General features: G+C 32.0%; 4 protein-coding genes across 4 annotated transcripts; 2 read left to right on the forward strand and 2 right to left on the reverse strand.

Moving 5' to 3' along the window:
- The first annotated feature begins 14,714 nt into the window (after positions 1-14,714).
- LOC109621057 (uncharacterized) lies at positions 14,715-23,084 on the forward strand. The gene is made up of 5 exons (XM_066082282.1): positions 14,715-14,896; positions 16,380-16,424; positions 16,767-16,811; positions 19,030-19,074; positions 22,930-23,084. Exons 1-5 carry the CDS (start codon positions 14,777-14,779, stop codon positions 22,984-22,986), a joined length of 312 nt encoding a protein of 103 aa, XP_065938354.1. The 5' UTR covers positions 14,715-14,776; the 3' UTR covers positions 22,987-23,084.
- A 130-nt stretch (positions 23,085-23,214) lies between these two features.
- LOC117685888 (L-gulonolactone oxidase-like) lies at positions 23,215-29,915 on the forward strand. The gene is made up of 7 exons (XM_034460467.2): positions 23,215-23,611; positions 23,833-23,976; positions 25,899-26,075; positions 26,683-27,092; positions 27,266-27,439; positions 27,787-27,997; positions 28,976-29,915. Exons 1-7 carry the CDS (start codon positions 23,327-23,329, stop codon positions 29,075-29,077), a joined length of 1,503 nt encoding a protein of 500 aa, XP_034316358.2. The 5' UTR covers positions 23,215-23,326; the 3' UTR covers positions 29,078-29,915.
- A 9,081-nt stretch (positions 29,916-38,996) lies between these two features.
- Positions 38,997-43,270, reverse strand: LOC105327903 (ficolin-2). Its single transcript, XM_066083333.1, has 5 exons — positions 43,109-43,270; positions 40,747-40,843; positions 40,382-40,546; positions 39,334-39,572; positions 38,997-39,014 (listed from the first exon to the last, which is right to left on the reverse strand). The coding sequence occupies exons 1-5, from the start codon at positions 43,268-43,270 to the stop codon at positions 38,997-38,999; spliced, it is 681 nt and encodes a 226-aa protein (XP_065939405.1).
- A 4,577-nt stretch (positions 43,271-47,847) lies between these two features.
- On the reverse strand, positions 47,848-49,790 carry LOC136275056 (uncharacterized). The gene is made up of 4 exons (XM_066083334.1): positions 49,619-49,790; positions 48,970-49,449; positions 47,963-48,486; positions 47,848-47,877 (listed from the first exon to the last, which is right to left on the reverse strand). The coding sequence occupies exons 1-4, from the start codon at positions 49,788-49,790 to the stop codon at positions 47,848-47,850; spliced, it is 1,206 nt and encodes a 401-aa protein (XP_065939406.1).
- Between the last annotated feature and the right edge of the window lie 22,299 nt (positions 49,791-72,089).

The following is a 72,089-nucleotide window of genomic DNA, read 5'->3' on the forward strand; positions in this document are numbered from 1 at the left end:
TATGGTGATTTTTATAATACGTTACGAACTGCACTGTATGATATAGGGTTCATTCATTTTGCTGACAAAAAATTACAATATTCAGCTTGGTTTTAAAATGACTCATGAATAAAAATATCTCAAATATAGCTTTTAAGTATCATACAAGATGCAGTTGATTGGTTGATATAATAAATTATCCAGATAGGCTATTACAAAGATATTTTATTGAACATTTAAAAAAAATTAACATCATGATTTACCCTTTTACCTACAGTATTTACTTGTATCTCAGAATTACCTTATCATTATTCTATAATGAATGTGACTAGATATCCTATGGAAATTTCTCTTAATCATAATTTATATGATAATTTGATGACTGCATCTTTTTTTTTTATTTTAAAATTTTCAATTCATGAGAACTATATACCGGTATATCTTTGATCTACCATGTTCAAAAATAATTGCAATTCCAAAAAGACTCAATTATATACCTGACAATGATTATAGATAATAACCTAACATATATCTATTTGTTCTATATGTGTATGTTCTTTCAGATGAATGTCAAGAAACTGTTTAACATTAACAGACAAGAGGAGACAATGAGAGCCAAACATCATTCTTCATCTCTGGTGAAGGGGAGAGTTGCTAAATTTGGGTGCACAGCAAAATTCAAGCAAAACCAGGAAAAAGACAGATGCTATAAATGCGGTGTTGGCTTCCCAGTTCATTACTTTTAAAGAGGGACAGACATTGCACGTTCACAACTTCTAAATGGAAGCAGGGCATCTAAAATATGCTGGAATCCTCATCTTAATGACTTTAAAACCATTTTCAAGGTTAGTAAATACAACTAAATTTGATTACGATATTCCCCGTGTTTTTTTTTGTTCAAGTATGAACTAATTATACCCATGCTCGGAAGGAGAGGGGTATATTGTTTTACCCTTGTGTGTCTGTTTGTCTGTAACACAAATTTTGTCAAAGATATCTCAGCAACAATCGCAGATGCTTGGAATTTTAACTCAGTCTTTGTTAAGGCATGCCATACAGTAGAATTCATTTTTCAAAATATTTGATGTCAACTTTTCGTTACATGTAATGTTAACTATGTTTTTGTATACACACCAGTGTAGGGGTATCACTAGTGAGCAATGACTCACAGATATCTTGTTGTCATATCTTTAATAATATAGTAAATATTCTTGTTCGAAATGCAATTATAAAATATAAAATAATTATAAAATAGAAGAATTTTGGATAAAAAAAATTAAACTTTCATTTACAGTTCAAACACTATATTTTCCATTACTTGTATGTAATATACCAAAATTACCTTACAAATATTGATAATTCATATCGTGTGATCTTCTTATATATCTCATCCTATATTTGCAAATACATGTATACTTTTAAAAATAAATTATTTAAGGTAAAACACACATAAATTCAAAATATTTTATAGATTAATTTTATTGTTAAAGACATGTTTTCTTTACTGGAGGTCAAGTATATTGTAATGAAATATTGCTTGATAAAATATCCATTATTCATTTCATCAACACATTTTAGAATATCCTGCTGAAAAAGACAGCTGTCATTGGTATATTGGATGCAAGACAACACTAGTGAATTGAAATTGTTGTTACCACAAATGGCACACTCCAGGATTACACGTTTTCCAAAAACACAATTACGGCATGCAGCTATAAAGGGATTCTTTGGAAGTCTATGTTCTGTAATGGGGGAATTTCTCTTGAAGAGTCCATTAGTATTAAAATAAAAATTTAAAAGTTAAAAGTTCAAATGTCTTCAGTACTAGAGACCTGTGATTTGACAGTACAACATGGAGCAATTGTAAAGGACACATAATTTGTACATTATTGAATATCAATCTATAGTTATCCCAAAATTACTTGGCTTTTACATTGTATTATAATTCTCAACACTTGCATATATGTTTAATCTTTGTAAAATATGTTTGGTATACAGTACAGTAAGTGAAAACATTTTTTTCTAAGTTTTAAACATTTGTCAACAAAATGTATGAATTGCAATTTGAGGATCATTTAGAGGTCTGCAATTCTCCACAGTCATATAAAATGACTTTGAAATCATCCTGTTACTGTTAAACTTATATTAAGATAACTTCAAAATCTCTTTAATCGCTTTATTGATTACCTTTTTTACTACACATTGTCCAGATATTTTGTGTATTATTCTATAAAGCTGATTTCTCAATGGCTATTGCTTCTCAGGTAAGCAAAGTGACACACAGATTACTTGATTGTGTAAAATACTGTAATCAAGTGATGTACGAATGTTACTTCTGTATTTTGGTGAAACATTATTGTTAAGAATAAAATACTGCCGTTTCAGAAGTTCAGTTTACTAAATTATAAGACTATAATATTCTTTCATCATGTTGATGTCAAAATGACTATTTTTAATAAATCGGCACAATAAATGAAAATGTATTCCTGTAATTTCAGCTTGCATATAATTATCAAATGTTATACGAATGTACTTCCCAAAATAAATGTTTTGATATTTAAATTGCTTTTCTCATCTTATCTTTATTTAAGACATGATCCAGATAAATCTGGTGCAGTAACTGAGTATTTCCACATTTACTACATGTATATACCTTAATTGTCCAATGACATATTAGAACAGTGTTTTCTGTAATCAAACTAATTCTTAAAAAGAAAATAGTTTTAACACAATGACATTGACAACTTGCAATCATGCCTCCGCCTATCAGTACTTTCAGTACTTTGATTTAATAATTTAAAGTTAGAATGACTATAACATATAAACTCCATAAAAATTGCTTTAATGTAAAAAGAAACCAAATTAGATTCTAGGATTATCTGAAACTTAATCAGAAATGAGGACATTGGAATAACTGTTACGATATACAGTGGAAGTAATTACGTTGTCTGCTACTTTCACATTGTATATTCTTCGTTCACCCAAATTTTTATTGAAAACAAAATAATACAGATTATGTATTACAAATATTGATTTGTTAATAATGTGAATCCTTAGCATTTGATTTATTGTTTCTCGTCTATACAAAAATGAATAGCGGTAATATAACTGTTTATAATCCTAGTACTAACATTCATATTCATCACATTAATTTAAATATCGTTTTAGATATTTGGGGTTTTTTTTATTATTTTTGCAGTAAAAGAAGTGGTGTATGTTATTTATTATCCAAACGCAAGGTACGATAGAAAAAAAACCTACCGTCCTTCATACGCTTCATATCTTTTTCTTTTTTTTTTTTTGGTTAAAAAATGTGTACACACAGATAAAAATGATCCCACAAGTCAATAAATGTCAACTTTTTTCAGTTTTATTTTCATCTTTACCGAAATAATATTTTGTATTTGCTATCATGTCAAACATTGCACGAGATATATATGTTACAGAATGTCATATTAAGAAGGGAAATGTTTTCGGTGGGATGCACGACAGTAATAATTAAGAGGAGATAAACATTCTACCTTTATCATTTATGGAAAATGTGTGGGGGTAATAATCAGGTTTAAACATGAATTGGGTGAATTTCAGTGAATAAAACTGGTCCCGTCAGGCTGCTTACGTTAATCCTACTCAATATTGCGTATTATGTCTGGCAAGGTATTTGCCGTTAGGGTTTGCACAATGACAATAACTGTACCACCATCCTGCTCGGCATATGTTGGTACAATCTTCAGATTCGTCTTCAGACGTTGTTATTGCTGTCCTTTGTTGAAAGCATCATATTGTTGATTCTTCTTTATGTCAAGAATCATCTACAAATTCAAACACAGAACTGGTCGGTATTTTCTGTAGGACGCAAAGAAATCTAACTAGAGAAATAATTTGATTTAATTTAAATTCTTAAAATACGACGTATACAATATATTGCAGCTGATCAATTTATTTCTATACTGGTAACCACATATTTTTTTCTCCCAACCGACTGATGAATATATGTCATGAATAGGGGGGTCTTTTTTTTTTCTTCAGAAAATGACTATTTAAATTGTCTCTAAATATATCAAGTTTTAATCGCCATATAAAAAAATAATCGTCTGTGTTTAGATATACATATCCTCTCATAATACCGTTTGGCAATTTCTATTGTTAAAATTGATCAAGAGGATCTTGACAAAAAGTCTAAAAGTGGAAACCTATACAGAGACAAAGCAGAATGAGATAGTTAAAAATAACAATATTGAAGACTCTTTACCAAGCCAGAACTCATTTGAAAGGTCTCGAAATCCGTGCTTGTAGTAATTTAAATTACGAAATCAATCCTCTGATCTATTTTGCCGTCGTTAAAACACATAGAACTTTAGAATATTTTTTGAATGAGCTGCCGTATCAACACTATCACAGTCGGACATTTTGAAAGATAGCATAATGATAAGTTATTAGCTAGAATAAATTGTTGAGATGCTTGAAATGTAATAAATCACTTTATATGGCTTATATATGTTACCAGATAAATCCACAATCTTTGCAATTTAAAACGTTATATCATTGGCAAAAGTAATATTCAATAAAAAATATTCGGCAGAGCACCCTTTTTCTGAAACATTTGAATAATTTATACATGTAATAATGCAAAATTGCCAAACATTAAAAAGGTAATTTACCGCCCATCCTCCGCCGTCCCTAGCCATTTCACAAAATGCGTTTAAATAACATTACTTGAAGTTGCACCCAGTATATGCCATATCGTAAAGTTCGTTCCTAATCATGGCATATTAGGAACAAATAAAACATCGAATTATTTGAATAAATGAAAAGGGTACGTTTTGATATATTCCCTACTTCTAAAAAGCATAACTGATGTCTTGTCAACATATTTTGAATTGCCGTTAACGGAAAACTAAATCATACTTTTGTATAATTCTTATTATTCATTCTCAATTGAAAACCTGTTAATTTTAGCGGTGATGTAAACATAACTAAGAATTCCCTCATTAATCGTACTCGAATGATTTTCGTATCAATTAGAGGTACTCATAATATAGAAAAGAAGAGAGTTTAAAATTATTCTTTCAAGTTCAAATCTAACATAATCAGAGTTAGGTTCCACTTTCTCTGTGTCAGCTATCAGTTCACACAGCAAGTGTTGTTTCCGGTGGTTCACTTCAAGACCCAGCCTCGGTCTATCCCGACAATCCCGGACACACTGTTGCTGACCAACTGTCCCCAACACCCGCACAATTGAGCCCAGGTATTTCTACCCGGGCACATTCGGGTAACTGTGGTGTATAACCTCACATATAAAACCAAATTTTAGTACATAATCACTCAGGAAATTATTATGTGTAGAATGAGTGTAAAATAAATGAAAGAAAATTATAGGATACTTATCGTTAATGGGTTTCGAGGTTATCTATTATTGACTCATATCTTGAAAGACAGATTATTAAATCATATCGATGAAACCGATCTGTAAATATGTACAATAATTTAAGACATTTTATTTTAATTATCAAACTATAATTTTTTTTATGAGAAGAGTGATGTTGTATATACTACCTTTTGGTCTTTCTACATTCGACAAAAATTGCCTTAAGTTATCTTAGTGCAGCTACAAGACTTAGTACAGTTTGTATTTAAAAAAAATATATCACTTTTACTCATTAAGAGACAACATAACATAACTTCTTTTGATTCAATGACCTTTCACTTTCTACATGTGCACTCAACATTAAGCATTAACCGAAACATAAATCAAGACTTGTGTTGATCAGTAACCTTAATAACATCCATTTCATTTGATCGGTGTTTCTGTTAGTTCTCAATACCTGTTAAAATCGCTGTATCAAATACATGTACTAAGGTAAATTGTCAATAAACAACGTAGTATGTTTGTTACATAGTCTGTTATTTGTAGCACTGTATATTTAACATAATACATGTAACTATGATAGCCTGCAAGCCTGACTATTTGGGAAAATCGCATTGTGAACTTCGGGTGGATACATTTTTTTTTTAAAAGTTTTAAGGCTATCTTTAAAAACCCGGATATACAAAGTTCATATTTTTCATAGACCGAAAGCATTTTACTTTTTCATTTTTTAAATTATTGTTATGTAATACCCGTACCAATTGGGTAAACATATTTGGAGTTAGCAGAAAAAACTGTTTACATTTCTGTTTTACTACGAAGAATCGTTATTAATAAAATTCCAATAACCTGTAAATAATAATTATACAACCGAAATGTCGACAAAAAGAGGGAAAACCATGTTTAATTCGAAAAGAGAGAGAATGAGCCGGATATAACGAGCCGGATTTAGAATAACTCAACTTAAACAAAATAACTTTAATGTGAAAGCTTGAGATATCTCTGAATTTAAAGTAGCATGAGTCATACGTTTTCTATGAACAATTTTTATCAAATTTTAAATCTTTGGAAAAATACTGTTAATTAACATTTTTGTTCTATTCCTTACATTTGATTTGTTACAGATTTTAAAATATAAAATGTTGACAATATGAAAACAGACCCGGAAAATCAGAAAAGACAGAGAAAAAGACGGTGTAAATTAGTGACCCCCGTAGAATAATGACCGGGGGTCTTTTTCAACGTAGAAAAATGACCCTCCGGTCATTATTCTACGTAGATAAATGACCCTTTTCCCTGAAGAATAAGTATCATTTTAATAACAATGAGCACCCCCTATAGAAGAAAAGTGATCCCTGTAGAATAATGACCCCTTATAGATTTAACCTTTTCAGTATAGTTTTTTATTATCTGTGAAATAATCTTTATTATACAGTAATTTTTACTGCATTTTAGAGAAAGTAACAGAAATTAAAATTTATATTAAAGAGAACTTAAAGCGAAAGAAGGGGTATATCTTAGAAAATAAAAATCCTTCCCTTATAACAAGATACTGACGTATTGTATTGGGGTATGGTTATCATATTTACGAGTTACATTTACATGTATCTCATTATTACGAGCAACAACACATTTAACTATTTCGAGATAGAAGGCACTATAAAACAAATTTCTGTTTATTGGCGAAGAAAGGGTAGACTCGATATTGTTCATGAATTATACTTGCATTGACGATTTCCCCCTGCTTCAAACTTCTGTGTACACAAGTGCATCACCCAGAATTAATGATGAAACCAAAATTATAAAATGTTCACTCCGCTGTTAGGCATTATAACAATACTGAATACTGAAGTTAGCAGCCACTAACAGCAGCCATTACTCCAGTAAACATACATTTAAAGAAAATGATTACGTGATATAAACATGATGCACTTAACCTAAAAATTGTCGAAAACACTCGACGGCTAATAAACAGTTAAAAAGACAATACTCCACTGAAGAAAGTTATACTAAACAAGCGTTTAAACAAGGATATATTATGGCTTAGTAATTGTATCTCATACAGAAAGTATCGGGGGTATTCACAGTTTTTCAAATATTCACCAAAAAGAAAAGAATTTGATGAAGACCAAATGTATAGAAGAATTGCTTTAGCTGTAATAAATAATAACTGTAAGCGGAAACGTGGATTGAAAATTAATGATGGTAAAAAAGCTACCTTTCCTAAAACAACCACACTTTGGGGTCAAAACACGTTTTATTGAATGTTTGTCATACTGAGCACTAACCTAATAGGTTTCAATAAAGGCAATTTTGAATGGCTATTCATTTGGATAGATCTCGGCTTTAATGCAACTTGTGTTAATGCAGAAAATCAGTTATTTATTTCTTATTAAAGTAAAAAGCATAAAAACCGGTGTCTGCATCAGTACCTGATTCGTCCATACTGGAATTGATTCAAAATCTATCTTTACGATTCGAGAAATGTTTTTTTCTTACAAATTTGTGCTTTCCTTGTCTTTAGTTCAAGATCATTGGCTGTTCATACTAGTGGAAACACCACGTTGTAATCAAGCAGATAAAGGATGAAGCATTTGTTTTACATACAATAAATTGTTTACACAAAATATTATTTGTCTGTTATGAAGATGATATTCGACATTTGCGGAGCGCTTGTTTTCTTATGTAGCAAGTTTTTGCTTAAAATATTTTTCATTTTATTTATGAACTTGCAATATCTAAATAAAAAGGTTGTTTTTTTCTACTTGCTAAATTTAACAACGTATTGATTTTTACATGATATATTCAATCTGTTAAAGACTTCATAAATTCTTTAGACAAGCAAATTGGTTAATGGAATAGAGAAAAGTGCTTACACAAACTGAAAATTATTGAACATTTCATATTTGAGATAAATATACACTAGGTAAATTATAAGTAATTATCCAGTGCTGCTTTAAGTTCAGTTTAGTCATTCTTGTTAACTGGAAATGGTCTTTTAATATTTTAGTGATCACAACTTTATTGCCTTTTTTTTATCCTTCTCTATGCATCCTAAACACTGTCTGTATTTGGAAAGACAACAATAACTAAATTTATAATGAATAGAAAAGTACAAATTGGAGCAGCTAAAGTATTATGGCATTTTCAAAAGTTATGTAAAAGAGAATTTTTTTTCTTCAAAAAATCGTGAAACCCCATCAATTCTTTTGCTATTGTTTCTAGTTTCACACAGTATTCGATATCAATATCTTTTTCTAAATAACATTTAAAAGATTTTGAAAATGTTATTTTACCTGTTGCTGTCACTTAAACATCATCATCTGAAAATAAAGGGGGCATCACCTCCGAGTCGGATGTGCAAAAATGCATTTCCTATCCTTAAAATTCAGAATTACGTGAACCAGATCGAACCCTTGCCAGCATACAAGCGAATTTCACTTACACGCTTTTTTTTTAAAATGCTTCACTGATCTTTCACTTCACACAAGGTGAAGTGTTAAACAAAACTTAAATCAAGACTTACAACCATTTCATTAGATAAGTGCTTCTGTAAGGACACAGTGTGGGTTTAAAGCATTTAATCTGAAATTGAGGTAAGGTGACAATATTTATTTGATTTTTTTTTTAAGTTTAGCACTTTATAGAACTGTTTTACTTTATGCAATGATAGCCCTTAAATCTTGATGTTTAAAATGACTGTATTTGTACTTTGTGTGTCTGTATTCTAATCAGATTTTAAATTTGACCTGTAAGAATTTTGCGGATTGTAAAATGTATCTTCAAATATCGGATCCACCGTTTATTTTTCATGGACAACATGTTTTTTTACCAATTCGGTTCTTTTATTTTTAACTGGTTGTAATGTAATAACGTTGTCAATTGTGTATACATGTTTGGAGTTAGCGGGAAAATACTGCTGTCATTTTACGTTTATAAAGAAATGTTTTAGGTAATATTATGAAAGAATTTAAATTTTCGAAGTTTTATTTTAATATCGTTTGTCAACAATAATAAAACAAACAAAATACAAAGAAGAAAAAAATATGTAGAAAAAAGACAGAAAATTAGCCGGATTTAGAATAACTCAACCTAAATAATACACCTTTGATGTGTAAACTAGGGATATTTCTAAAATTTAATTACCTTGAGAAAAACGCAATTTGATAGATGTACAATTTCTTAAAATAGGATAAGTTACTTGTAAACAAAACAAAACCCATTTTTTCTTTGTAATTCAATTAACAGTAAAATTAGAATAATCGTTGAAAGACTAAAACTTTAGAAACAACAGATATTCATACATGTACTCATACATGTACTCTTTTCACTACATACATGTGTATGAAATCAGACTCTGATTTCTTTAAACAGTTTCTTTCTGTAAAGTTTGATATAACATTCTGAGAATTTATTCAGTTGAGATTTTGCTCACATTGCATTTCTCGAAACATATTTACATGATTCTCACCTGGATTGGATTTTTTAGTTAGCTGAATCAAGAATTTTCATTGTCAAACAAAGTCCCATATAAGTTTTATATTACTTTTTTCATTCATTTTCCAGAAAACCTATCGTCAAATTATCATTTAAACAAAGCATAATCGGATTAGTTTAACAAGAGTCATAAGATATTGATCACTTTGTCTTGATAAATATAGATAACATTATTTCTATACATGTTATATGACAAAAACACTTTAATTACACCATGTTTATATTTAAAAAGCCTTAGAAAGTAAAATCAATATGCAGTTGTAGCATATAACAAATAAATTGAATGATTTCTTTTGAATGAGTTCCGTTTGTTAACCCGGTTTTCCAACGAAAAAATCCGGTTTTTAAAATGGTGAAAACGGCGGGCGGGCGGGCGGCTGCCAAAAGGGTACCTTCATTGTACGGATAACTCCCCATACAGTTTCAAGATAGAAAGCTGTTCTTTTGAAGTTCAATTGTACATATATCAGAGGTGTGCATATTGCTAGGATTTTAAATTTTGATAATTTTATGAAAAAAATACCATCCGTTGAATATAAATATGCCCCCTATATGCAAAAATATTGCATATAGGGTACCCTCATTGTATGGATAACTCCTCTTACAGCTTTTAAGATAGGAAGTTGTTCTTTTGCAAATATATAAAGGACTATATATATGATCAAATGCCACCCCCCCCCCCAATTTTAACCACTTCTTAAGTATTATCGTAAGAAAATCAAAACTCTATACAGAGGTTGTCTAACATATTAGACTCAACATTAGCCATCATTGTCCCTTACCTGTCCATCTATGACGTCACTTAAGGTGGGTCGCGGGTTTGCTTTCGTCATCAAATTCTGTACTCATTTTGGACAACTGGAGAGGCTGTTTTGTGCACATTTGTTTATGACGTCATAACGGAGACATCTCAAAGTTTCCCGCTTCACATTGTTAACGTGAAATGCTGTTAGTTATAATAAAGTAATATAGGTCTATATTGTAAACACCATAGTAGTAATTCATACCAAGTCTTAGTTTTCATGTAAGAATCGTAATTTGGAAATGCAGATTGCAAGCAATACATCATTTTTACGTATATTATTAGCAAGAATTGGTGCGTTATATTTGAACTCTATGTGAAACTGTACATAAAAGCTCAGTAATGGCAGTCATGTAGTCTCGAAACTTTTAGTAGAGATAGAGAGAGAGAGAGAGAAAAAAGGAGAGAGAGAGAGAGACAGACAGACAGACAGACAGAGAGAGGTCTGTAAAATAGTTTGGATCTGTAATAATTCTTTAACAAAAGTTTACAAGCATTAATAATAAGTATATCGTAACTATTTTGAGCGAAAAAGGGAGGGGCGAAGCCGGGGAATTAAATTTTCTAAATTAACTGTAGATATTTCGATAACCAAAATAAAAGTCCATATCTTACGAATATCATCTATTTTCTAGATTTGAGACTATTTGCGTATATTTACATCAACAAAACATTTCGTGAGATTTTTTATGGGGTTAACCTGCAGCCCACCTTAAGGAATTTTTTTTTCCAAATGTAAATATCGTAATTTTACCTTGATACTTTGCCTTGTAAGTATAGAGTGCAGGTATACTCAAATACGATTTAACATTTCGAATATATATATATATCATATAATTTTATCATATTATATCATTAAAGGTTTCAAATCCATCCACTAATGCAATTGAAAATGTGTGCAAATGTGTATCATTAGTGGTCAAGATAGCATTTATTTCTCATTTTTTCCCCTATATAATTAGAGGTTACGATTTTTGACCGCTAATGATACAAATCTGAAATTATATCATTAGCAGACGGTTAGGTTGTTCGTTAATGATAAAATTATATCATTAGTGGTCAACATCCTGACCACACATGGAACATTATATCATTAGTGTACGTTGTATCATTAGAGGTTGCTACAATGCATATTGCTTGGCACGAGTTATTTTGTCGAAGAAATATTTATCAATCTGTAGCTGCCCAGGCGCAGCCAAGCTAAACCAGATCAGACACAATTAAAAAACACCAGGATTCTGGCGGACCAGTTTATTTATTGGGTCTAATGCAAATGGTAAAAAGCTGAAACAAACATAAAAACAGGAACTACACAGGTGTCACAAAATCAACATTAGTGCTTAAACACACATGTAAACGTATGTGAAGGGAGCCGTTAATAAAAGAAACATGGTATTCATATGCTTATGAGTAGAAAAAATGATACAAGTCAGTAAAGTACTGTTACATGTATGTAGTTACGATATACAAGTACTATGTAGACTGAGTAGACTGACGATCGACATATAAAAATGCTATGAATTTGACCCAACAACATCAAACTGATACTCTCAAGAACTATCATTGAATAAGACGCAATATTCAGTCATATTCATTCAATTTTTTCATTGTCGAACGCTGTCGAACGCTTAATATGTTTTTATAAAAGGTTCAGTGACACTAACATTTGGCGCGAAAATAAAACAGTAAACAATTTTCCCTACACATTGCGTCAAAAATATCAAAATACATTCTGTACTTTCACTTCATAAATGATAAGCTTATTTTACGTATGCAAATACTCATATGTTTACAATCATCTGCACAAAATCAAGGGTTAAAACTTACATCGTTGAACCGATACATCTACCAAACACAAGCGACCACTCTCGTAGAACCGAAAACGTACTAATAACAATGCTGGGCGCAGTAATCGCCTAAAATAACCCAAGAATACGGATGATGCTAATCCCCGCAGAATCAGAAAAATACATCAAATACAAAATAAATGCATGTAACAGGACACAATCCTTTACAAATTATTGCATATACGCTAATTATTGAATTCCTTTAATATATCTACTGTTTCGGATTAAAATACTTAAAATTTCTGCACAGAGAATAAATAACAAATGGAGATACTGGGTCTCTTTGTCTACAGCCTCTTTGAGGATTAAATACTGGGAAAGTATACCATTTTGAATAACACAAGAGGATATATTCTGATAAAAACACTTGATCCACTTTTTGATTGAAACTCCAAAGTTAAAAAAGGTTAAAGTTTCGAATACAAAGTCCCATGAAACTGTATCAAATGCTTTTTCAAAATCTAAGGCCTTTGACATCAAAAGGCCTGGAATATTATTGAATTCGGTGTAACTCATTATATCATATACTGTAAAATTCTAATATTTTATCCAATAAATCTTCCTTTTAAAAACCGGTTCGATCATTATTTATCATTGTATGCAGTTTTGTTTTTAACCTTTCTGCGATACAGCCGGAAGCAATTTTGTAAACTACTGAGAGGAGTGTAATCGGTTTTAAGTTCTTTAAAAAATGCCTATTCTTTTTATCAGGTTTCGGTATAAAAGTTATTATGATCCCTAATTTTCGTGTATTTGTAAATTGTCCTTTATTGTAAGAATCATTTATTGATCTTGTTATATATCCACCTAAGTCTGCCCAAAAAATTTGAAGTCTGCATTTCATCCATCTGCACCTGGGCTTTTATCATTTTTCATTTGCTTTAGAGTTTTTTAAAACTTGACAATCTAAGCTATTTGATTCTTGATCTGTTATTTTTTTTTTTTATTTTGTAATGTTTAAGTTTTTCGGCTAAGTTATATCTTTCTATAGTTTTATTTTTATTTTTTGGCATACAGTTTCATAAAACAACTTTGTTTTTTTAAAATTGCTTCTTGTAATTGTATTATTTGACAATTTTCAATTTACTTTTGATAATTGTTTATTGATATAATTTCCATTAGTATCTGATACATTGTACATTAACTTTTAATTCAAAATTGAGTTTAAAAAATTGCCACTTCACGAGCATTTGATCTGTAGGAACCAAAATAAGCTTCAAACTTCATTGTGTGTGCATTATTTTCTCGTCCTCTTGTACAAACTATGTATTTTGCAGGAAAAATGTCATTTTTTTATTATGAAGGTACATGTAGTTAAACACATCTTTTCTTTTACTTTTGTCTCCAAGGCCCTGGCAATTAATACTTAGAATTTTTAGATAATTTAAACTATTATTATCCATTGTCAAACTTTTGATTTGTGTTTTTTTCTTTGCAATCATAATAAACAATAGAAAAGGAGTCATGGATATCAAAATGGGATTGTTAAACTGTTTTGGGTAGAGAGGGAAAGTTGTGAATTCGGTATCAATTCTACAATAGAATAATTAGGAGAGAAAAAAATTGTGTTGTTGGGATATTCTAGGTGCTAGGTAATACACTATTCTCTTTTGAGAAGGGGTCAGGCATAGCCTACATCCACTTCTTTTCGCAAGCCTTCATATGTTGATTCTGGAAGACGTGTAAATGTTGGAACCAAAGACGATGTACGCTTCGGCCCATGTTTTGACTCCAGTTTCCCTGAATTTTCGTAACTGACCTATTATTCCTACATTTTAAACATTAATGAATCCATATATCACAAATAAATCAACACTAACCCGCTGTCAAATCATTTTCTGAACTTCTACATGCCGGCTTTAAATTTTAAAGCTATGTTGCAGAAACAGTGCGGACACCAATATTCAAACGGATCTGTTTGCGTTTTTCTGGGATCGATTTGGTCATTTTAAGCAGTTTTCTTTTTTAAACTTTCACTATAGACCAATATAAAAATCATAGCATATAAAATGTCACATTTTTCCTAAGATTAGGCAAAAGGTGTGTATAATAACGTTTCATTAATATATTAATTCAATTCAACAATATTCATTAAAATTGATTACAATGTACATGTATCAACTTAATATATTCCTCCTAAACTTTAAAAAAAGGAGTAAAAACTCTGAAACATTATGCTGTATAATTGTATGTTTGATATCATTTTCTGTTTTAAAAGCAATGGAAACACTTACACACGTGCCAGAAAATCAACAGCAATTAATAGATAGCATCCAAAAATGTATGCAGGAAGGAATAATGCCAATTATGCAAGCTGGGAAACAAGTGGGAGGTCACAGCTTACTAGACGCGGAATGGTTAACAGGAAAACAAGTGGCATTAATAAATATTGAAAAAATTAAGGTAGAAAGATGTCAAAATTGTTGTCATAAAAAAATCAAGTTGTAAATGCTATTTTATAACCTACGACAATGTACGTAAATGTCAGAATTCTTAAAAAAAGGAGTTAATTAATTTGGTTGTCAAGTGGTGGTTTTCTATAGTCAAACACTACATTTGGACAATAAATACGCGGACGCTTACCACACTAGATTTCTTTATTTGTAACCATACGCGCCTGAATTATTACGCAGTTTTAAGCGTACTGAGCAACTTGTTCCTATATAAACACCTTCACAGTGCCTAATATACATTGTATCTCACAATGAGCGAGATATGATCAACTATTTTATTAAGGTCAACTGATTCCATATCATACAGTACCGATCAGACCCAACCTAACACCAAAGTAAACCCCAACTAAACCCCAGGTTAACTTTTGGGGTTTACTTGGGGTTTACTCTGGGTTTACTTTTTGAAAAGGACTATGTGCGGTTTTACGCATTTTTTGCCCCCAAAATCAAAGTTTTAGAAATATCTTTAAAAATAAGGTGAACAATAGTTAAAATCATATTGGAAATAAAGGTGTAAATGGCTATCATAATGTAGAAATTGCGTGATGAAGTTTGCATTATTTTGATAAATTGATGTTTTGTAGCAAAATATGGGTGTTTTCCGATGGTTTTTCGACTGGGAAACATCGAGCGCAGGCTTGCTTAAGTACCATTTTTTAATATAATATGTATAACTATCTGATGAAAAACATATGTTAAAATCGCACTTGAGCAGACCTGTGCTCTATACTTCCGAATGCAAAATATAGAGCAAAAATGAGAATATTTTCATTTGTTTGCAAATTTGCAGGAGTTAGGTCATTTAGATGACGTCATAGATAAACAGCGAATGAGCAATGATGACTAAAATCAAGATTAAAGTTAAAAGCATCCTCTATACATTGATTTGTGAAGAGTTTATTTTTGTACGATACTATTAAAAAATTGGTTGAAATCGGGGGCAGATATTTGACCATACACATACTCCTTTGGGTCCATTCGGCTTTACTTTGGGTTTACTCGGGGTTTACTTTGGGTTTACTTTGAAATTGCTTGTGAGGTAAACTGTATGCACTGAAGTGTGAAGCAGACAAGTATTTTATCTTACCATCCTACTGCCTGTTATTCTCACCCTTTGTATATTCCGAATACACAGTTAGCGTCTGCTTTCAGGGGTATACTTCTGACTGGGTTTACTCTCTGTGACCACTCTGGGTTTACTATGGGTTTACTCTGGGTCCTCTCTAGTAAACCCAGAGTAAACCAAGAAAGTAAACCCAGGGTTTAGTTGGGGTTTACCTTCTGCTAGGTTGGGTCTGATCGGTACTGTATTTTCATTTCATGATCTTTTGATTTCTCTGAAAACTATTATATAATAATGATTGTCATTAATGAATACTGTATTCTTTTTTTATCAAATTGAAATTAAAAAAAACTTTTGCATTTATTTTTAGGAGTCATCTTTTAATGAAGATATGGATATTTTTACTGCTACCGAGGTGAATAAAAAAGTAAAAGAAAAATGAAACTTAATTTCTTATTAAAAATGACTGACAAGATTGATTTTGAAAATCAGAATGAATAAAAGGATATCATATTGTAAAACGTCATCAGTTTTAAAAAGGGGTGATATAATTTCCGGAAACAAAACTGTGGAATCCGGAAAATCAGATTTTACTTTGTAAAATGATCATTATCAAAAAATATTTTGATAGTTATAGGTTTTGAATATTGCCTTTTAAATATCTGACATATTTTATTAGGTACATATGTTACACTATTTAAGTTGATATATATGTTACAAATACTATATCGTGCAATCATTTTACATTTATTTTTAGGAGCCATCTTTTAATGAGGATGGGGGATTTCTTACTACTGCCATGGTGAATAGATAAGTAAACTCTCATAAAACGCACTAAAAGGATCTCGTTTTGTATTTTTTTTACAACGATATCAGTTTTTAAGAGGGATAACTAATATATCGATTCAAATAACAGCAGCGTAGAATGCAGAAAAATTGCATCACACTCTGTAAAAATCAACAATATCAAGATGTAAATAATTGATAAGTGTATAATGATATCGCTTCTCAAATATCTTACATCTTTTAATAGGTAGACATATAACAGTATATAAGTAAATGCACGTCTTACAACATCTTAACACCTCATGTCCAAACCTTAAATGATAATAAATGTATTTATATTCGAAATGATAATTGAGCATTACTCATTTTAATCTTAAAGGAACCGAATAGATCGAATGATCAAACAGCTTCCGGAAAAAGATGGAAGCAATTAAAAAAATTTTGCGGACAAATTTGAAAAATGAGCATTAAATTAGATTTGCAGTGTTATTTCTTGTTTCCCGGAAATCATATGGGCAATGTCATAAGTCATCAAGGCGGATGCAACAGAAAAAGCTGGCACAAACAGTAAAAAAAAACGTGGTCATATCAATGTCATAATATACAGTTAGAGTTATAGACCTGATGAGAGTATTTCGACCGAGGACGAAGTCCGAGTTTGATATACTCGGATCAGGTCTCTAAAACCATGTACTGATCGATATCAAAAGGCTTTAACTGGTTTTTTTTTTATAAGTTAAAAAAACGAATTCTCTTCATTCCTTGCAAGCGTATAATAGTAAAAAAAATTGTTTATAATGTATAAGTGTTGATTTTGCTATTATGCCGTCACAATGTCGCACGTGCCAAAACCAGTACGTTGTCATGAAAATCTATTTTTAGTACAGTGAGGTCTATGAATTTTCTATTTTTAAATTAGTAAGGTCTATAACAGAATTTATAGCTGGATCATGTGACAACAATCGACCAATCATATGCTTGGGAAAAATACGATGATATAATCATATATGATACACATTGTATCTCACAATGAGCAAGACATGATGAATCGTTTAAAGACCAATTTCCTGATCGTACGGTTACTGAAAAAGAAGGCTGGGCCTAAAACAGATGTAATTAGCCTGGAATGACCAGGGTCTGTCGATGTGCTTATGCCTATACACAATGAAATTCACGGAACGATAAAAAAAATATTGAAAATATACTTATTTCTTATAAATCCATCATTTAAAAAAATATCAATTCATAATTATGAATATATTTTCTTAATTTGACAAATGATTCATTTAAAAAATCAACAATTTAAGTGCTGTATCCATTATATTTAAGGTCACCACTATGTAGAACTTTTTCCCCAAGAATTGATTTGCTTATTTTTGTATTTATCTGACGTTTTATAACAAGCTGATACATTAGCATGTAAATTGATTTAATACTATTCCGTCAAAGTGTGGAGATAATTGTTTTCCATTATTCTCGCGGTAATGAACAAATGTTTAATGACTAGATCATCTTACCTTTCTAAACTTTACCATTCTAACCCATTCGATAAAGCTGATTTACATTGTTTTTACTTGAGTTTTCGTGCGATTATTTAATCCTGCAAATAGAAAGTCATTGATTAGCCAAATTATTTAAGTCAGCGAGAACGCATATTCGATATTGGGGTGATTCGGGTACAGTTTTTATATCTTGAAGAAATAGGGACATAAACTTGAACTGCTACTACAGAAACATTTTATTTCCTTCTTGGTCCTTTCTTTCTTATCATAAGCATAAATGAACCTTAAATTCAATTCCCACTTGTTCATTTCCAAAAAAAAGAATTTCAGTGTTATATGGTATTTCCTTTCGTAATAGAAGCATACATTGGTACAGTACCGAATTATCTCGAATGTTCAAATATTCAAACCAAAAAAAAATTACGATAATTATGACATCTGCTGTATATAAAATTGAATTGCAATTACAAGCAAAACCCAGATGTCAAGCTGACACGCTTGGCCAGATTTGTCAATCAAAGGATAAGGCTATTGTTTCTTGATTGACAAGTAGTTGGCTTAAAATTGGATCTTGCATTTACTTCAGCTAATTCCTTTTCAAATTGTTTTTGCTTCTCTGACAAACTGTAAAAAAAAAATGAATTTCAATAACAAACGATCTATTCATACTTTAAAAAGATAAATAAAAGTTATCTTCAAATTTAAAACAAAAATATTTTCATTTATTTTAAGGAGTCATCATTCACTGAGGATGCAGAGATTTTAACTGGTACTCAGGTAAATAGATAAGTAAATGTGACAAATTATTATACCCACAATGACTGACAATGTAACTTTCAACATAAAAGTTAAGAAAAAATAGAAACTACAGGAATCCGGTTTTTTTTTAAGAATAACATAGAGAGAACTTAATTGTATGAACTGAAAAATCCCTTCATTTTTGGAATTTTTTAATATAAAAATGTATTTTGCAAAATTGAAAGTACCTTTTGTCTAAATTAATAAATAACATAAACATAAATAGAATGACTATTTATTTTTATAAGCTTAAACTGGTCTAGAGGGTCGGACTACCACGAGTTGCCAGGCACAAATCATCAGATCAAACGAGACGCGAAGCACCGAGTTTGATCAGATGATCCGCGCCTGGTAACGAAACAAGATACGGCGGTTTGGATAAAGGTAATGTAACCGTGATAAATTTTAAGGCTAGTCCGTTTTAAAAGTTTAATTATTAAATATCTCTTTTAAAATGATTTTAATTAACAACTTTTATATGCTAAAAAGCTATTCCTTTTTAAAATGCACTTAAAAGAATCCGTAATTATTGTCTACTACATTATCAATTTCAAAGAGGGATAATATATAGTTTTAGAAAACCAAAGGGCGGAATCCGAAAAATCACATCACACTCTGTTGTAAAATTATCAGTATAAACAAGTAAAGATTGATTGGTGTAAAATGATATCGCTTTCTAAATATTAAAAATGTTACTAGACACTCATATCACACTGTCTCAATAAATATACATGTAACCATATTGTATATGTAACATCTACAACATTTTATTTTAATTCTTATCACTTAATAAACGTTCTTTTGAAATTTGAAAAAAAATCCATTTATATAAGAAGTTATCCTTACTGCTTATGTACTCAAATAAAAACTCCATTTTCGGAATTCCCTAAGATAAAAACTGTATTTTTGCAAAATTATTACTTCATCTTATCAAAAGAAAATCCACTAAAACAGATTAAAATCGCTTCCTAAATATGTAGAATTTTACAAGATACATATATTACAATCCTTAAAGGGGCATGTTCACGATTTTGGTCAAATTGAATTTAACCATTTTTATTATTTACAGTGCTTTAAACATATATTTCTAATTATCAAATGAAATTTGAAAGTCAGTCGTAGAGTTATGAGCAAGATACAAGGATCAAAGCTCTTTGTCATGTCAACAAGGCTCGTGTCCTGTTTTTGTTTACATAGGTTCAATATACCAGTAAAAGATCATTTTCAAGCTAATTTGTCTATCTTCTTATTCATTTTAAGCATAAAAAACAGTTTCTAACGTTTAACACCTTTATTTTAGGTCTAAAACTGGAATTTTTACTTCAACATTCAAAATGTTAACAAAAGATTTGTTTACATAGCAAAGAATTGTAAGCTCTGTAACTCTCTTAAGAATCAATAAATGATATTCAAATTCTGGTTGCCTATTTAAAATACCTTACTAAAGCATTGTAAACATTAGAATCGGAAAATGAGTATTGACCAAGATTGTGACCATGCCCCTTTAAGTATACTGTAAGTATATTGTAATAACCAATTTTAAAATTGATATTAAAATTATATATATATATATATACATATATATATATATATATATATATATATATATATATATATATATATATATATATATATATATATATATATATATATATATATATATATATATATATATATATAGCACTAAAAATGTCTAACGACACGAACAATAGAAATCGTTAGCCATTTTTAGTGCTTTATATATTCAGTTTACTGGCTTAGTATCTATATATTAGATTCGACACTTTAAAGATGCCTAGTGTTGTTGATTCTATTCAGTGCTTTATATATATATATATATATATATATATATATATATATATATATATATATATATATATATATATATATATATATATCAAAAAACTGCATCAAAATCGATGCAAAAATAACGGAGCTACGGCGCTTCAAAGTGTCTATTTTTACCTGCCTTAGGAGATCTAATCAAGAGAAAACAGAATTAGGCGATAACGAGGCTTTAGCGGAAGTGACGTCACAAGGTCAACAGGAGGGAAATTTCCTTACAAAGCTATACAAATAAATTCGATTTTTTTTCAGCCAAAATAATTGATATAGGTCTGATGTTTTGACGTATCTAGTTAGTTTAAGTATTGTAAATTTTGAAAATTGTATCCGTAATTATTTTATTACAGTGAGATTTCTTTTTAAAGGATTCTAAAATTTGCTATTCTTGTCGCTTTTTATACCAATGAATACGATATCTTAAAACGCTTGCATAGATAGATTACCCTTTAAAATGGAATCGCTTCTTGTGACAATGGTATTTAACGACGATGTATTACATCCGTCCGTTAAGATAACAGTAATATTTGATAACTCTAAAAAAAACCAAAAAACTGAAGCATTGAATATAAATCGAAGATAATTTGATTATGTATTCAAGTATTTCAACTGTTCAAGTAGTTTTAAGTTTTTATAACTTCGTAAGGCACGTAGCTCCCGGGGCGGGGGGGGGGGGGGGGGCTCCACTGCTATCGCAGAATTGAATTGAATATAAATTGAACAGTGAACAGGTAGAATTCCCCTCCTCCCCCTCCACGAATTCTGATTTTTACGATTTTGTAAAGTACTTTTTTTAAATTGCTTGTTAAGAGTTTTGGGACGAGTTTGCCCTCCCCCTCCCCATTCTTCACTTTATAAAACGACGCTGTGTGCCTGTTTGTTGAATTCAATATACATGAATTTACATCTACCGAGTATGATTTCCGTCTATTTCTTACAGAAACTAATTGTTAATTCATAGCTCTATAGAAACTGACTGGACTGAAATATACACACCCTTTTATCGATTGGTCGAAACCTACGACAGGACTGAAATCTTCACTATCCGTTTATCGATTGGTCGAAACCTATAATAGCGATCTAAGAAAAATGACGGACTGCAAGTAATAATCATGATGATGACAGACTCAAATTCACATATATAGGAGACGATTTGGTTGTTTCTTTCAGCTAACGTACTGATGTACATTGACAGTTATTTAGTTAATTTAACTTACTTTTTACAATCAGTTAATTCATGTGTTAAATGAAAGATGAACTTATAAACAATAAACTGCTTTCTTTGATGGTTCATTCGGTTTATGAAGGTAGCAATCATTGCAGAAAAATCTTTCGAAAGCGTTAGCGGTAAACGTGAAAAACATTCCGATAAATCTATTATTTTTAAATTCTTTCTCAGGCTTCAAATAAATATTCTGTTTATTTGAATTATTGTAAAAATATCTCTCCCAAACCTTGAAATTACATGTAAGAACATTATTACTTTTTTATTGCGTTTTAATCGAGTCAATTGGTAAGTTTTCAACAGCATGATTCATGCTTTCTCAATTTCTCGCGAAGTATACTAAGTTTTAACTTTGTATTTATCTTTCACTTGTCCGGAGCTGTTTTATATGCACGTAGCATAGTAATCCCAAATCATAGTTTATAAATAGTCATTTTCCTCCTTCGAAGCTAATGATTGATTTTAGTACCGTTAGTATTAAAAACAGTGTCTTTGTGAAAGAAACATGTAGTTTTATTATTGTTCAATGACATTCACTTCAAACGTTATGATACAATCCCTGAGAACCATTGAAATGTTGTGTTCACTATAACATTGTATATAACGATAAGCAAGTTTTCATAAATGATTTTATTATCTTAATTTGACTTTATTTCATATTCTTTTTATTTCTATGATTAACTAGAAGATATTGATGTCATTCATTAACAACTCATTATAACCTTTTATAACAATATTAATTTTTTTTTTGCAATTATTCTAATTAGGAGTCATCTTTTAACAGAGATGAGGAGATTCTCACTGACACCCAGGAGAGTAGATAGTTAAGGAAATTAACTAAATATCTACATATTGTTAGTGACAATTTTACTTAAAGCAAAATTTTAAAAGACCTACAAAAATTTGCTAACACGCAAAGGAGTTGATCTATATGTTACTCAAACAAGGAATTCCGTATTATGAAAAAAATCTATTTTTGTGAAATTCTAATTTCACTATTTAATAAATACAATATAATTACACATTATACAATTATTGAAATAAAATATGTGTTCCCAATATTGTAACGACAATTAAATCAAAAGTTAAATGATATTAAACTGTATTTATACTCGAAATGCCAACTAAAAATCAATTATTTTATAAAAGAAACCCCTAGGGCAAATGATCAAACAGCTTCAGGAGAGAGTTGGGAGCAAGCCAAAATTCTCTGTGGAGAATTTTCAAAATTGGGCAGGAAATCAGACAAGCAGTGTAATTTCATGTTACCCGGCAACTAAAGAAGAAATGTCAAACGTTATTAAGGCGGCCACAGCAGAAAACCTTGTCATCCGGTGTGCTGGTGCTCGCCACAGTTGGGCGCCTGTGTTTGCTGATAACCGTCAAATTTGTGTCAACACCAAAAACCTGAAAAGCGACTACCCAGACGGATCAAACATTAGGGCAGACGTACGTTAAAATCAACTCTAGAATAATATGTTGCTAAAAAGATTAAATATCAATCATAATATTGAATTTCTCCCAGGTTTACCATTTACTATCATTTTATAAACGGTCTTTTTTCCATGCAACTTGCCATAATCTCTTCTTTTATTACTTTTTTATTAACTTTAAATGTCACGTATTCTACATTTTTAGTGTTATATACTAAGATTTCAGATTCATTACAGTTTACCAAGAGAACTGTGGATGTAATGGCTGGTGTAACTACCGGTGATTTCAAAAGGTTTCAAGTAGAACAAAAGCTAAGTATTCTCGCCAACGTCATTTTGGATTTGGTCCATGTAGTAAGCGTGGCCCAGACAGGCTGTCATGTGAGTCTTTCTATAGTACTTTATGACAACTATACAAAATTACACAAAAAACTTTGCTGATAAAAAACTGAAAATGTAACATAATTTTATAACAAAATAATAACATGTACGACCCTCTGTGTTTTTCAATTGCTAAGTATGAAGTTTTTTCTTTAATTTTGTGTGCAGGTAAGCCGACCAAAAAACAATTACATGTATTTTTCAAATACAAAATTTTTTGGCGCTTCGTTTGATACTGTATTTTCCTATCTTTGTTTCATCAGTATATACTAGATTTCTCGTCCACAAGAATAAATACACCATGTTTGTTTAATGCTATTTAATTATAAGGAATGTTGAAATTATTTTTTATTCGGGTAATAGGTTGCTTTGTGCGAACGATAGTTACATAGCAGAAATGGAATTTTAAATTAATATTCGATTTTGAACTACATTTTATACCTTTCAATACATCACGCAGCACATTACGCAAAGGTGCATTTTATTTCATAAACGTGTTCAGCACTTTACATTAATAAAATTAAAACAAATTATCTATGTCCTAAATAAAAAAAATTTATAGTGATTTTTGCTCAAACTATCTCGTTAAACAATTACGTATAAGATCCGCATACTTTTACAATGTAAACGTGTTATTTTGCTGGTCAAGGCGTTAATTAATCTTGTGCCACATAAACTTTAAATGACATTAGGATAATTGAAAAGCAGTAATGGGTAATATAATTTATCACAATCCTACAGCAAACATTTTGCTTAATATGACGTTTTCATTGACACAAATAATAAATATTATGAATAAAAGAAAACGAAACGGGATTGTGGCTAAAATCACATGGTTAAACAGTATTTGCTGAGAAAAAAGTTTTATTCCATGTCAAAACACACTATTCCTCTGTATTTTGTTTACATATCGACCAAATCACCATGTATCACATATGACTTTTATATTCGAATATTGCACTACATGTATTATTCTTAACGAGGCCGAGTACAGAACGAGTACGCACGCTTTCGCACAGCGTTTCATTTGTATTTTGACGTCATCTTTTTGCTTTGTTGACGCCATGGCGTGATAGTTTCAACTGCAGATATTCAGCGAAATTTGTTGAAAATAGCTCGATTGATGCGTTAGATTGATATTATGTTGTGGAATATACATAAATGTCTCGAAATATAAGCTATATTTGGGCTCGGTTCGAAAACGTGAAGAGGGTTCAACAAGCCTAGCCCTCTGTCACGTTTTCTTAACTCGCCTATATATAGCTTAATTTCTATATTTCAAGACAGTTACCAGGTATTTTATATTAATGACCCTTAATATGCGATGTTATATATTTATTTATTACTTAAATGTGTCTGAATGTTTTAATAATACTATAAAGATCACCATTTCCGTTTTTGTCAAATAAAAAAATAGCCATTATCTAGCAAACTGGGAAATTGGGCATACAAAAAACAACTTTGATAAGACCCCTGGATCAAACCAGGTGGTGAAAGGTTTTTTTTATTTGACCATTTGATGCCTTTAAGCAAAAACTTTAATATGTAGAACAGAAAAAGAAATCCCTAGGGCAGAAGTTTAAACAAATGTACAAAATGTGCAAAATTGATACATTTCAAGCAAAATTCCATAGGGTTCTATGTTAAAGATTAACAAACTTTGAGATGACCCCTTGAACAAACGGTGTGGTAAATGTTTGATTTTTTTTCCTTAAAATAATAATTATATCAGTAGAAATTCATGTAAAAAATTTCATTAAAAAATCTAGGGCAGAAAAAATTAGACCCGGTCTCGTTAAGCCGGTCTATCTGACTTAAAGTCGATTGCTCGTTGACATCTCTACTTAATAGTTTTCTTTTTCTTTTTTTTATGAAGGTTTTTGAAAATGTGTTTTTAAAGAATATATACGTTGAATATTCAGGGTGTGGGCAAAGACGTACAATGTGTCAGTGACTACTTGGTAAAGATGAGAGTTTTTGACGCAAATGGTGAACTCCGGACCTACAGCGCAGATGGAGATGGTGGTGATGTTGAACTCTTTAGAGCAGTTTCAGCTGGTTTTGGTTGTTTTGGCGTAGTCTATGACGTTACAATTCAAGTAAGATGTTTCTATTTTAAAGATCAGGTCATTAATAAACGATATTCCTATCATTCTAATTCATATCTCTTATAGTCAATATTCACTGCCTTAAATTGAACTTTACTTTTTTTTTTACAACGATTGATAAACAAGGTCTACAACTTATACTTATATCTTTTGTTGGCATGGATGTTAGCGCCATGTTGTATTTACCTTCTAGGCTACGGGTTGGTGAATATTACGTTTAATTTTTTTTTAGATTGTTAGATATAAGCCAATCAGAAAGCTAGGATTCAATCATATGATAAAAAAATAATATCATTTAAATTTTGAAGTCAAAGGGATATCTTTGTAATTTAGAGAATAACCCATTGATAGCCTGATCATGAAAAGAAGGTATTGGAATTTAAAACGAATACTTTTGGCAAATTCAAAAGTAGTTCAAAATTATGAGACCAAATATCACACCTGCATCGTATTTCTTTTTTAAGTACATATAACCCATTCCAATTCCAATTCAAAATTAAATAAATAATCTGCCATTTAATGACAAATATAGAACTTGGTAAATTATGATAAACAATAGCAATTGTTTCATTGTAAGCCTACGCCCTTGACTTTGCAGATGGACCCTGAGGTAATCGTTAAAACGGGAACCTCATATCCGAACATGAAAGACGTTTTTTATTCGAAAGAAAAACTGCAGGAAATTCTTGAGAACAACTGGGCTGTTGAAATATTTTGGTTTCCATTTAACTCTCATCCTCTTGATCTTTCAAACGATGAACTTTGGTTGAGAACTTTCAACAAGCACCGCCTACAAGGAACTGAAACAGTCGTAAGCCATTGGTTTTATAAAATCAAAGAAGCTTACGACTTCATATCGCAGGAAGCTTTGCGAATCGTCAGCCCGTTTCTCAGAGCCAGTGATTCGTGTGCCCCGCACATTCAGTGGGTTTCCTTCCAGACCCTGAAACATATCTTATACCCAAGTGGAGATATATATCAGGAACTTCCAAATGCTATTCATTTCAGGTTGTACATTCGTTTTTAACAAGAATAAAGATGCATGAAGTTACTTTTTATGTTAACAAAAAAGTTACCATAAATTTTTTGATGATTGGTTTATGGTATTTGTAATGATTTTCAGAATAAATGTTAAAGAGCTCGTTTGTAAAACTAAAATTGGTCTGTTATTTTCATTTTAGAAAATACTTGGACCATGCAAAGGTTTATGACTTGGAGTTTGTGTTCGATTACAAGGGTGATTATAGTCGATTAATGAAAATCATTGAAGTTGTTGTTAGACAAGTGAAACAATTTGCCGCGAAAAATCAGTACCCTTTGAACGTCTCGCTCGAAATGCGATTCATGACACACAGGTATATGTTATTGTATTTGATCTAATGAAACACAACTTTCTCTTCTTACGTGTGTTAGCATTTGAAATTTTTTAAATTAAAGTTTCTTTAACAAAATATTTCTCTTTTCATTGATACACCATAACAAATATACACGTAATACCTTTGCAGACACCTTCACGTATAATGTACAAATAACCCACGAAAATATCATTCATTACCTAATTACCAGATTATGATTCTGGGTTTATTTTGAGAACAAAAATAAGAGATAAGAATATGATGCATTACATCGTTTCAGAAAAATCCTTGTATGGTAAATTAAATCTCATTAATGCAAAAATTATTGGGTTTGACTGCGTTTTCAGCGATGCATACCTTGGAACTGGAAGCATTGCTAACCCAAGATATGGGGGCACTGGACACGTGGTCTGTATTGAGGTGTTGAGTTTGAAAGGTACGAAGCATTGGGAAGAATTCAGCACAGCAGTCGGAAAAGAATGGATGGAATTGGGAGGGGTTCCACATTTGGCTAAACAATTTGAACATCTTCCAGATATATATGCAGATATCAGACAAGTGAGGGGTTGATTGAGAATAAAACATTTGGTTTATACAACACCTATGTGCGTTAAAATAGATTAAATCAATTGATTGATTGATTGATTGAAAAAATGATCAATCGTTCGATCGTCCAATCAATTGCTTCTTAAATTTTCTTTTGTGCAAACTGTGAACTGTGATCAGCACAAAACAAAATCAGCACAGGGATGTCTGATCAATTGCAATTATACCAACGTTTATTTGAATAAGGCCAAGTGACGGGTTCTGATTTTCATACATGTCCAAGTCGCGTTTTTTAAGGACAAAATTAATCTAATTATTGTTAGACAAATTCTTCAAGTCTTGTGCTATGACTTTTAAAATAATACACAACATGTTTGATGTGAGACTGCGAGTTGATTACCAAAGGTTGTATTTAATGTCAAAAGCCAACAATGCATTAAATTTTATTATTCAAAATGACTAATATATTTTAATGATAATGAGCTAAGAGATACAAACTGCGACCAAACATGAGAAAGATGTAAGTTTTGAAATTCTCATGTTACAATTAATATATTAAGATAGTGAAATTATTCCCGAAATGCAAAATTAGTTTAATCGCCAGACAAATGTAACTCGTGTGCCTCAAGGTTTTATAAAATCAAAAATTGCAGTTGAAAAGCGATTTTAAAAGATCTTTACGAGATTTGTTTAATTGCAGTGATGTAGTAATATATTTTTCTGATTTGCACATTTCTAATAAGAACGTTTTTTAAAAAATACAATGACTGGTTAGTAGTTAAGGAGGAAAATGTACCTATTTGCTCTCATATATTTTGATCACTTTATAATATTCATTTTTTGTTATCTACCATGGGGCCATATGGCACAATATCCATTGAACGCCCATACAAAGTCATTGTTGCTCAGGTGAGCGATGTGGCCCCATGGACCTCTTGTATTGGTATATTTCTGGATGCACTTTGAAAAAAAATTTTTACTTCTTTTTAGAAAATGGCACCGCAGATTGAGGCATTTAAGGACAGCCTGGGTAAATCTGGAGTGGATTCATCATTGTATATGAACACGGGGATGCGAAAGCTTCTTATCTAGGAATAAGAAATCTTGATAATCAAGTTGACACTAACTGTAATCCTCTTAGCTATCATTATATTAGAGATGTAAATTTATGACATATTTTATTAGAATCAACTGTGTGTGTGTGTTGTTCACCAGTTTGCTAGTGAGTAGTTTTCGGTTGACCTCGTACGTTTAAATCTACAAATATCCAAATGTTCCTTGTTTTTCATTAATAATCTACTGTTTTGCTATGCATGAATTATTAAGTTCATTTGCCGAATGTATATATATACATATTTACTTGATCTAAGGACATTAGCAATTGTATTGTCCCAGTAACCATTTCCAAGGCAAAGTTGAGTTTATCGCCCGAGATAATAACTATTCTCTGCTGCCGGGCCAAAGAAAAAAATGCTGTCGAGTGAGACGATAAATTTGCTATTTTCGAAGAGGTATTTTTTTAATCTGGATAATATTTGATTTGTTGGTGATGCTTAGCTAAAGTAAGAGTTTTTAGACTTTAAATGAAACGTAGCAACTGTGATAGCACTGGAGGACTTCCAATGTTGAATACTAGGAAAATTAAACGATGCCTGTTTATCACGGGTAAAAAGCATGATAACTATTTCACTGCAAACGTTATCTAGATATTAAAACAAGTATATTTGTAGAAATTCTACTCAGAGAATCATATACGATAATCATTATTGTTACATCCTTTCAATATTTACATTTACCTGTCGCCATTGACAGTTGTTCGTCTCTCCTTTCATTATTATTTCGAGTGAGGATTTATCAATTTTATTGCACTGCTTTAGAATATCTGTCTTACTCGTCATCATACTTTAATATTAAACTGAAAGCTTCTAAATATTCTTTTTCTTTTGTCACAATTTCTCCTTTAAGAAATGAAGATAATAATTTTTCTATTGATCGACGTATCAAAGAAAAAATTGACCGGAAAACTTTATCAATGCGCATTGATGAAAAGGTTTTCCGGTCAATTTTTTCTTTCATACGTCGATCAATAGAAAAATTATTATCTTCATTTCTCATCATTTAATAAAACATTTTCAAATCAAAAAAAGTGTCATTGATCAAAAATGTAAATAATGTAAATGAAGCGGCGCGTATGAATACAAAACAACAACAGCAACAATATTTAAAATGGATGCGCCTTCAGCTGATGCAGAGCTACTGAGCTGAATTAATGGATTAACGCAAATAGTGAGTTAAAATCTGAACCGGCTGAACCGGCTGAATTGAAAACAAAAGGAAAATACATGCGATAGCTTGTGATATTATTCACTGTGCTGAAAAATTCGTAATAAAACTAGTTTTCATGTGTGATCGCTGGAATATGCAACTGGAGATAACTATCCAAAGAGAGGCGATCATGGACGAATATAGTTGATATGTCGACAAAGAATAGTATGTATAAGCGACTTTTGTAAACGTTGTGGTAACTAGCTAGCCAGTGATGTACTTGAGGAGGAGTTGATACATTAATCTTAGTCTTAGCTTCTCTTTACGATGCTTATTCTGATGACCGATCATGTACATGTGTAAATATAAAAATCATCGTTACCAAATTTGAACAGCAGTGTTACCGTGAAAGTGTATAGGCCTATATGTTCGTTATAATTATTCTGGAAAAGGAACAGCCAGCCTCGCAGTAATGTTGATTGATCTCAAGCAGACGAAATAGTGAGAAGACGCTTAATTTTCTATTTTGTGAATCAAATAATGTATTTTGTTTATTTTTGAAGGTTAAACTTTCAAGTTTTTATGTTTAAAAAATTGTATTTTGTCTGCTGACAATAAAACAGACATAACTTTACATTTTGTTGACAGTGTTTATTTTGGAAATTCCCGTTCTATAAATAGTGTTAGATCAGAACAGTTTAGAAAAGTAGATCCGGCAAAAATTGTATTGATGCAGGTATCAAAGAAATTTTTCGACCAATCAGAAGCGCCGATATCTCATCAAACGAATAAATATTAAATGATACATGTATCTAATGAATGTTTGAAATGTAAACATTTTTCAAAATATTTCGATATAAAATTGATTGAGGGCAGTTTGGTTTGTGAATGGTCTTATTTTTTCAGATGTAAGTGTCATTAGGTTCGGGTACATCGTATCAAGAGACCGTCTCCTGAATATAACTTGCTTATCGAAAATTATTGCACAAGTACCTCAAACTCGACACTATAGTATGGTGTTTGTTTGAACTTATATTTCCCTTTTTTTAAGGTACGTTTATAGTATGTCCCATGTTACCATTTACGTAACTTTTTGAGGAATTATAACAAAATAACCCACATACCTGTCACAGAAGTACAATTAAAATTGATACAAGGGATAAACTAAGAAATTGTTCATGATAATAATAAATAATTATAAGAAAATCGTTAACTACGAGATACATGTATTTATAAACATCGAATAATTAAGATAAATTCAATTTGTTAATCAATAATATTGATATCTTAGAACAGATACTGGGTCAGGAGTCAAAACAATATTTAAATAATAATGATATAAAACTACATGGTCAACCTCTATTCAGATATCATTAAGATGAGCAGAATATGCATTAGAGAGTCCAGATGTAGATTAGTTAACCTTTTCATCATGATCATCTATACAATGATAAACCATGATGTTTCATGTCAAAGGTGTATACTTCGCACAGTGGCAAAATAGATTTTAAAACTTTATGTTTTAAAAGTGTTCCAATCTGATAGCTTAATTTTTAAACAACGTCTGGAACGAAATGAACAGCGTATTTTAAAGTGGAAAAACCTGTCATAGGAACAATCCAGCCACCAATTTTTCACCAGCTCTTGCTATTTTTCAATAGTCATTCTGCCAAATTTAACTTTTACTTTCACTTTTGAAGCTGTTTGTATACACCAATATCAATCGCAATCAGTTGATTAATTATTTAATTAATTATAAGCATGTGCAGAGAAATACCATTTTATTCTTTTGAGGTTTGGTCACGGGTCATTGACATTTTGCCTAATGAAAAGGCCGGTGGAACATCTATTACCTAAATTGACGGCTTCAGTTGTTTCAAGTTCCTCGAGGCGCAAGTAACAGACTTGCAAGCATAATTGTACAGGTTTTTTTTTTTACAGAATAGGCCAATAAAATTTCTGCCTAATTGCATCAAAAGTCTTGCAACATGTAACTTCTAAATGACATTTGTCACTGTGGTACTGCTTAAAACACCATAACCAAACTTTTAAGCAAATTGGTACATCGGTACATACAGTTTTAAAATAGGATCATTGTTAGCACTTGTTTGATAATGGAGAACACCGTCAATAGGTTTGTGTCTCCTGCTGAATTCTTTGCATGTCCCAGCTGTAATTGTCTTATTATGAGTAGAGCTATTTCTGGATCTAGGCTTGTTCATATTCTTTACATGTACCTTTCGTTGATTAAATGTAGATAAATCACTGGTTAACAATGTAACTTTTTTTGACATGTGCAGCTGCAAGTATCTGTCAATCACTTTGCCATTGTATGAATAAGTACTTGTTTTTAATATCATTCAGACAAAATGGTGATACATGATATTGTTAAGAACAAGTGTATTGAATCAATGTCTTTAGGAGATGAAATTTCAAACACTGGATACTCTCAAATGTTTACTTAAAATATCGACAGGAAACAAAAAAAAATACATATACAGAGTACATAAGATAAAGACAATAACTGTTGACTTTAAATGACTTTTAACCTTAAAATTACTAGATTCCTCTTACGGTAATCTGAAATGATATGAAACGCAGAAGGCTTTTCGAGTTATCGTTCCAAACGTTCAAAGAATGTTCAAAGAAATAAAAGTGTAACACTCAGACAGTGACAAAATTACAGACGGAATAGGAGATGGAACATGGATGGACGACCAGATAGACCTAAATCATATCTTCCTCTCTTTCATGGCAATACATTTATACTGATTTACTGTGGGTTTTTTTTATTTTAATACATCTTCTTAAATGATTAAATGTCTAAGATAATAGTTGACATCCAAATAAATAGCCACATGATTCCATCTGTAAGAACGTAGCAATGCCAAAAAAGACATTTTATACTACCTGTTTGTTTAACAATTTTGGCTATAATAAACTTGATATAAAAAGAAAAACATAAAATTTAATGTTTCTTTTGTAACAGTATTACTAGAATGTATTCTATTTGTTTGAATAGAAAAACATAAATTACTACAGTAAAATGTTAAGGTATTGTATAAAGTAAAATCACAATTTACATTATCTTTTGTCAAATACATACGATAATATTTAAAACAGCTGAAAAACAGAAAAATATCTGCACCTGTAGAAATACAATTTATCAATGGACACATTAATGAGAAGACAACTATGTTGGTCTGTTCAGACACAAATTAAGTAAACGCAAATTGAAAAATCAATACAACGTGTATCTAACCACATTGTTGGTTTTTGACTCTTTCGACACAATTTAACTGACACATCACAAAAGCGACGAAAAATGTTTATAGTTGTCAAAAACACGTTATAAAGGATAAAAATATTAATGTGAACATTAACCACTCAAGTACAATATTTGTTTTATGCAGGTAGTTTAAGTTCATTTAACACTTTATAAACAGTGGAGTGAGTGTAATCAGTAGGGTATTTATATATCCCTGATAAAACTTACTAGGTTAAACAGGTAATATAGAAACTCTATCGTAAACGAGGCCCAACTTTAATACCATTTCTGGTTCCACACACTTCATTTTGTCACCATACATTCTTCGAGTTACATTTTTTTTTCTTAAAAACCAATAAGTTTATTTATGTCTTTTTTTGATTCATTTACCATTTGTATTATCAGCAAAAATTATCAGTATTTGCGCGGAGACGATCTCAATAAGAGAAATAAATTGTATTACATACATGCATTTTGTAAACAATTAAAACCGCTAATTTTTTTCTAAGGTACTAAATCTGAACACCATTTTGATTGGTCGAAAAATCGATAGATTGAACTATAAATTAAAGGAGAACGATTTGAAACGTACTTTTTAAAATATCTACATATACCTGATACAATGTATTCCTTTGTCGTATCATACGTATCTACAGTATTTACATACACATACCTACAAGAACATGTATAATGCCATGGGTCTTTCTAAACATAAAAATACATTTTCATTTCTGAAGGTTTACTGGTCAACCGAAATTTCATAACATTTATTTTAGAATACTTTTCAATAAGAAGTCTTTGAAATGAATTAGGGTTACTCAAAGATTACATGTACTTAAATTACAATTTGTTGAAAGATGATGAATCTATATACGTTTTAAGTGTTCTGTATTTGTCGACCTTCCTGTGCCAACATTTACACATAATGAGACAAAACATTGAACACATATCAAACAATACAAAATCATATTTTTATTGCGACTGTTCGACCACAGAAACTCATGCTATTGATTCATTTTAAAATTGAGAAAGCCAGTTGTAAAATCGACATGATTAACCGATTGGTGTTAGGATGTTGTGTTAAGATAATTGTTGTTTTTTTCTCGAACTGAAATGTCACATTTTCATTGGTTAAAACATAGCACATGGTTGCCTCATATAAATTATGTCTATGTTCGGTGAGAATTAATATTAGGCGATATGGCCGTCATTGGCAGACGGTCAGCCTACTCATTTCGATATTCGATATAATACAGAAACCGCATGCATGCCGTAAGTTCTTAAAATATTTGGAGTAGTTGCTCTTTGTAATTCTTTAAAATTAGAGAAGTTGAATATTCACGACACATTATTGTGTCCAGAGCAGAACAAAATGGCAGCATCGAAATTTGCTCGAACTTGTGCAGAGGATCAAAGGGAGAAAACGTTTAAAATTCAAACGCAACAAAACATTGAAATTAAACATGGGTTAAACGATGATGTTTAAAGAGTATTTGAAAGGTTATAAGTGTTTAAATGAATTAAATTTTACAAGATGTAAGGCATCTTGTACATGGTTTTATGTAGATCATCGCTTTTTGTGAAAAAAATATGCCACTTGATAGTCCTCTGGAAAACTACACACTTATTAGGTTTGTTACTGATTGACTACAGAAATATATTGGGTTGATCAATCTCAATCTCAATCTTCGTCTCGCCATCTATGAGATCGATCAACCCAATATATTTCTGTAGTCAATCAGTAACAAACCTAATAAGTAATAATAGTAAACATACCGGATTTGTGTTCTTCTATTCATCCAAAGAAGTCTTTCTTTTTTCTTTTTACATTTTTTTTTAGAATTTAGATCATTTATTTTGAGATAAAATGCATTTATTATGTCCGTCGTGGTCCTATTGAAGTTAATCTATCCTACATTTATAATTGTTCTACCTGTTGGCTCGATGGACATCAGAGAATAGAAGTGACCCACCTGCGGTTAACGTGTTATCAATAAGCATCCCTCTAGCTGTAGAGGCAGAAGGCCCCTCTGCTCTTATGTAACAATGATTAACGTTGACTAAAATCGCCTACTTCTTTACTACATTAATATTAAACACTATATATTACAAAGCTACATCTTAATTTCATTATATTTATCAGTTTTGATAGCCTTAGTTGTAAAATACTTATTACTGAATACTCATAGTAGTTTGATTCATAATCAATTTAATAGCAAACGAAATATTGATATTTCGACCAAAAAATGCATCCATGCATCTGTGTACAATCTTTAAGCCTTACTAAATACAAAATAAAAGTGTGCTCCTTTCAAGGTTACTTTTGATGAAAATCCTTTCGAATGGTTTTTTTATATTTCATTTCTTCTCTTAAATTAATTTGTTAAACTTTTTAATAAATGACATGGAACAAACAATAGAAATGCCGTTTATTAGGATGATGTCAGAATATAAATAATGATTTATTTCTTTATGTAGTGAATAAACATATTTTTAGTATGTAGTAAAACCTTAAGTCTTATTACATGTATTAATTGTTTATGAATGAAAAATAAATCAAAGGTCCCATAATATAGATAAAATATTTTTTTTATGAATCTTAAAATCAATAAATTAATAAAACAGAATTATATAACTTTCATTATATCGTATTAAATATGTGTTTATCATTCTCTGCAACATAATTTTATGTGAGGTACAAAAGTTGTATATTGTTCTTTTTTAAAATATAAATAATATACACTTTGATATACGTTTGAATAAATCAAAAAATATCATCAAATATATATTTTTTTAAGGTTATATATGGCATACCAAACATTGCAATATTCGATCTTTTTGTATTGTATAAACATTCATTGGGTTTGTATAATTTTCTATTTGTATTCTATAATTTTCCATTTGAATTGTATAAATATTCATTTGTATTGTATAAATTTCCGTTTGTATTATATAATTTTCCATTTGTATTTTATAATTTTCCATTTGTATTGTATAATTTCCATTTGTATTCTATAACTTTCTATTTGTATTGTATAATTTTCCATTCGTATTTTATAATTTTTATTTGTATTCTATGATCTTTCATTTGTATTGTATAATTTGTCATTTGTGATGCACAATTATAGAATACCAATAGAAAATTATACAATTACATGTTACATAAATAAAATTAACAACTAAAACATAAAGTAAAAAATATTAAATAAGTAAGTGCGATTTCATGTCATTGATGCAAGAATAATATTATTTTTTCTGTATTGTATTCCTTAACAACCAACAATACTTCTCTGCAGTGGCACGCCTCACCTTAGTTGTAACCTAATTTTTAAAATATGTGACGTGTTGATATGCCAAATTTGTAATTATTATTCCAAGTGTTTTTATAGACATCAACAATATTTACACACATTTACCTACATGTTTTCCCAATCAAAACATGTATAATTAACGTCGTTTTAAAGACAACCGTACGGCCCGTTTTTTATTTTATAAAAGAAAAAAAATATTTTAAACATCAATCACATTTATAGATATTTCATTTATTGATTTCAAAAATGAGTAATATTTTGATTTTTTAATTACAAGGAAAGTCTAGTTATCTGAAATGATATACAGAGAAAGCGCAAATTTTTATAGATAAATGAAGACAGATTATTTTGTTCTACATGAATACTAACTAAACCTAAAAAGTACCTATTACTACATTAGACCAGTACAAATGCTTAATATTACTACATAAGTGCAAGTATATATTTATTAACTACATATTAACTACAGTCTTTAAAATGAGACAGTTTTTAAAAAAAACAACACCTAAATGGTTACGCAATCACTTTTCCTTGTTAATTAAAGAAGTTATATGCGGTTTTGTCGTCATGTTTACACTTACTGAACACAAACATTACGAAAGTTACAAAAATAAAAAACAATTGAAAATAACATCCTTTGTTGCACAAGTCTGACTATAGGATCCTCAAAGCTACAATGTTTATTTTAAAACTAAGAAAGTCAGCAGTAAAATACAATTTATTAACCAATTAGTGTAAGGATATTGTGTTTAAATACTCAAATATTATACATATCACGTTCGTGATTTCAGTATTTCTGTTTGTCCTATACTCGGCACTAAATGGGCTCAATCATTAAAAGCTTAGCTTTAAATGATAAATATACATTCTAGCAATACATATACAAAAGAAAATATGTATGTTTACATGCTAGTTTGTTTGATATCACCTCTCAGACGGGTGTACCCCCTTGCGAAAATTATTGACAATTATGAAATTGCCAGACGTCCGTTTTTCCTAAAAATAATTACCAATTTTGGGAAAATTAGAACTGAACAAACAAAATAGAGTATAAATATTTATTTAAGCCATATATCATCAATAATTTTGCGCAAATTTTTTAAGTACGCTTTATGGACCTGATATATCAAAATAAAATACAAAAAATGCAATGCTAGTATCGCGTTTGGTATTTTTTTTTACTATTTTAATGACTCAAACTTAAATTCATGGTGTTTATTCTATAGATTGACATCTTAGAAAAAAGATTTAGTAAAATAAATTATATGTTGACGGATTACTTTTCACGCTATAAGCTCTAAACCAAGTAGACCCTAACGGAAAAAATCCGTAAACATCACATTTTGCTACAGTTTTCTGCCTAGATCTCTCAACAATGTTAGATATCATTCAAACATTAATTAATTGACGATTGATTAAATTCGAAATAGCTTCTCTCTCTAAATTTAAACCGGTTTTAGTAAAAGAGAAAGATTTTTTTTTTTGGGGGGGGGGGGGGGGGGGGGAGTCAAAACAAAGAAGATATAAGCATATCTGAGATCCTGGTTAATCAGAAACTTCGTTTTTCATTTTACTTTAACAGAATCGAGTTTCTCAACATTAATCATTTCTATCTCTCATAGAATACATATATTACCGTTCTAATTGCTTATCATTGCCATTGTTTACAACAGCGATGTAGAGCAAAATCAATACCGGGTATCAAAAACGCTTTGTAAAAGTCGAACCAATATTGTAAAATCCGTATTATGACGTAGTGCGATACTCGGACTACTTAAAGAAACTTCTTTTTATTACATTGACATACCGTATATCAGATTTTTTTTACGCGTGTATCCAATTTCCGCTTTGTTCGCCACGATTTCCAGATCAAGGAAAATAAATCGGCGTAAATTTTATACAAAGTTTTGTTCTTGTTGTAATAGAGGTCTTTCTTTGCTTACAAAGTAAACAGGTAGGAAAAGTACCGTGAACTTTGTTCAATTAGTTTAGTTGGAGAGTAGAAATTGTTGGATCGGAGGAAAAGCGCCAGATTACAGATATGAAAACCACATTATTTATTAAATAATACATTAACTAGCTAATTGAAGTAGTAACGTTCCTAGCGGGAATCGATGTCAAGTTATCCCGAGCTACTTGCATATATAACGCTACATTTTCTTTTGATCTATGATTGTTTGCGTCTCTGAAAATAATTATCGGTAATTATTTTACTGTACAAAAATCGTTTAAATAGTATCGCACGATTTTTTCATTAGTAAGAGTAACAATTTGGATACTTTTCCCCCTTAAACAATCGTGAATTATTTTTTCATTATGATTTTAAAAAAGTGAAAATTTGATTCGCGTAAATTTTATATACTGTTCTAGGTTCTGATCGCAAAAAAACATGACGCGGAAAAAACCTGATATACGGTTTTATATAAAGCAAAACAACACAAAGACAAAATGTCAATCCGGGTTCGATCGAAGTGAAACTATTTTTGATTCGATATTCTTCGTACCATAAGCCGAGTTGATTTCAGCGAGTAATACTGACCCCTCCACGGTTTATAAACTATCCCCATAGCGAAGGTGGGTGTGTTTCCAGCCAGGTAAACACCATTAGGGTTAGCACAGTGGCACTCTTTGTGCCACCAACCTGATTGGTACAATTCGGCACAATTACCTTGTAACCATTTATCGTTGTCTTGGTCCTTTGTGGAAAACATCATGTTGTTGATACTTGCACCGAAACAATCATCTACAAGGGAAATCGCACACATGGAGCTTCAAAAGACTTTTAAGTTTGAAACAGACAAGAGAGACAAATGGTCCCTGTGTTCGGCATTACAACAATATTCAGCTTTGATTTAAGTTGTTTACAACATATATGTATCTACATGTGATTATACAGGAGTTTTAAAAATGCAACATTTCGTATTGTTTAAAGTATAAGAAGATTTATTTTCAAAAAACAAATAATTCTGCGTCCAAACTTAAAACTCATATAGTATATTTTGACTTTCAACGATATCAACGATATCTAAATTTTAAAATAAAACTCACATGGTCATCTTTTAAAAATAGATATCTTTCATATATGTGCTTTTGAAAATGTGATTCTCTCTAACCTTCGTAATTCATAATTTTGGATAAAATGAAACATCATTATGGTTTATTAGCTTCCTTAATATTTCAATAAACAAATTTATCAAAACTGAAGCGAAGCAAATTTTTCGAACGAAAAAAAATAAAGCAGTATTTTTTAGAATTTTATTTTGCCACAAAACCTGCTTGTACATGTATGATAAATCTGCATATAACTTAAACTTTTATTATAAATAAGATTCTAAAAAAACCATTAAGCTTTGTCAGAAGGAAGATTTCTCTTCTAAAAAATATATAGCAGATCAATTTTAACTAAGTACGACAATAATTCAATTTTGCTTTACTTTAGGTTTCTTAGCGGTTTTCCCCAGAAATGTAAAAACCATTTTTTTTGTAAGTTTAGTGGAAAAAATATTTTAAAATAATTTCACCATAAAAATTTAAACTCAAAGAAATTCTTACCAACATTACCCGAGTACCCATGTAATGTAACACTATAGTTCGATGTCTCGTTTCCTACGTTAAAACTGCTGTACTTGACGTAACGTGTCTGGTTTTCAAAGTCTGCCATGTCCATCCGCATCTCATACGTCCCCTGACGTAGCAGATAATGGAGGATGTCGTTACCTGTAAATGAATATTTCAGTTTATAAAAGTACATTCTTAAATCATAATATTACCACGTTAAATATGTATATAAACTATTCAATAGAATAAAAAAGGCAACTCAAACATATTTTCTTATTGTTTGTGTTCGGTTCATATTGTAAAAAGTGATAAAAGTGTGTCTGTAAAAAGAGCAGAACATGAAATAAAAGATTTTCTACCTAGCCAGAACTCATTTCTCAGATCTCCAAATCCCGTCTTGTATTCTTTCCAATTACGAATAAAATCTTCTGATCCATCTTGTCGCCGTTGAAACACCTAATTGTTTATAATATTCTACTTAACTAGTTGTCTCATCAGCATTTTTGTTTGGCATTTTAAACATAAAACCGTTAACACTTTGCTCAAAATCAAAATCATTTGCTTTTAAAATAATTATTTGGAACACTAATTTTTTAAAATGTAATAAATAAAAGCACTTTTGTGATAAACATGTATTTTCATTTTATAATCTTATCTCAAAAAATTAATCACAATTCAAAAGAAAAACCCTTTTATATCAATAAACGCTTTATCATTGTCATTTAAGAATCTTGGTTTTAATAGCAATAAGAGATACCAAAAAACTTTTGTAGAACATATAACAGTTTAAAGTGAATTATCTGAATGATCATACAAATAGTTCATAAACAATTTAAAAGTCATTTACCGTCCATCCACCGCCATCTATAACCATTTCACAAAAGACGTTCACGTAATCTTTCACTGGAAGTTTCACCCTATATATGCCACTTATTAAAGTTGGTTCCTGATTACGGTATGCTATGCAGTCAGTGGGTGGAATAGTATCTGGTGAAACATATTTAATCATATCAAAGGCTAAATTATTTAAATAAACCAGAAGATATCCTGCGATATTAAAATGATGAACCATTATATATATATATATATATATATATATATATATATATATATATATATATATATATATATATATATATATATATATATATATATATATATATGATTCATTTTCGATTTTACTGCTTGTAATTTTTTTCTTAATTGTTTTCTTAACATATTTTTTTAAATTGAAATAAAAAAAATGCATAGCTGGATAATTAGATGGATAAAAATTTCGGATGATATACACATGTACATGTACATCTTTTTGTTGCAGCTGAGTGGGGAATGATAACAATGAATTATTTTAAACCATTTAGATGGGTATTTAGGACGTTATATCTCCAAATTTTGGTGTTTTTTAGGTCAAATTTCAATACAATTTTTACTACTGTCCCAAATACGAATTTCAGATAAAATACTGATTTCAAAAAAATTTGGGGAAGGTAGTCACCTCCACTCCCCCAATTAAACTTCCTCCCTGTTTAATGCATACAGCATTTATTCATACAGTTACAAATTAATGTCTAAGTTTAACAACCAAACTGTCGTGGTATAAAAATGTATGAAATTAAAAAACGCTAGTGTATGCATATTAATTTGAATTTATCAACCAAAGTTATTATATTTAAAGTATCTCCCTAATGGTTAACTCGTCCATGGTGTAAATTAGTCAAACCGCGTTCCTGGACACCCCGGTGTGGAAAATAAATTCTTTCGATCAAAACTTAAATCGGATCAAATTGGTCCATTTTATTTATTTACTTTTTTGTATTAACCAAAGATGTCCCATCCAAGGTACATCTGCCGTCGATACATAATGAACTCGTCCTATACGTTTCGGCAAGACGGTAATTAGTCAAACCGCGTTCTTGGTTACCTTCTACTATTCCATTCGTTCACAAGCAGTCACGCTTCGCTAGCTTCTATCAATCAAAACTAAATTCGCGCATTTAAGAAACGAATTGCCTTATATCTTCAGCATTTGTCAAATCTTAACTTCTACGTATAATCCATATTACGCTGGTGTATGCATTTTTTTTAGTTAATTTGCAAAAAGTCTTAATTCATAAGTACTGTTAAGAGGAGAAGGTTTTGATATACGCCCTACTTCTTAAAATAGAAAGTGTCTGATAATTTACATGTAGTATTAAATATTCTTTGTATTAGTTTTTTTTTTTTACTAACGAAAAACTAAATCATCATTAATTTTTATACAATTTTGATTGATATCGATGTCTGTATACCTTTGACACAGTAAGTCTGGTTGCTTGAAAGAGTAACACATTTTTCACTTGATGAGCAAGATACACATCTATTGGTCCAATCCTAAAAAGTGCAAATTAATATCAGAAGGGTCTATTGTTTTTGAATACCCGTACATTAAACCTTTTTTATCATTTTGTCCAAAAAAATTTAACTTAAGCAAATGGATAAAAAACGAATCTATTGTTTTGATTACCCATACAATTAAACTCTTCTTTTCTCATTTTGTTAGAATCATTTTAATTTAAGGGGTGAAGTTAACGTATCTTTAAGGATTGTCTCATTTAGTGTATTCATATTTTAAACCTAATATGGATGAGGTTAATATATTTGTTTTCAAACTTTAAAAAAGATTTCATAGCAATCCAAATAAGGATTACATATATTATCAAATAGACAAAAGCAAAAACTTACTTGGTCGAGTTCCAATCTAACATAATCAGAGTTTGGCTCAACTTCCTCTGTGTCAGATACCAGTTCACACAGCAAGTGTTGTTTCCGGTAGTTCACTCCACGACACAGCCTCGGTCTATCCCGACATTCCCGGACACACTGCTGCTGACCCACCATCCCCATCACCCGGACAATGGGACCCAGGAATCTTTCCCCGGGAACACCTGGGTAACTTTGGTCTATAGCCTCACATATAAAACATAATCTGAGTACGAAAATCAGACGGAAGAAAATTGTTATAGGTGTAATTTGCATGGTGATCATTGTTTAAAGTATGAACAAAGGCCTAATGAAAGAAAGTTCAGAGAAGTCCTATCTTTAAATCGTTTTTACGGAAATTTATTATTCATTGACATCTTAGAAGACATAATTATACAGCAATATCTCACATCAATAAAATCAAGGAAATAAATTTCTATCGTAATTTCAGACCATAAACTAATTATCCACAAATGTGAAATCGATAAAAAAAACAAGGGTCTTGCTTTATAATTCATTAGAGAGGGTTGTTTTGTTTTTTTTTACACAAATTCAATTTCTTTCACATAATTTTCAAACTCACACTTATCATTTTTGTGTCATATTTGAAAAACGACAGACATGATTGATATTACCTGCAAAAGTCCAAAACGTTTTCCTTTCGCTAAGAAATTAGTCGAACCGTAATTTTGAACATCTGCTTTTGATTATGAAAAGAATTGGGAGATGAGTACAAAAAAGCAGCATATTTATAATAGAAACTAAGAAAGTGCAAGAAAAAACTGAACCGCGTTATTAAGCCTGTAATTATTGAACTTCATAGTCTTAACATTTGAACAAATTGTATCTCAATGTCCCAAAAATTAAAGATTAATGACCTATCCAAGGAATTTAATTGTTAAACAACTAAAGCCTCTCCATAGTGTAGATTAAACTAAAACACATGTGTATATATTCTTTAGGAACCTACAATCATTTTCTTAATACCTTTCTAAAAAGTATAACGCGATTTAACCAAAACTACTGTGGAGTCATTTCAAATCGTGGGGGCCAATTTTCGTTGATTGTTGGATTTTGCTTATTTGTGGGGATGTAATTTTGTGGATATGTTGGTTTTCAGTTTTAGTAAGAAAAGTTACTCTTTCAAAACTTGTTTTCTGGAGGACGTAAATTCGTGGGGGGGGGGGGGGGGGAGGGCTACCCACGAAAACCACGAAAATTGAGCCCCCACAAATTCTAATGATTCCACAGTATGCAGGGAATCCTCTACAGTTTGTCGTTTGCGAGATAATGCAGGAAACAGCTCAAACAAAGCTCGTTGCATAGACAGGCAAGTCTTTTGTTGCTGCTGAAAATCAAATAAAAAAGTTGTTACATTATAGGAATTAAAAAATGATATTTTGGCATTATCATACCATAATAGCAACAATTAAACGCTTAGTTTGTGCCAGACCTTGATTGAAAAACGTAGAAAAATGTGACAGATCAATTCGAAAAAGTACATGTACAGGAAATTTTTAATCGACAAAAAGTTTTTTTTTTTAATTTATTGAAAGACAAACACATGATTACGGTACAATTAATAAACAATTATTAGTGGAAAATTAATGAAAATGTGTGCAAAATCCAATTACCCTATTATCTTTGGTTGAACGGAAAATGGTATTATAATAGTTATATCAAATATTTCTGCCGCATTAAGACAGACCAGTCAAAAACAAAATTTTGTAGACCACATTGTTAATTTGTGTTTCTTTTTTATAGTTCAGAAGAAAACGTCACTGAGATGGTGAAAATTTAAAAAAGGCTTGATTATAAGTGGATCCACCTTTCGAAGTTCAATGCTTTGACCATACCTCTCAATGTGAAAAAAGGTCACTTCAAAGTCTTAATGGGAATGGGCCATGCATGTGCGAAAAGCCGGGTACAACATGTTTAACGCAATTCTTTCGCAGAAGAATGCACAGGTGCTTGAGGACAGGATCGACCCCCCTTCCTCCATCACCACACTCCAAGTATCTAGATCCCCGGGACTCTACTTTTTTTTCCTAAAATTATCTTTTTTGACATATTTATAATACCGAGCACAGTGAAAGGCGGGCGAAGGTTCACGTATATATAAGAAAATCAGTAAAAGAAAGAGAGTTGAATCAGGGGTTCTATGAGCTAAAAGAATTTTCTTTTAGCCTTCGGCCCCGCCATACTGGTCGCCATTTTGTTTTTAAAAAATCAGTTTAATCATTAATTGATTAGCACTTATCGATGTTATTGCCCCTAAACTCGATCAAAAAACTTTTTGATGTTTCAATTTAAGGTAATTCAAATTTACAAAAATTAAAATGAAATCAAGATAAGTTTCAATAGTGCTTTAATCAAGAAACACGACTAGTTTTACGTATGTCTTATCAAATTTCTAAAAGGAGAATAAAAACATTAACATCAAGGAGCGGACCTTTTAGATACTGTACGTATAAAGTATTAAAATTTTATTACTGGTAGTCAAAATATGAATTAAATTGATAAACAATGAAAGAAGAATTATTTTTGTCGGAATTACGTAACTCTCTTCGGTTATTTCCAAAGACAAAACTTGTACGTTTTACGCAGGAAATGACGTCGGAATGTAGACTAAACACGCGACGTTTAGTTTAACCTTGGCTAATGATGTGAGTTCGCGGATCCTACTGTGTGCGTTTCGAATAAATTGTACAAAAATCAAACTGCACTGTGTTAAATCTGCGCTCTGTCCAACGGTCACACCGTTTACATAATATAATGTATACATTCATTCCACAAAATTACTTAAAACATGCAAACATTTTGAAAAAAAAAAATCATATCCCCTCTATATATAATACAAAAAGGTTGCCAACTTCGTCTGCCAGCTAAAAGGTACCGCCCATGCATATTTATTGAAATAGTCTCGTTCAACCAGACGCTCGGCTGTCTCCGTAAATCTCCGACGAGCAGAGAGTCTGGTAAAGCGTCACGTTAATGTAACAGGTTTATCCGTTGATGTAAAGAAGAAATCAACACTCCTGTTAGGGTTCGAATAACGGGCTTTTATTATCATCACCAGTTATATAAATAGATTGATTTGACCCTGTAAAAACAATATAACAAGTATGAATATACGGCATAAAACACATGAACTTCAAGTAATTACGTATTGATGTACAATCAATGTATTGAAGTAATTTAACTTTATAAAGGGAGATAACTCATATAAGTAAACTACAATTTACATAGTATCTCCTTTATATCAATTTACATGCATTTACATTTCAGTTATAAAACCATTGCTATAATTATGTAATGCATATAATACATTAATCTGATATTCCAAGCATATGAACATACACATACCATTCTATGGGAATAGGCCCCATGTACAAGTTGAACCAAGTTCAATTCGACTCAATGGTTGCAAGGTATATGTGCATTCTGTAATTAATTATACAACTATTACACTATCATAAAAGTAGTTTTAATTAAAACACATCTAAGGAGACTTCAGTTATAACTATTTTAACTTTAACTTATTATTTCAAAAGTCTCTCTCTCACTATTCATTCAATCAGAGAAAAGTGCAAAAGAATTATAAATATGATTAAATACTGATTTGACATTTAGTAGGAATATTATAAATGATATTAATATTAGTAATATTAGATTAACTTACCAAGAAGAGATGTAATTTGTCAAAAACGTCTGTACACCTTTATTACAGTCCGCTCTCTTCAAACTCTTGACAAAGATTAAACTAAAACCCAAAGAACTTTTGGAGGGAAATCGACCAACCAATAGACAAACAAGAAACAAACTAAAACACCAATGAGATTAAAAGACACAACTTAACTTTGACCAAAATATAATCACTGCCCTAAAGGCAACTCTGGACCTTTCTACAAATTAAGTTGTCACGAATGAATGCACACTAATGTATTTCAAGATCAATAAAATAATTATAGAATCCAATATATATGCATTCAAAAAATCATGAAAATATCAAAATGAAATGATGCATATGTAATATACATGTTCTTGTAATTAAATCATAAAATATGAGACTGCTACATTCTCCCCCCGGTGCAAGAATGGCGTCCGCGCCATTGACCAAACCTGAGAATGTAACTAACATAACTGGAGAAAAAAAAATGGCAGCATAAAATAAAGTTAAACACTACTTGCCTGTGATGATGGTAACAAGGGCTTTTGCAGAATCTTTATCAATTTTGTCGAATACTCCGGTTGTTGCAAGTGTTTGCAGGTAATTAGCTCTTTGAAGCCATTCCGGAGGCTGCACTTGCTGGGACATTACGTAATCTTTTGTCCACTTTGGCCTGACTCGGTTTCTTGATGACACTCTCTGTGTTGTCTTTGGGGGAGTGGAATCTTCTTCGGAGTCTGATTCTGTCTCCTCAACAGAAGAATCTCTCACAGACTCTGTTTCCTCGACAGAGGAAACTTCTGGATGATCTTCTGGATCAAGGTTATGAAGCGTTTCATGAACATCTTGATCTTCCTCGTCAACTACTGACTCTGAACCTTGGTCATCTTCATCAGTTTTATCACTGATGGACAATGGAGCGTCCTCCACATTCTGGTCTCTTTGAGTCTTGGTACCGGTACCTATAACATAATACTCAGATTCATCATCATCATCTACATCCTTTGAACTGGTGATATGGACTGATTGTCCGGACATGTATCCTTTCGCTTCACTCTAGTTCTTGGTGCTGGCATTGGTACTGGAGATGGAACCCTTGTTCCAATGGGGAGAAGTAAATTACGATGGAGAGTCTTGCATCTCCCTTCCCCATCTTCCCTACTTACCTTATATACAGGAATACCAGTGATAGGTTGACTTATGACTATGTAGGGATGATCCTCCCAACGGTCAGCGATCTTATGCTTCCCGTCATATGCAACCACCTTCACTAGTACCCTGTCTCCAGTACCAAGCGAAACTCCCTTTGTCTTCGAGTCATATATGGCCTTGTTCCTCGATTGACAAATCTTTGTTGCTGTACCAGCGATGGTGTAGGCAAACTTCAATCGCTCTTTCAGGTTTTTCACATAACTGGAAATACTCTTATTCCTCTCACCATTGTCCAACCCAAACACTAAATCAGCTGGCAAATTTGGTTCTCTGCCAAACATGAGATAAAAAGGCGAGAATCCAGTTGTGTCATGTTTGGTGGCATTGTACGCATGGATCAATGGGCCAATGTATGATTTCCAGTTGGACTTCTGTTCGGGCTCAAGTGTACCAAGCATGGAAATGAGAGTTCTGTTGAACCTTTCAGTTACACCGTTGCCCATAGGGTGGTATGGTGTGGTTCTGGACTTACTAATACCTGTAATTAAACATAATTCTTGAATAAGTTTACTTGAAAAATTTGTGCCTTGGTCAGAATGTATTTTTCTTGGAAGTCCATAAGGGATAATGAAGTGATTTAATAATGCATCTGCTGTGGTCTTGGCAGTCTGGTTTTTAGTTGGTACAGCTACTGCAAATTTGGTAAAATGGTCTGTGATAACTAATATGTTCTGAATTCCACCCTTGGCTGGTTCTAATGTCAAAAAATCCACACATACAAGTTCAAGAGGTTGAGTAGTTGATATGTTGACCAGTGACGCACGTTGGTTGTTGGGTGTTTTAAACTTCAAGCACCTGTCACACTGATCAACCCAATTGGAAATGTCTTTGCGCATTCTTGGCCAATAGAATCTGTCCATCACCAATGCTGTAGTCCTTTCCCTACCAGGATGTCCCATCCTATCATGGAGAAATTCCAATATTGTAGAAACAACTTCTGATGAAACTACAACTTGCTCACGTTCTCCTCCTTCAACATTGGTGACTCTAACTAACAGATCATCTACAACTCTCAACTTCTTGAAGTTCCTATAAAAAATCGTGTCATAGTCTGTAGTTATGGTATCTCTTTTTGGTCTGCTACCATTGCTAACATACCCTTTCCAAGTAGATATAATGGCATCGCGCTGCTGCACATCATGCAGATCAATGCGTGGGTATGCGTCAGTATCCGTAAGCTGTATCTGGTCACAGAATGCTGGTGTCACTGGTAATGACTCAATCAATGGATGGCCTTGCTGTAAGTTACAAATAGCCTTAACAGTATCACAATCAATAATCTCTGGTACTCGAGACAAACCATCAGCATCTGAGTTGGACTTACCTGGTTCATAAGTGATTGTGAAATTGTATGCAGATAGAGCTGCAATCCAGCGATGACCAGTGGCGTCTAATTTAGCTGATGTAAGGACATATGTTAAGGGGTTATTGTCCGTAAATACTGAAAAAGTTTGTCCCATAAGATAATCGGAAAACTTTTCAGTAATGGCCCATTTCAGAGCAAGGAACTCCAACTTATGAGTTGGATAGTTCCGTTCGGACTTTGTCAATCCTCGGCTTGCGTAGGCTATGACCCTGCTTCTGGTAAAGAACAGCACCTAAACCTGTACCACATGCATCTGTATGAAGCTCAAACGACTTCGAGAAGTCCGGGTACCCAAGAATAGGCGGAGAAGTGAGCTTGTCCTTCAAGACGTTAAATGCTCTCTCCTGATCTTGACCCCACTTCCAACTGGCATGCTGTTTGGTACTATGTCTTCGGTTCTTCTTCCCAGTAGCCATGACATCTATAAGTGGCCGGGCAATCTTAGAAAAATTCTCGATGAATTTTCTATAATAGCCTACGAAGCCTAGGAATGACCTAACCTCCTCTGGGTTCTTAGGTGTTGGCCATTTCCTTACTTTGTCAACTTTGTCAGGGTCAGCTTGAACGCCTTCTTCTGACACAATGTGACCAATGTATTTTACTCTATTCATAAGAAATGAGCATTTCTTGGGTGAAAGTTTCAACCCATATTGTCTAATTCGGTCAAAAATCTGTCTCAATCTAGCCAAATGCTCCTCAAAAGTTCTTCAAAATATAATCAGGTCGTCTAAATAAATATAACATATTTTCAAGTGCAGATCTCCTAGACACTCCTCTTGTAGACGCTGATAAGTAGCTGGAGCATTGGCCAGACCAAAACTCATCTTGTTGAACTCATAAAATCCGAGTGTACCCACGGTAAATGCAGTTCTTTCCTTATGCGACTCTTCTATCTCTATCTGGTGATACCCTGATTTCATATCAAGAACAGTAAAAAATCTGTTACCAGAGAGAGAGTCTAAGATCTCATCTACACGTGGAAGGGCGTAATTATCCTTGACTGTCCTGGAATTGAGTTGACGATAATCAATACAGAGACGTAAGGATCCATCGTGCTTCCTGACAAGAACTACATTTGAGGAAAATGGAGAGTGTGATGCACGTATCACTCCACTGGAAAGAAGTTCCTGTATGTTAGTTCTGACTTCGTCAATCATTGCTGGTGGGATCCTACGATACTTCTGTTTGAATGGTGTTGTATCGTACAACTCTATCCGGTGTTTCACCTTATCTGTTGTTCCTATGTCAGTCGAACTTGTAGAAAATATATCAGAATAATCTGATATCACGTCTTTACATTGATGCTCTTCCTCCTCTGTCACATCTGGAGAAATCTTGATCTTGTCATAGATGTTTTCCAAATCGAAAGTAATTGTGGAATCCACAGGCATCATGGTATTTAAAATCTGAACAGGCTGGAGTTCACACAATACTGCTCGTGGTGGCACTGCAACTGTCCTGGTGGTGACATTGCATATCTCCACAGGAACACATTCACTAGACTGGTAATCATAGAGTTGGAGAGATGGAGTGATATCTAAATCCGTATGGATGATGGATTTCCCTGTAGGTTGAAGCATAGCTAGGACCCTATGGTATGGTAGCTTCTTATCCATGTATCCATCTACAGTTACTCTTCCATTAGGTGGAATGATAAGTCTCTCTGTTGCAGCAGATTTTATAATACAAAGTCTGTTGCTGTGGCGTTGCAACTCTCTTTGTCTAAGTGCCATGCACCTAAATGACAGATACAATGGGGTATGCAAATTGGCTTCTTGTAAATATCTAGTGCCGAACTCGTCACGAGTTAAATCTATGAGGCGACTAATAATGTTAGTGCCAATGAGGACAGGTACTCTAGCATTGTAATTGCTGTTAGGTACTATTAAAAACAAGCACTCCTCTAAATCATGATGTGGTGTACCATAAGGCTTAATACTAACAGATATATAACCTAAATAGGGCATATTCTGACCATCTGCACATTCAATATGCAGAACTTCATCAAGAGGATGGATCTCAATATGAGATAAATACTGGTCATAGAAGTCTGCACTTATGGTTGACACCGTAGCACCTGTATCTAAAAGAGCTAAACATCTGACCTGCTCAATATCAATAGTCACCTCATTTGTAACACCAACTATTGCCTTCTTGTCAGTGGGCCTTGTCTTGGTGCAGCCAAACCCTTGGCCCCAGGATTCGACCTGTTGAAGTTTAAATGCTGGGCCTTCTGATGATCCAGTCTTACACGGCACCCCACTGCTATATGTCCTTCCTGGTGACACCTATAGCAAATGACTTTGTCCTGTTGAACTGCTGATGGTGCAAGATTCACCTCATTAGCAGGTAATGGTGCAGAAGGCATTCTAGGAGACTGATTTGGTTGGTATCCTCTAAATGCTCTTCTCCCTCTTTGATAAGACTGTCGAGGCATTTGACTATACTGAGAAGTCTGAGGATTCTGACTACGCTGCATAACTTGTGCGGTGAGCTGGTCAAGCTGAGACTGCATCTCGCTGAAACGATCAGCACTAGTGTCACTAGTAGAAGTACATGTAGCAGCTTTCGCAGTTGCATGTTTACTAGGTTTCGCAACTGGTTTATGCTCCAACTCAATCTTCCTTATAGCAACTCTCAATCTATCAAAATCGTACGTGTTGTGATATAAATGTCCTGATATGTCTTTAAGGTCTTCTCTTAAGCCTTTGTAAAACATGGTTCTAAGCATATCATTTGTGAGTGTAGGGGAAACCTTGCCCTTTCTTACTGCTTTAGTGACTAAATCCTCTAATCGCACAATCCAAGCAGCACAGTCCTCATCATCTCGCTGTTTTGCGCTATAAAACTCTGCCAATATATCCTCTGCTTCCATAACATTGCCATAAATGCTGTCAAATTTGTGCAGAATTTCTTCAATAATGTCTATTGAACCAAGACGCATTAGTATATTTGCTGGTTCTCCCTTCAGTGACCTCCTAATGGCCATTAGAATGGATTCCTTTGAGTGACCTTCCCTCATCAAGCACATGACCTCATACCTCCATAATTCATATGATGTCTCTCCTTTACCATCACCGGAGAATATCGAGATACGGATAGGTTGTTTACAAGGAATTGAATCCTCTTTAGAAACCTTAGATACAGAAGATGCTTCAGTCTTTATGACAGGATGTTCAGGTACTTGTACCTCTGATTTAGTACCTACCATTCTTTGCATCCAAGATAGGAGATCCTCTGGGGAATCTGCCTTGGGTTTAACTTTCATTGCTGAAAGTGTCTTTACCAATTGATCAATCTCTTCCTGTGTCATATTACCGTCAGACACATTGCCAGAGACTTGTTTTTTATCTCCACCAGTTGCCATGACTGATGATTATGTACACAATGTAAAAACACAAGCTTGTCAAGTGCATTCAATGAATGAAGTTTCAGGGAGGGTAGTCAAGCAATGCCGACCAAGTTTAGGCAAAAAGGGAAATAAATGCAGTGTAAATAGGTGGGCAGTTCACTAATGAACTGTGCAACGAATGGACAAATTTGTAAAAGGTGGGTAGTTCTCCAAGAACTAATGATATGAATGGGGTAACTATGGGTATTGATATTCTACATAACTAAATTATAAGTCAAAATGAAAGTAGAAGTGCACTTCCGGTGCGTCTGCACTTCCGTGAATGTTTTATGTCTAATAAATAGTTATGCAAGATAATAATATTTCTAAGCTTTCTAAGTACTCTAATAACTATATATAAATAAATGTATACAACACTATATAATTCACATATATCCTTCAACTGGTATGCTTAGCACTAATTAAGTCACCTAGAAATGCAATGCTGAAAACAAAATTTCAAAATTAAATTGATAACGCAAAGTGTCCAAAGTTCACTAAACAGCTGATCTTACAACATCTATGTACAGTAGCTCTCCTGTAATAACTGTACCTGTAAATCCTGAAAGATGAGTGAAATAAAGTATAATTGCAATACCGTGACAAATTAAATTGACTAAAGACTACAGAAAGCACTAAGAAACTAACAATATCTAATAAATTTTGTTTTCGATGAAAAATTCGCGTGTTTACAAATCAAACTTCCGGTTACGCAATGATAGTATAACGAGCTCGATCGAAAAAGACGAAAACGCTAGAAACCGAACCCGATCTATACAAAAATCGATCCCGACTGAAAAAGAAGCGTGAAATATAGTACTAATAATAAATACAATCTGAAATATAAAAATGGGTGTATTTGTGATAAAGTTTGAAATTTCAAATACCTACAACTAATATGAATGCCTTAATTAAACCCACCACTGAATTTCCTTCACAACACACACCTGCACACCAAATACAACTGCACAACCAACACAAAATCGACCACTAAACCACAAAAACCTGCTTTAAATTTTTTTTGTTATAGGTCTTACAGTTATGGTCTCGTCAAAGCTGTATAGTTGTTAATAGCTCATATTTTCATTAATTATTAATAACCAGGGTACTTTAAACAGGAATTAGAATGCTGAAAGAAAGTGCAATAGGCGGACGTTTCTCATATGCCGTACTCTCTCAACAACCTACTATTTTTATCACTGAAGTAATTTTTTTTTACGCTAGAAAAAAAATATAGTCACCAGAAAAAAATATTAAACAAGTAAATGATAATTCTGGGTACCCGATAAATAAGAAAAATAAATCTACAAAACTATTGTGCGCACCAAATATATCATGCGATACAAATTCAATTTAGATAATAATATGCCGGCTATAATTTGCAATCAGTTACAATGAAATATGTACATATAACTGAAATAAGTCTCTGCAGAATTATAAAATACGTCACTCGCTGCGGATGGATCCAACAGTTCTCGATATAAGCATTGTTTAAATATTGTCGACAAAAGTTGACTGCATTGTAAAACAATCAAACAGTTCACTGAAATCTAATCATACTGGCCATTTCGGATTGGAGTCACTCATGCGTCCGTGGAGTCGTGGACTTGGAACTGGTACTGTTATCTATTGTGGCTCATTGGCTATTGGTGGTCTTCTTCGCTGTGTCCCAACGTGGGCGCCAAAATGTAACAGGTTTATCCGTTGATGTAAAGAAGAAATCAACACTCCTGTTAGGGTTCGAATAACGGGCTTTTATTATCATCACCAGTTATATAAATAGATTGATTTGACCTTGTAAAAACAATATAACAAGTATGAATATACGGCATAAAACACATGAACTTCAAGTAATTACGTATTGATGTACAATCAATGTATTGAAGTAATTTAACTTTATAAAGGGAGATAACTCATATAAGTAAACTACAATTTACATAGTATCTCCTTTATATCAATTTACATGCATTTACATATCAGTTATAAAACCATTGCTATAATTATGTAATGCATATAATACATTAATCTGATATTCCAAGCATATGAACATACACATACCATTCTATGGGAATAGGCCCCATGTACAAGTTGAACCAAGTTCAATTCGACTCAATGGTTGCAAGGTATATGTGCATTCTGTAATTAATTATACAACTATTACACTATCATAAAAGTAGTTTTAATTAAAACACATCTAAGGAGACTTCAGTTATAACTATTTTAACTTTAACTTATTATTTCAACAGTCTCTCTCTCACTATTCATTCAATCAGAGAAAAGTGCAAAAGAATTATAAATATGATTAAATACTGATTTGACATTTAGTAGGAATATTATAAATGATATTAATATTAGTAATATTAGATTAACTTACCAAGAAGAGATGTAATTTGTCAAAAACGTCTGTACACCTTTATTACAGTCCGCTCTCTTCAAACTCTTGACAAAGATTAAACTAAAACCCAAAGAACTTTTGGAGGGAAATCGACCAACCAATAGACAAACAAGAAACAAACTAAAACACCAATGAGATTAAAAGACACAACTTAACTTTGACCAAAATATAATCACTGCCCTAAAGGCAACTCTGGACCTTTCTACAAATTAAGTTGTCATGAATGAATGCACACTAATGTATTTCAAGATCAATAAAATAATTATAGAATCCAATATATATGCATTCAAAAAATCATGAAAATATCAAAATGAAATGATGCACATGTAATATACATGTTCTTGTAATTAAATCATAAAATATGAGACTGCTACATTAATAACTGCTACCGATAGGGGCGCTGATTTAGTTTCATTTTGAATCGTTGTGTCAATGTGTGCCGGTTTCAATTTGTGTGATATACAGTACTTTATTTCATTGCTGTTAAACTTAAGGAACGTTCGTCGATTTAGTCTTATACTAAAGTCTTGCTTTCCACAGACTCACTAAACATGGCTGAACTTACATTTGAGGCAAGGAATGTTGTTTACGTGTTATAACGTTACACGATAGCTAGATTTTAAATTGAAATAACTTAAAAACATTTATTGGTTCTACCCTATCCCATAAGGTAACACCGCAAATAAATAAATAAATTCCGTTATTAATCTTTCAAGTTGAGATCATTCAGTTTAAACGGCAAATTCACAAATAGTCGATTCCGTCTTTGTTTATATGTTATAGGAGGTGGGTTTTTTTCAACCAATCAAATTCAATACCAGTATTTTGGTAAGCCTCGTTTTGAGGTCACAAACATTTACGTGACGCTGAACTAGACTCTCTGCTCGTCGGAGATTTACGGAGACAGGCGAGCGTCTGGTTGAACGAGCCTACTACCGGTAAATACGGTGACCTCATGTCGTAGCCGATATTTCCCTTCAGTGAATAAAAGTATGTTATGCCCATGTAAATAAATAAATTGTGTAAATTGGGTCAATTTTCATTGACAAGTTGTAAGTTTTTGAACCAATCCATCTTCAGCCAACGGAAGTGAGGTTTTATTTCAAGAAAGGTAACTCCACTTATAAACAGAGAAGTTTTGTGTGTACACGAAACAATGAAAAGGTAAGAGATTTACGAAATTGCATGGACAAATCGACAACAAATAATGTCTCCGTGAAGTTTGATCAATATAATAGTAAAGGAATAGTATATATAATACAGACGAGGATTTTAAATAGATAATTGTCATGACATTGCCTATTCACTTAAAAACTTTCAAATTGTTCAAGGTCAATGGATCTTCTTAAAAAACAGACAAGTTGCTGGTGAAGGATTCATGTTATTATATTTGGTCAATGGAAGATACCGATGATCTCGTCAAACTGAACTTTATTTATTTTACAACGATTGATAAGCAAGTTCTACAACTTATATTAATATCTCTCGTTGGCACGGATGTTAGCGGGAAGGGGTTTTTGGTGTGGGAAGAAGCCGGAGTACCCAGAAAGAACCCACGTATCCAAGCGGGCGACTGTCTTACCCTATCACATTCAACCACTGTCGATCACTGGGATCGAACTCGGGTCGCAGCGGTGACAAGCGAGTGCGTTGTCCACTACGCTACTTGAATGCCTAAAAGATGATTCTTTGAGGTCTACTATACTATTACCTACGATTTATAAACATATCGAGGTCCCTGCATATTTTTAACTGATAAGGACAGTAAAGACAACGGATTTAAAAAGACTTACTATAAATTTGTCTTGGGTACTCTGCCAAATTGAAATTTGTGTAAACTATAAAAATAGCTATATTCAATCAAAGGAGAGAATTTTTTTGCAACAAACAAGAAGTATGTGAAAGACGTAAAGACAGACAACTGATTTCTGTTTTCATAATGCACTTATTGCATGACCTCTTGATAGATAGATAGATAGATAGATAGATAGATAGATAGATAGATAGATAGATAGATAGATAGATAGATAGATAGATAGATAGATAGATCGATAGATAGATAGATAGATAGATAGATAGATAGATAGATAGATATTTTACAAACCTGATTGATAATTTTGCAATGTACATGTATATGCGTCAAAAAATTGCATGCTTTCTTGTCACAAATCGTGATAATTATTAGTGAAAGTAGTTTTCTTGTCTCTCGAGGATGTATATGCCTAATTCAGGAGTTACTTCTTCCAAATCCTTGCCAACATTCTTCAAAAACTTTTCTTTTTTTCTTTGCCTTTTAAGGTTTTTGGTGTTGGTGTTGAACTTTAGATAAATATTTTCATTTAAATAAAAAAAATCCCAAAATGCTTAAAAAGTATTACATTTATAATTTTTTTTCAAGGTAAAAGAAAACATCCTAGACCGGAGTAGTTTTTTTCTTTAATTTCTTCATTTTTTTTCATATAAAGAGAAAATGAGAATTTAATGGCAGACATGACTATAATATAGAAACTCCAAACAAACCAGATCCTGTGGTTATTTGATATGAAATTACAAATGAACATTGCAAGTACATGTACCTGTTACATATAAAACGATATATAAATGGAAGTAATTACTTTGTTTGATTCTTTTATATTTAACGTTTGTCTCAAATTTCAATAAAAAAAATAATAATACAGGCTGATTATGAATTCCAAATATTGATTATTTAATAATGTGATTCCCTAGCATTTGATTTGTTGGATACGCGGGGGTGTTAAGAAGGCATATGGGAAATCAAGAGTCTTATTTTGACTGTTGTATTCAAAATCGTGAAATTAAATACTATTTTGAATAAGATCAAAAACTTAGTATTACCCTTTAAAATAGATGTCAGTGCAATAAAATTGGGTAGTACATTACTGCCACATTGGTGCATTATCACGTGACAACTATAAATAGCATATTTTTCCTTAACATAAAATGTGATAGAACAATACTACCCCGCGGTTTCCAAAATAAAATAAACATATATCACAGTGCAAAATTTACTGTTCTATAATTATCTTTATTTCGGACTTTACTTTTCAAATACAACATTTGTTTTGTCATATATTCTTGGAATTTAGTGTTAACAAAGTGAATTAGCCATTGACACCTGGCAGACTCTTTAATTAATTGTAATTACAAATCAGACAGATGTTCCCCCAAGAACTACTAATCTCTTGAAACAACATTGTGTAATTATATGCCTTTCATGTCCTGGCCATCAAAGACTCATTGAGTTAATCTTATTACCTAATACCTGTCTATGAATCTTTTACTCAGTTCATTTGATTTGATCAGATTGTCACTTTTACTCATTGTTTAGATTCTTTGAATTGTATTTGTCAATCTTCAGTTCGGAGGCCTGTTACCGGTCACTTCCGTCTGTGTCCCTTATTTGTTTGTTATTGTTCATCTTTTAAACTCGACTGATAATAAATACGGAATCCTTCATCACTTGGTTCTATTTCTCTAGAATTACATATTGATGGACCATTGGGAATACGGCATACATAACCTTCGTTTTTAATTTACGGCCCACAGCGTGCATCAACCTTATAACTTGTAAACAACGACAGAGGAAAGCCTGGCCGAGAAATAAAAGCAAACTTACATACCTTTTAGCGAATGATTGATAAAACAAACATCTCTCCCAGTATTCTTATGTTCAATTCTTAATAAATCACACAACAATACTTTATTAGAGTTCTTGGATTAGTTATATTTTGAATATGTTTACAATGCTTTCCGATCAAATGCACACGGCATTCAACTTTCAGTCATGACGTCATCAATGTGTAAATTTACGTAATACAAACTAATTTCTGAAAAAAAATTGTCTTCAGTATTTTTTATTTGTTTTTGGTCTACGCTTCGTTGCTTAGATATTTGAATATGTACATAATAACTAAGATTTGTGATTACAAGGAATTACATGTAACTCAGATTCCATATGCTTCCTAAACACCCCCGCGTATTAATCTCGTCTATATGAAAATAAAGAGGAAATAACACTATTGATGTTACTAGTAACATTCATATTGAATTTCGTCACATTATTTTAAATTAATGTCGTTCTATGAATATCGTTTATATGGCTTAAATGATATTCGCAATAAAAGAAGGGTGGGTGTTATTTATTATCCATGCAAACGCAAAATACGATAGAAAAAACCTACTGCCAAAAATAAATCAAACTGTATACGCTTCATATTTTTATTTAGTTTTTAATAAACGGTGTATTTCTTTCCCCTTTTATTCGATGTTATGGAACACACAGATAAAAACTATCGCACAAATATAAAAATGTCAAATACTAAACGTTTTTGTGATCGGCTTCGACCGATCACAGTTGTTTCCACATATCCGGCAAGTTTGACTGTTTGTGCACGCATTGCGCCTAGAACTACTAATTGCTATTCCATGATAGCTTCATGTACATGTAAATCTTTCATTACGTGTAGATTACTAAAAACGTTATTCTCATGCGATTGCCTTGAAAGTAAAACATTTATATGCTTACATACATAATGAATAAAATCACGTTTTTCTTTAAATGTGTAAAAATATAAATCGGGGGTACTATTCGCCTACTAAAAGTAAAGTTTATAAATGTCTTCCTATTTCGGAAATCAGCAAAACGGTGCGATATATCTTACTAGTATTTATTATGTTTTTGCACGTACCGTAATGCTCTCGCATTACATTTACAAAGCTGACCAATGACTACATGTACATGCCGATAATTCCTTTAAAAGGATTTTTTAATGTTATCTCATACGTGTGGTGTATACTACCCGTGTGATATACCTTTGCTTTATCAAACGGGTAAGGGTAGTGCTTTATCAAATACTTCCGGTTCGAACTATTTTTGACACAGCCCCTCGTTTCAACGCTTCAGTTTCCTATTTTCGAAGATTTTCTAGCATTTCCCACATAACTATATCTACTAACAAAATTATTCAAAATGGATTTTGTCGAAGATTTAAATTAAGAATAGGAAGGAAAACACATAACTGTTTATTTTACAAAACTGCAAATCACGTTAGCTCCGAAGGAGTTAATCCTGACGAAGCGATAAAAATATAACATTTTGATTGTGTTTCTATTAAGATACAAGAACTTACCGAAATAAGTTCGCCTAAGACTTTTATTTCATCACTATACAGCATCCTTTTTCAATATTTTTAACTTTGAATCATAAGAATAGTGTTTGTTACACATCAATAAGTGTTCCTTGTTTGAGTCAATTCAAACTAACGAGCATTAGCAACTTTGTGTAAGTCAACAAACTTAAATTTTGAAGTCTTCTAATCAGTATTTCCATTTAATTAAGTGATTAAGCTCCAAGAAAAAAATATTAGGAGGTAAAAACTATTTCAAGGTTTATTTCAGTGAAACATTACATAAAACAGTTAGATATATCTCCAAAATAACGTACTAAATTAGATTGCGCAAGGTCACAATAACAGCAATTTTGTGTCAAATCAACCTTTTTTTTTTTAAATTGAACTGTTAACAGAAAGCATACAACTTATAGTCGTACTACAGAGGCGAAAATATTTATACCTATATGCACGTTTGTTTTCCTACAGTGAGCTTCACAAGGTCCAACAATCAACAGCCAAATTACAACACAATAAAGCAGAATCTCATAATTAATTAAATTATGCACAAAAATACATTATATAACATTATACATTATATAGTTTAAGAAAATCTTATGAAAGTCGTTAAATGCAAAAAGCCTTATTGATATTCTACAAAAAATACACAAAAAACATTACATTTATTCTTCACACGACCTTCCAAAAAATTCACGATATTTCATAATTTTGGAAATTTCTCAAAAATTATACAGTTTACATGCTATTTTAATGAAACATTAATTAAGAGTTATTTATTTAGGTAACAACAAAATATGGTTTATCTAAATTGACCAGCTAGTTTTTATTGATAGTCTCTTGAACATGTATACCCCCATACTGTTTGACTAGTTTTAAAAGGTTGGGTTTTTCCAATGTTTGCAAACATTGGAAAACCTGAAATTTACCATAAAGACATAATCTAACAGTCACTAAAATGATACACTCATTCTAACTGTATAATAAACATTAAAATTTTGGTCCTAGCAGGTGTAATGAAGAATAATGACCCCCGTAGAATAATGACCGGGGGTCATTTTTCTACGTAGAAAAATGACCCCCCGGTCATTATTCTACGCAGAAAAATGACCCCCCGGTCATTATTCTACGTAGAAAAATGACCCCTTTGCCTGAAGAATAAGTGTCATTTTCATAAAAATGAGCACACTCCACATGAAGAAAAGTGACCCCTGTAGAATAATGACCCCCTTGTAGATTAAAGTTTTTCAGTATATTTTTTTATTATTTGTGAAATAGTCTTTACACTATTGCAATTTTACTGCTGCAGTTTACAGAAAGTAACAGAAATTATAATTCATATTCAAATAAACTTAAAGTGAAAGAAGGGGTATATCTTAGAAAATAAAAATCCTTCCGTTATAACAAGATATTGACGTATTGCATCGGGGTATGGTTGTCATCTTAACAATTACATTTACATATATCTATGGTGTTCCGATAGGGCCACTTCGACCTTAGGGCGAAGATGCGAAGTTGCAAATGCGATAGTGCGAAGGCGAAAGAGCAAAAGTGCGAAGATGCGACGACGAAGCGCGAAGATGTGATGCCTAAAATGCGATGGTGCGAGGGGCGAAGGAGCGATACTTCTATCGCTCCTTCCCAACTTTGCACTCTGGCCTTCGCATCTTCGCACTTTCGCCGTCGCCTTTTTTGATTGCATTCAGCAAGTCTCGGTCGATTATATAGAATTTTATACAGGCACCGTACTCGCCAAGGTTTTCAGATTAATCCATGCTATTATTGGTAAGCATGCGCTAGGCCATCGCGCTTACTATGAATGTTTATAAATATTTTAATGTGTAAATGTAACATATATGTTTACCAGTGCTGGCTATGCCTAATCATTATCTACTCCACACTAAATGTAATGTCCGCCATAATGTGTACATATGCACTTCCAGACTCAGGACTGTCACTTACCAGCCGTCTCTTTACCGTGGACCAAACCCAGTAACAATGTAATTTCATTATGCGACACTCCTTGCTCATGCATGGATCTAGAGGGGGAAAGGGGGTCCGCCCCCCCCCCCCCCGGAAAATTCAATATTAATAATTTCACGCAGTAAAAGGGGAGAGGGAGTTCGGACCCCATCCCCCAGGATAATTTTATTTTATTAATTTTATAAAAATAAAATTTCCAAAATATGCCTCGGAACCATTTCAACGATGGAGAGCTCCGCAATTATAAAACATAGGTAATCACAGATTACAAAGCTCACCGAGACGAGGCATCACCTTTATGAGGCATCACCTTTATGAGACCACCTTTCTCATATTATATGAAAACCATCCTTTATGATCTTGGATATTCATGGATTCTGTTTGAAAACAATATCGTATATCATCTGTTAAAAAATTGTATGTTATTCATATGTTCATATGTTAATCAATACAATAATATAAAATTAAAATTGCATCCTATCATAATTACAATATATATCATATAATACCATAAAATACCGTAAAAAAATGTGAGATATGATATTGTAACGTATGATATGACATTGTATTGTGTTATACATTATTGTATTTGATCAAACAATACAATATCATAAAACATAATACAATATAGTATTATATGAAACAATATTAAACTGCATCAATACATCATAACATTGAAACATATGATATTATATTGTATAATTAAGCATTTAATCATTATTGTTTGAAAGATGTGGTCTCATAACTGCAACGGTGTGTGCTTACAAATTGTATAACGCGCGCTAGCGCGTTATGAAAATTTGTTTGCACTCATTGTTGCAGTTATGAGACCACATCTTTCAAAAAATAATGATTCAATGCTTATATTTACGTTTTTTAAACATGTATTTCCTTCCCGCAAATATGATTTTTTTTTTAAAGGCTCTGTCTTATTCAACAAGTAATGCGAAATTAACAGAATGGCCACTGGAACAGCCGAAATATACTGACAAAAATAGTACGCAGCGTTTTAAATTCTAAAAACACAATTATTTTTTTTCTTTCTGTAATTTAATGAATTTAGTCTTGGTATACTAAGAAATTAATCAATTGAATTAATTTAAGTGTCAAAATATATTTACATCAATGAAATATTTATCAGCGTAAGTATAATATCAGGTCGTTATCCGGTTTGAAGTCGCGAGAAGAGTTAGTTCTTGTTCTTCGAGAAATACTGAAGAAATACTGAATGTATTCATACGCACCAGATTTGGTGATTGGGTCTTCTGTGTTGTGTGTAAATATCACTAAAATTAACTAATGCAATTTAATAGAGGGAAAGAAAGTGAATGTAAACATTATAGTATGATATTGTATTGTATGATACTGTATCATATTTGATACGTAATATGATATTGTATTATATAATACAATATAATTTGATAAACATTCTATCATATCAAATGATACAATATCATGGGATAAAGTAAAATATTATTTAATACAATCATACTATACACATTGTATCATATGATACAATAATATATATTAAAATCTCATAAAATACAATTTCATGTGATATAATAATAAATCATATAAACCAATATCATATTATACAATATCGTATGATACGATATTTTATAATATCACAATATCATAGGGATCATGTTACATCATTTAACAACAACCATATCTATCTATCAAGCAGGTTTGAGTGAGGTAGGAGATTTCTTTAGCATCCTTGATAATGGAGATCAGGCTCTGCATCTGAAGCAACCTCTGCGTTTCATTTATAATATAGTTAAATCAACTATGCAAGCTATCTATCTAGCTATAAAACATGTGACCTGTTCCAAAAAACTAAACCTTATCAAGAATCATAAACCTATGGCTCTGATTCAGCATTGAAAGCCTGTCAGGTGCATCAGTATCATAAGACTATATCAATGCAAGGTTGGTGAAGTTAGGACCAGTAATAATACGATATCGTCATCAGAGGGCACATGTTTCAGAAACTTTAACCAGCTCTTAAAATCTTAACCTCCTCCAGCATCCGAAACCTGTGGCTCAGATTCAGTATTTAAGCCTGTCAGGTGCATCACTATAATAAGACGCACCATCCATACAAGTTTAATGAAGTTAGGACCAGTAGTAACTAAGATATTATCATTAGAGGACACCTGCTCCAAAAACTTTAACCAGCTGCAAAAACCTTTACCTCCTCCTGCATCTGAAATCTATAACTCAGATTCAGCACTCAAGCCTGTCTGGTATATCAGTATCATAAGACACACCATCTATGCAAGTTTGGTGAAGTACGGACCGGCAGTAACTTAAATATTGCTATTTAAGGCACCTGCTCCAAAAACCTTAACCTCCTCCAGCATCTGAAAGTTAGGAACCAGATTCAGTAGGTCCAGATGCATCCTCCATGTAACTTTGGTGAAGAGAGGACAAGTAATAGCTTAGATACAGGAGCTGCAACTAAAACTTTAACCAGCTCCGGACGCCAACGCCGGGGGTAAAGCATATGCTCCCATTGACTTCGTCTCGGTGAGCTAAAAAGGCGAAAGCGCGAAGATTCGAAGGCGAGAGTGCGAAGTTGCAAAGGCAAGAAGCGGTAGTAGTATCACTTCTTCGCCTTCGCAACTTAGCACTTTCGTCTTCGCATCTTCGCGCTTCGCCGTCGCATCTTCTATATTCTCCATATTATTCATGAATTGCATTGAGGATTTCCGCAATACAAACTGCTCGGTATACAAGTGCATCACCCAGAATTAATGATGAAACCAAAATTATGAAAAGTTTACTCCACTGTTAGGCATTTTAGCCAAGCTGAAGTTAGAGCCATTACGCCAGTAGAGGTTAACGGCCAATAAGGAAAATCGTCAAAGTGCTGAGAGTACTCGTACAGAAAATATATTTTACTTTATCCTCGGCATACTTTAGTAAGTTTAGTTAATATCAAGATGATTAATGCATCAATAGTTTGTATGAGCATTGGTAACGTTGGATACAATAAAGATCGTGTGATCAAAATCAAGCGGGATATAAACCCCTGACATGGGTGTTAACTTCTTATCAACGCTTTTAGAAACAATCTTTTCTTATTATAATCGATCAGTGTTTATTATCTATTAAGATTTACTATAGTCAGGTACTCTTCACAAATTTGCTCTAAAAGAATAAAGTCAATCCATGATCACAAATACAACATTACAACAAATGTTTAGAATATTGATGTTCATGTATTACGCAGAAGAAAACAAAACTAACGCAGAATGCTTTTTTAAAAATCACTTTCCCCAAGAAATGTAAATAAGAAGTATTCGTATTCCTACGTTACCTGCCCCCTTAGTCTTTTTCCATAAAGATATATACAAGTATCATTCTTCGATTGACAATTCATTCACCAATGAATATTGCTTATATTATTACAACAATTATTCTTTCATGATTATTGTTCGTTAATTATTACACAATATGCTCATTGTGTATGAATTTTTCTTTATATGCGTCATTTCCCGCCGTTTGTCGACGTGAGAAGTAACGTAACTGTTAACAATCAATTTGTGGCAATGTAAGAGTGTTTTGCGTGTGCTTGCTACGGATAGGAAAAACTATATACAGCGATTTATTTACAAGATCGGTGTTTATAACTTCAAAATCAGTTGAACAGAGTGAAAAATAAAGTAATTTCAAAGTCATATCTTGGATACGGGGTAACCAATTTCTATTCATGTTTACGGGGGGGGGGTCATTTTTTTATGGGGGTCATTTTTCTTCATGTTTAACATGAAGAAAAATAACCCCTGGGTCTTTTTTCTTCAGAAAAATCCAATTATTCTTCAGCTAGGGGGGTCATTATTCTACGTAGAAAAATGACCCCCGGTCATTATTCTACGGGGGTCATTATACTTCATTACACCGGCAAAACCGTACAAAAAAGTTCAAAAGTACCACCCCACCCCTTTTCGGCAAGTAATTTTCCACCAAGTATTTGACATAATTGTGGTGTTCCTCTGCTTTTGACAAATATGAGCAATATATTTGTACTGAAGACACCGAACGATACTTGTACAATACTTTAATAAAATCAAATACAAGACATCTTAAAAGATCATTTGATGTGTTCAAAATTGTCTCCGGAAATTAACCGGACACGAAAACCACTGGGATTACCTTAATCGTTGTAAATATCAATTCGGGTCATATAAGGGGCTGTCTCAAAAGCTTTATAATATAAAACGAATTGTATGAGATAAATAGAACATCTATATTGTGGGATTTTATATTAGCTTTATCCAACTCGTTGAAATGGTTATATTACCTCGGCAAGCCTCGCGAATATATGCACCATACCATATCATCAACCCGTTGGATAAAGTGAATATAAAATCACACAATATAGATGGCCTCTATTTATTTATGAAGTGCATAATTTTTTTTTACCAGTATTAACCATAGAAGTTAACTGCACTGTGTACTATTAATGCATAACAAACCAGTTGTTCCCCAAAACCTTGCTTGTAAATACATTGTTGGAAACATTGGACATACATGTAAAATATGATAAAACAGAATTAATAAACTGTTCACATTATTTTATAATCTTCCGGCTCAGACTCCCCGTCCATGATTTCTGGAACGTGTGTGGTGTTATAATATGGTTTAACCATGAACTGTGTGGATTTTAGTGAATGCCACTGGCCATGCCAGTCTTCATACGTTATCCCTACTCTGTCCTGTGTGTTGTGTCCAGCCAGGTATTCGCCATTAGGGTTGGCACAATGACAATTACTGTACCACCATCCGGCTCGGTATTTGTTGGCACAGTCTTCAGTACTGTTGTCGTTGTCGTTGTCCTTTGTTGAAAACATCATATTGTTGATTCCTCTATCTACTCTCGTGAAACAATCATCTACAAAACCAAACACAGAATTGATCAGTATTTTCTGTAGGACATAAATAAAATCAAATTAGAAAAATAATGTAATTGAATTAACATTTTTAAAACACGACATATACAATAGATTGCAGCTGATTAATTTATTTCTATACAAGGTAAAACATGTTTTCCTCTCCAAACCGACTGATGAAATGTATTTAACTCATTACTTTTTATTTCTTAAAACAATTATTTGCCTTTTTTGTATATGAATATGGTAAATGGTTAATTGTTGCTTCTCCGTCCACTTTTGTGGGAAAACGGTTTGTCAACTAACCGACAAAAGTTCAAACATTTAGTTATGAGCTTAACTTTTTAAATGCAAGTCAAGTGATTGAATCTAAAAAAAAATATTAAGAATCATTTATCGTTTAAAAAAAAACAATCAAACTTTTGCTGAGAATTGTTGAAATACAAAACTCTGTGAAAACTCACTAAAATAAATGTTTTCCAAGTACCCGGATAAGGTAACTTTATATTTGGATGTCTCATTTCCTTCTTTAAAACTGCTGTACTTGACGTAATGTGTCCGCTTGTCGAAGTCTGCCATGTCCATCCGCATCTCATACGTCCTCTGACGTAGCAGATAATGGAGGATGTCATTTCCTGTTACAAAGAGTAGGAATAAGGGAATATATAAACGCAAGAAAATCATCTTGTCATTTTATACAATAACTAGACTTTGACCCGTGCGTGCACACATTGCATATTATGTCGGGCATTTAAGAAATAGATACATCAAATTTGCACACCATGTTGTCATTCAGAACTCTCGGAATTTTTCATATTAAACGAACTGAGTTGGAGTTATCTCCCGTATTTTTTTTTCATGAACAGCAAATATTAACGAGGCTGGGGGGTGGCTGCCATTTTAAAGCGTTTTTATCTCTATACAAAAAAGATTTTCACTTTAATGTTCTATAACTCAAACAATGTACTGAAATTGTCTTTTGAAAGAAATTGATATGATGGTATTGAAGCATTATTTAAAGAGTCAATTGATGGTAAACCAAGGTTTACAAGATGCAAAAAAATTATTTCAGCTGTTTTCAGCATTTTCTAACTTTTTAAAGGGAGGTAACTTGTAAACCTTCAAATATTTTGTTCTAATATTTTCCTTTTATTTTTTTATTTTTTTTAATTTCACCATCGAACTTTTTTTTAAATGCTCAATCTTTATTACACATGTATTGATTATTATTATGTTAAAATTTGGAAAATTAATAATCTTGTGGCTACTTTTATTTTGTTTTACATATTTGCATTTGTATGACATATATATTTTTGGTAAAATTGTGATATTTTTCTTTATAACAAATAATGTTATGTTTTAATTATTGTGTTAATTTTTTGTGATGTTATTGGTATATTTTTTGCCTTTATTTATATTTCAAATATTTTTCATATTTTTTCTTTTACATAACGTGCAATTTCTTCAGATGCAATAAATGATAAAATTAACGATGATTGTGATGTGGTCTTCCATATTAAGATGTAAATTAAGATTATATGAAACATTTCTGCAAATTTGTTGAATTTTGGAGAAATTTTTTTGGGACCCCCCAGCCTCCTTAAATGAAACTTTACACGTATTTGTATTATCGTTTTTTAGTTTATCCATGCACATGTGATATTGTAGAAACATAAACTAAAAGGATCCCGTGATTTAGCGTGAATGTTATGCGCATGCACAAGATTATAAAATCCGAAAAATTCAGACGATTTCCGGACTTTTTAAAGGAATTTTCTTTCATTATTAATTAGCAAAGCCTGATTGAGAATAAATAAAAACAAATTGGTAATTTCCAAGTACCAATAATGTTAAAATATATTAAAAGAAAAGACAATAGTCTTCCAATTTCTCTGTATTAAAGCCAAAAAATTCGAGTCTATTATTTTAATGTCATAGTATAGATGATTGGTTGACATTGTAACAATTTTTAGTAAAATGTATCTGCCGTCGTATTAATGCAAAAAAAAATTCCGATAAACGTAATGCATTTATCTGAGGAGTAATTTGAAAAGAGAAAGTTAACTTAAATTGTAAGATATCCCTTAAGCTTTAAAGAACTAATAAAATTTGAAAACATTGTTAATAGGAGGGTGGGGATTTGGTGGGCTTTGTCAATTATTTTTCCAAAAGTTTTTTTTTAATCAGAAAAGTATCAAAGTTTTGAATCTCCATTGAAAGTATTAATCATCTGTATTTAAATATTTATTTTCCTTTCCTAATATTTATTTGCTATTTGTATATTTTAAATTGGTCAAGGGAGTCTAGAAAAAGGGGACAAACAGTTAAAACTTATACAGAGGCAGTGGCAGAGTAAGAGACATATAGGAAAATATGAAGAAATTTCAAGATTGTTTACCTAGCCAGAATTCGTTTGTAAGATCTCCAAATCCGTGCTTGTACTCAGTCCAATTACGAAAAAAATCCACTGATCCATCCAATCGACGTTGAAACACCTAGAATTTTAACTTATGTACGTAGTTTTCTTATCCTCACTACATTTTTAAACATTTCAGAAATAAAGAAGGAGGTACCGTGCTGAAGGTAATGAGCTGATACTTTTAAAATAATTGTTCAATTGTAATTCATTACATTTTAGGAAAAATATTTGTCTACAGATAAACCTGCAATCTTTACAGTTGAAAATTTATTTTAATGGCAAAGGATAATGGACGAAAACAATCATCGGATCTTGTTCTTGAAAAAAATGTAATGGTAATGCAAAAGAGCCAAACGTTATAAAAATGCCATTTACCGTCCATCCTCCGCCGTCTTCAGCCATTTCACAAAATACGTTCACAAAACCAAGAACTGGAAGTTTCACCCTGTAAATTCCACTTAGTAGAGATATCGATGGTTCCTGTTTAAGGAATGCTGTGCAGTCAGTGGGAAAAGTGTCTGGAGAAACATATTAAGAACATGTAAAAGACCATCTAATTTGAATGAATGAAAAGAAGGGGGTTGATCTAACCTCTACCTCATGATAAATTGTTGTATTTTCTATATATTTTGATTAAGGAAAAATGAAATCATTCTTTTATAATTCTTATCATCGAATATTTACCTTTGACGCAATAGGTCTTCTTGCTAGAAAGAGTAACACATTTTTCGTCCAAAGAGCAAGACACACATTGACTGGTCCATTTCTGCAAATACAATACCAGTTATAACCAAAGGATCTGTTATTTTAATATTAGGCTTTCTTGAGAAAAAAAATCTACGGGTATGCTAAACATTTTCATATCAATCAAAAAGAAAAAAACTTAAAACATCGAATAGACAAAAGCTAAAATTAATTGAAGAGGTCAAGTTAACGTATCTTTCAGGGTTGTCTCATTAAGTGTATTCATATTTTTAACCTAATGATGGATGAGGTTGATATATTTGTTTTCTAACTTTAAAAAAGATTTCATAGCAATCAAAATAAGGATTACATATATCATCAAATAGACAAAAGCAAAGACTTACTTGGTCAAGTTCAATTCTAACATAATCAGAATTTGGTTCCACTTTCTCTGTGTCGGACACCAGTTCACACAGTAAGTCTTGTTTCCGGTAGCTTACTCCACGACACAGCCTCGGTCTATCCCGACATTCCCGGACACACTGCTGCTGACCCACCGTCCCCACCACCCGGACAATGGGACCCAGAAATCTCTCCCCGGGAACACCTTGATAACTTTGGTCTAGGGCCAATACACCCAACTTTATTTGGTTTCCAGCCTCATAAATCACTCTGAGGACGAAAATCATTCGAAAAAATGTTATGAGAGTAATTTTTTTGGTCATCTTAGTTCTAAGAATGAATCAAGGTATAATGAAGAAAAATCACTGAAGACTTCTCTTGTAATTGTGTTCATGGTTCATAAGTATCGATTTTAACTTCAAAGACACATACATGTATTATCTTACATCAATAAAATCTAATTAATAAATCTCTTCAGTAATTTTAGATCATTATCATTTTCAACAAATGCGGAATCCGTGAAATACTGTCAAGTTTGTTTTTCCAAATGAAAAAAAAACCCATAACGCAATTGATAATCCGGTGTCAGCAATTATTTTACTACATAATTTAGTACCCAACATTAAACTTAATTTTACTTTATTTCATCTTAGAAAATAACAAACGTAATTGGTTTCTGTTTAATATTTATAGCTTCTTCCCATCAGTCAAGTGTGACAATATTTTGAAGTATCTATTGGGGAAGGGAGACTTCAATTTGGATATTTATGAGCTCAGGCCTAACCACCCTGAAGCATACATTGTTTGGGAAACTTAAATCAAAATGTATTATGAAATTTCGAAATTGTTATTCTCTACTCCGAGATATCAAGGCTGTCATTGCGACTATTTTGATAGCCATTATTCCAACAAGTACATATTAATTCAACTATGAATCCGTAATGTTAGAACAAATTAAAATATTTATTTTATCATGTTTTTTTCACGCTTTGTTAATAAACTGGGTTTTAAAATTAATATCACCTGGATAAGCAACGTCCTAGAGCACTTCATACAGCTTCAACGGATGTAATACTTGCAAAACAACCTTTATCATTATTAATGATGGTCGATTAACCTTTAAACAATTAGGATATTTAGTAGGCATTTTATCGGGGTCAGTATTAACAATTTTAAAGAAGCACATTGGCCTCTGAAAGGTTAGTGCAAGATGGATACCTCATCTATTAACAGGAAAACAACAAGAGGCCCATTGGGCCACATCGCTCACCTGAGCAACAATGGGCGTTCAAAAGATATTGTGCCATATGGTCCCTCGGAAGAATAACAAAAAATAAATATTGTAAAGCATTCGAATTTTACACTTATTTTTGCACACACGTAATCTTTGACATTG

This window comes from Magallana gigas, chromosome 4, assembly GCF_963853765.1.
Source record: "Magallana gigas chromosome 4, xbMagGiga1.1, whole genome shotgun sequence".
NCBI lineage: Eukaryota > Metazoa > Mollusca > Bivalvia > Ostreida > Ostreidae > Magallana > Magallana gigas.

Bases quoted from the DNA above. Each gene is read 5' to 3' on its own strand.
- LOC105327903 (XM_066083333.1), bottom strand. From the start codon at position 43,270: ATGGGGATGGTGGGTCAGCAGCAGTGTGTCCGGGAATGTCGGGATAGA. The intron at 40,844-43,108 runs GTAAGTTTTTGC...ATAAACAATTAG, and splicing joins TTAGATTGGAACTCGACCAA to GTGTTTCAACGGCGACAAGA. The intron at 39,573-40,381 runs GTAAGAATTTCT...TTTCCCTTGTAG, and splicing joins TGGGTACTCGGGTAATGTTG to ATGATTGTTTCGGTGCAAGT.
- LOC117685888 (XM_034460467.2), top strand. From the start codon at position 23,327: ATGATCAAACAGCTTCAGGAGAGAGTTGGGAGCAAGCCAAAATTCTCT. The intron at 23,612-23,832 runs GTACGTTAAAAT...GATTCATTACAG, and splicing joins GATCAAACATTAGGGCAGAC to TTTACCAAGAGAACTGTGGA. The intron at 26,076-26,682 runs GTAAGATGTTTC...TTGACTTTGCAG, and splicing joins TCTATGACGTTACAATTCAA to ATGGACCCTGAGGTAATCGT.
- LOC109621057 (XM_066082282.1), top strand. From the start codon at position 14,777: ATGCAGGAAGGAATAATGCCAATTATGCAAGCTGGGAAACAAGTGGGA. The intron at 14,897-16,379 runs GTAGAAAGATGT...ATTTATTTTTAG, and splicing joins TAAATATTGAAAAAATTAAG to GAGTCATCTTTTAATGAAGA. The intron at 19,075-22,929 runs GTAAATAGATAA...TATTCTAATTAG, and splicing joins AGATTTTAACTGGTACTCAG to GAGTCATCTTTTAACAGAGA.
- LOC136275056 (XM_066083334.1), bottom strand. From the start codon at position 49,790: ATGGCTACTGGGAAGAAGAACCGAAGACATAGTACCAAACAGCATGCC. The intron at 49,450-49,618 runs GTACAGGTTTAG...AAACTTTTTCAG, and splicing joins GCTTCATACAGATGCATGTG to TATTTACGGACAATAACCCC. The intron at 47,878-47,962 runs GTAAGTAGGGAA...TTCCATCTCCAG, and splicing joins CTGGTATTCCTGTATATAAG to TACCAATGCCAGCACCAAGA.